At 45.6% G+C, this 72,089-nt stretch overlaps 1 protein-coding gene across 1 annotated transcript; it reads right to left on the reverse strand.

Moving 5' to 3' along the window:
- Nucleotides 1–16,375: 16,375 nt before the first annotated feature.
- On the reverse strand, nucleotides 16,376–60,306 carry LOC147724960 (uncharacterized). The gene is given in 16 exon segments (XM_086918139.1): nucleotides 16,376–16,400; nucleotides 53,778–53,830; nucleotides 53,833–54,079; nucleotides 54,127–54,459; nucleotides 54,507–54,541; nucleotides 54,544–54,588; nucleotides 54,591–54,689; nucleotides 54,692–54,795; nucleotides 54,863–54,892; nucleotides 54,993–55,105; nucleotides 55,195–55,233; nucleotides 55,235–55,419; nucleotides 55,422–55,465; nucleotides 55,560–55,792; nucleotides 55,855–55,970; nucleotides 60,220–60,306. Coding segments are annotated over 16 exon segments (1,788 nt in total).
- Between the last annotated feature and the right edge of the window lie 11,783 nt (nucleotides 60,307–72,089).

The following is a 72,089-nucleotide window of genomic DNA, read 5'->3' on the forward strand; positions in this document are numbered from 1 at the left end:
AGGAGCGGGCGCAACTCAGGTGGCCGAGTGAATCGCTGGGGTGTAGCTGAGAAACCTCCACCTGTGGAGGTGGGGGAGGCTTGTTCACGCCGCCTCTCCTTTCCAGTGCACCCCATGCCATCAAGCGTCCGAATTCCAGGGTTGCCCAGAGCCATCCTTGCAGGCCAGGCCCAAGTCTGTGGAGCCGACCGCCATTTCCTGAGCTCCGTGGCAGCCGCCTGTTGCTGTACTGCATGAGTGGGTGTAATTCATCCGGATGGCGGGTGAGACGCTGCAATAACAAGAGCAGGTGCAATTCAGCTGGCCGAGCGAGGCCCTGTGCCGCAGGAGCAGGCGCAACTCAGGTGGCTGAGTGAAGCGCTGGGGTGTAGCTGAGAAACCTCCACCTGGGGAGGTGGGGGAGGCTTGTTCGCGCCGCCTCTCCCTTTCAGTGCACCCCACGCCGTGTCCTGGCGCAGGTATATGTGATGGTTGGACCAGGGCACCGCAGGACGTGTCTTCAGGTCAAACGGATTGTGGGACAAGGTCGAGAATGGAAGAGTCACCAAAAGGCAACAAGTTCCGCCTGACCCCAGGAGCCGACCGCCTATGTCGCGGGCGATCTCCTGCCACACCAGGGCAACAAGACTTGGGGAGGGGGCAGGAGTCAAGCGCACCCTCTGAGTCCGCGCCACCACACCGCCCCTAGGGGGCCTCCGTCAAGCGGCTCAGGGAAGCATCGCAGGCAGCGGTTCTTCAGATCAGTGGCTGTTAGCAGCGATCGTTGGCGCTGTGGTTGTGGCCGGAGGCCCTGCCTAGTCAACACCCCGGCCTCTCCATCTCGTAGGCCGCAGAGTAGTCGGGGAGAATTCCCGGGAATGGCGGCATGCATTTGGATCGATGTTGCAGCAGGCTGCCATGTAAATAGTTATTTAATAAAAACGTTTTACCCTGTTACTTTACTGGTGTGTTGTATATATTTATAATATTTGCATAGGGTTTGTCGTTGTTTTGGGCGGGGTGGGCGGCGGAGCCGAGCTGTCTTGCAGCCATCATGGAGTCGAGCTCAGTTCCTCTCACTAGTTTCATATTTCTCATGAGGGGTTGTTCCTAATGTTTCTATTTTAGCGAAGTCAAAAAGAGATTCCATTAGTGGCCTACTGATTTTGCTTGATTCCTTTTGTTGTTTCTAACGATTTTTGACTATCTGCAAAGACTAAACAGAGTATTGCGACTCTGTGCTTGTTTGTAAATAGAGAATGAACCAAAGAGAACCAATTCTAAAACAGTAAATGCTTGGATAACAATCAATCAAATGGAGAGGGAAGCAGGCACGACGGATTACAACGGGGGCAAAGGCCTGCGTTACCTACCCTTCACTATCTGCAAAGAGAGAATACCCCTAAAAGAAAAGAGAGGGGGAGGGAGGTGGGGCAGCGTTCAAAGCACATCAGCGTGCATAGACACAAAAATGTTTTTACCTACCACGTACTTGACATTTTAAAGCTTTTGATATTTGCTATTAAAAAACCATTGAAATTCACTGAAAAAACCATAGGTTATAGACCATATATAGTTAGGAATTAGCATTTACAAAACCTTGAAAATTCACTGAAAAAACCATGGGTTATAGACCATATATAGTTAGGAATTAGCATTTACAAAACCTTATTTTACTCACACAAAACCATTGAAATTCCATATATAGTTAGTTGCACTAACTATATATCGCACACCCGCAATCCACTGCTGATGATGTCACATATTACATCATTCATGACATGGTCAGTGACATCACTGATGACATCACTGATGACAACTCAAATGACATCACTGATGACATTATCCAATGATTGTATGTTTCTGTAAAGTTAAAATATGTCTTACATATTGAAGAATGAGTGGATGTATAAGTGTCTGGATGAAGAATTTAGTAGGTGCATGACTGACTGTATGAGTGAGTGATTAAATGTGTCTCACTGAGTGCATGGGTTACTGACTAAACTGTCTAAATGTGTGCATCATTATGTCTGTTTTTCTGTAAACTTCTGAATGTGTTAATCAGTAGCTATATGAGTAACTATATGGGATATTCATTGGTTGCCCAAGTATTTGTATGGGAGACTGAGTATGTGTGTGAGTGGCTGGGAGGTGTATGACTGTGCATAGATGTGTGAGTTGATTCACTAGATGTATGGGTTCAAAAGTGCATGTGGAAACACCTGCATGGGCGGTTGACTGTGTGCATGAGTGTATTGGTGAGTGAATGGATATCTCAGTGCAACATGTCAAAGTAAGTACATATGTAAAACACAGTACATGTGAGAGTTGACATATATAACAATGCATAAGAGCCAGTGAATGTGTGAGTGGCTGTATGGATCATTGTGAACTTGTATCAGGGATCGTATAGGAGATTAAATATGTGTTAGAATATGTTTGAATTAGTAAGGTGTGTATAACTGTATAGTTGAGGAAATGGAGGTGTGATTGATTCTTTGCATGACTGACTAGATGTATGAGTAACTCCATGGATGAGTGACAATCTGTGAGTGTCTTTTTACACTGATTGTATCTAAGGTTATATTAGAGTCTGAAGAGGTTCATTGTATTATCACATGAATGATATTATCAGTGATGTTGTCAGTGATGTCATTTGAGTTGTCATCAGTGATGTCATCAGTGATGTCACTGACCATGTCATGAATGATGTAATATGTGACATCATCAGCAGTGGATTGCGGGTGTGCGATATATAGTTAGTGCAACTAACTATATATGGAATTTCAATGGTTTTGTGTGAGTAAAATAAGGTTTTGTAAATGCTAATTCCTAACTATATATGGTCTATAACCCATGGTTTTTTCAGTGAATATATATATATATATATATATATATATATATATATATATATATATATATATATATATATAAATATATCGCGCCACTCCACTCGCACGAGCAGTCGCCTGCGCCTTTCTCCTTTGAAAAGAACGTGGAGCACAGACCCAAGTAGGTGCTTAGAATCTTCTTTATTTAGCTGTGCAGATGTCGGCCATTACGCGTTTCGGTACAAAGTACCTTGATCACATGACATATATATATATTCAAAACCAATCCACACGTACAATCAAGTGAGGGGCTGACTCCATGAGTTGTAATCCAAACAAACTTTTATTCTCTCGGTTTGCAGCTTAGACGCGTTTCGGCAGCTTGCTCCCGCCTTGTTCACTACATCTGCACAAACATTTTTCATAGTATATATACACACAATCACTTGGAAGGTTGATTGTCTGACAAGTTTCAACTAGATTTACGGTTGCTATGGTAACATTGGTATGACACATACTGACAGGCATAGAAGAGTTCAGAGCTAGCAATTTTGATTAGTCATTGCTTCGTCTTTGGACTTACATGTGAACATTTATTTACAGTGCTTTTTTAATTCGACCACCATGCACTTATGTTTTTGTCACATAAGCGGTACTGGAAATATAAAAACAAAATATAATACGCTTGCCAAAATTGTGATTAAAAAAAAAGATAAATACACTTCGCTGGGGCATTGATTTGCTGACTGACACGGCTGGGCTACTTACTTACTTACTGGAGGAATATTTGGAGGAACCTGCTTTGCTGTCCCCCGGTCGCGGCACCCGCTCCACGGCTGCTGCTTGACCCCGGACACGCCTATACGGCCCACACCGCTGCGGGACTGAGAGGCGAACCAACACACCTGCAGCCTCTTCCCGCAGCGGCAACGCCTCCCCGCCTGGCTCCCAGATAAAATCTCGCAGCACTTGCTGCGCGGGTGCTACACTTCGCTGGGGCATTGATTTGCTGACTGACACAGCTGGGCTACTTACTTACTGGAAGAACATTTGGAGGAACCTGCTTTGCTGTCCCCCGGTCGCGGCACCCGCTCCACGGCTGCTGCTTGACCCCGGAAACGCCCATACCGCCCACACCGCTGCGGGACTGCGAGGCGAACCAACACACCTGCAGCCTCTTCCCGCAGCGGCAACACCCCCCCGCCTGGCTCCCAGATAAAATCTCGCAGCACTTGCTGCGCGGTTGCTACACTTCGCTGGGGCATTGATTTGCTGACTGACACGGCTGGGCTACTTACTTAATGGAGGAACATTTGGAGGAACCTGCTTTGCTGTCCCCCGGTCGCGGCACCCGCTCCACGGCTGCGGCTTGACCCCAAAAACGCCCATACCGCCCACACCGCTGCGGGACTGCGAGGCGAACCAACACGCCTGCAGCCTCTTCCCGCAGCGGCAACGCCCCCCCGCCTGGCTCCCAGATAAAATCTCGCAGCACTTGCTGCGCGGTTGCTACACTTCGCTGGGGCATTGATTTGCTGACTGACATGGCTGGGCTACTTACTTACTGGAGGAACATTTGGAGGAACCTGCTTTGCTGTCCCCCGGTCGCGGCACCCGCTCCACGGCTGCTGCTTGACCCCGGACACGCCCATACCGCCCACACCGCTGCAGGACTGCGAGGCAAACCAACACACCTGCAGCCTCTTCCCGCAGCGACAACGCCCACCCGCCTGGGAAGATAAAAACAGAGTATTCAGGGCGCGCAGCGGGACACGCGCGGGACGCAGCTCGGGCGAAGACCGGGCAAAGAGCGGGCCGTTTGAGGCCGTTCGAGTACGGCAGAGTCCGGCCCAGGCCCATCCCTCATGCCCGACCCCGCACTGCTCTTACAGGCAGAAAGCCCTGTCTGATTAAAACCTTACTGCCATCTGTGTTCTGCACAGGAAGCAATACACAGTCTGTGTAATTTCGAACATTTTCACTATTAGCGTGTGAGACACAATATAGCCATACTTAGTCCTACGTAGATTTCAATATGCCCCTAAGATCAGGTAAAGAGCGCACAGTTCAAATTCAAACCACCAATGGAGTTGTCTCGGGCCCCTTGGATGCCTTTATTACCCGAGCCACAGGGATTTTGGAAAAAGAAATCGCGATGGTCGAAAAAAGACTTTCCCTCGATCTTGTTAGCGGGAAGCGATCATCACTGGGTGGTTTGGCAACCACTGCCAGTCCCGCAAAATATGCAGCTTATAACTGCATACAAACTGTTACCACTGAGGCAATAGTTCACATAGACGATGCGGGGGAGGGCCTTCCTGCTTCTTCCTTGGTCAATGTAGATCACAACTTAGACGATACTCAATTAAGTGGGGGGGTTGGAACCCAGGACAGTGGGGAAACTGACCTTAGTTTAGAATCTAGCCACCTATCTTCATATGCCCCGAATGTCAGTAACACTGTATCGAATTTCCCATTAGAAGTAGATCCCTCGGGCCTAGATACAACATCTCGGAAGAGAAAGCAAGACTCGAGTCACAGGGGGGGGGAAGATCGTAAGATGCCCAAATTAAAAGACCCTTTTAACAATGATGCTCCTGTTCTCGAGCACCTCCCAGTTAAACCAACACCCTTAATTTTTTCTAATGTGTTATGTCCCCCCCTTACCACAATGGGATCCTCTAACCCCTGCCCAATGTGTCTTAATAGCGATGAAGCTCTTCTAGTAAAAATGGAAGCCATGATTAAAACACTCCTACTTCCTGTCTTGGAGCGGACAAGGTTGATGACTTCCAGAATAGATATCCTGGAGTCAGTAGTGAGTGCAAACCATGACTTGCTTCAAAAGTTACTTAGTCCAGGTTTAGTGGGAGGTATTCCTACTCAGTTAGCACCTAAGACAACATGTACCAATAATTCATCCATGAGTAAACCTACTAAACTAATACCCTCAGGGGCAGCCAACAACAAACTGACGGGGGGGAGGTCAACAGCTATTTCCACTAAGGAAACCGATGGCACTCCATCACAGGCTCTAAAGATGAAGGCCACAAATAAACCTAATTCCACCAGACCTCCTACAGCTCGGCGAACTGATCGGCCAAAACCCAATCCCGCCACTTCCCAACAGCGATCATCAGGGCATATATCTACACATCGAAGCCCCACAACCACAATGGCAGGAAATCACACCAGGTACACCACCCCCCGTGCAGACCTTCCCCCAGAGGCAACGCAATATACAATTGTATTAACAGGTGTCGCCCCTTTAAAAGCTGGTAGCAAGGAATCATACGGGGACCTTCGCAATATGGTGATTTTCTGGCTGAATAAAAATCGCCCTCTGCCACCATCTTCACCAACTGAAATCCTTTTTGTAAGGAGAGTAGATTGGGTTGGCTATGGCACAAAAGATCTGGAGGGAGACTGCATACTAATCTCTTTTAAGGATCCCTGGGGGGTGGATATCATTCGAAGAGAAGCTAGGTTTGCTAGACAGGGCGACGTTCAAACCTTGGGGTCAGCTTACTTCTACCCCCATAGGCAGTGCTCTTTTCCAACTCGCCCTAATCCTAGGAGACCCCCAGTTAGGAGCCACCCTCTAGCAATGACACCACATTTCCAGCAACCCCCATTTCTCTTCAATCACTTTGGCCCCCTCTCTGATCTTGAGGCTATAGATTGACATCATTCACCCCTTAGGATGACCAACTTTGTAGAGAATTGTGGGTATGCGATAGTGTCGCCATGTCAGGAGGTCCTATTTCATACAAACAACGTAGATGAGTGGTCGGGAGTACCAGCAACCGAAGAAGCCACTGTCAACACGTTTAAAGACCTAAAAGATGTATGGACGGGGGGGGGGATATCCCAGATATCCATAAGAACATAGAGAGTAGGCAAGATATTGGGGGAGAACTGGCATCTACTGTAGTTTTAGCACCTATGACTGCTACAGTTGCCTTCCATCTGGAAATACTCAATATAGCGTCCTGGAATATAGCTGGGGTCAAGGGCCGTATGCACTCCGAAGATTGGTTGGAGTTCATGGACACTTTTGACATCATCATTTTACAGGAAACCTGGGCACTAGATCCAACCTATAGGGTGGGCTATGTTAACTTTTTTAAACCAGCAATTAGAGGTGGGGGTTGCTGGTGTGGGTGAAGCAGTCATTGGGATATCACCCTTCAGAGATAGCCGTAGAGAACCCGGACCTCTTGATAATCAAACTAAGTAAGGCTGGCCAACAGGATTTGGTTGTCTTTAATATATATGCTCGAGGCTTACCGGGCAGTCGCTGCCCCGCAATTTTAGAAGTACTGGACTATAATCTTGCTGGCTTGGGCGGAGAAAACGTTATCATTTTAGCAGGCGATCTAAATTGTTCTTTTGAGCCGCTCTATGACATTGGAGACAGCTAGGGATCAGCTGAGGATGCAGCTCGGGACATCCCCGACTTGCTGACTAGTAAATCTGTTAATGCAAGTGAAGCAGCAATAAACTGGACGGCTCTTTGTCTAACACAGCGTTTCCGGGCTACCAATGGCCGCACCAAATCAGACCTGGATGCTAAATTCACTTTTGACAAAGGAAAAGCCGGATTGATTATTTTCTGCTAAAAATGGAATATTGGCCTTTGCTGGTGGATATGGAAGTGGTATCCCGCCCAGAAAGTGACCACAACCCCCTGGCACTCAAACTAAGGCTACCGGGTTTGGAGAGATTGGAGGATTTTGTTCCCTCACGGACAGGGGACGTGCTTATGACTAATGATCGAAAAAAGGTTGAAATGGTCCAGGTTTGTGGAGGACGAGTCCTTACAGGAGAATGTCAGTAACGTGGTTCTAAAAATGTTTAATGAAATGTTGTCAAATGATTTGTCGGGGGGTAGCGTCGAAAACATAAACATGATTACTGATCTGCACGAATGCTATTTTGACCAACTTAAGACTCTACTCTCCCTTCCGTGCCAGAAGGGACCCACTAAAACTAATGCCCCCCGCCAGAAATGGTATAATAAAAAGTGTAGGGAGGCCCATAGTCACCTTATTAAGGCAGTTCAATCCCGGAACATGGCTGTAGTCAAAGCAGCTAGGCTGCAATACAGGAAAGTACAGTGGCAATCCAAACGGGAGTGGGAGGATACGTACTGGTCGGACCTTTTGGATGCTTCCACCCTGAACAACCCGACCAAATTTTGGGATTTAGTGAAATGGGGGAAAGATCCAGACTCACGCACCCCTTCAAACCACGTCCCTCCAGAAGCCTGGGTGTCCTTTTATTCCGCACAATTTAGTGTCGCAAACAATAACCTCCCATGCATATCGGGTGAGGCGCCTCTGCAATCCATCTGCAGGGAGAAATTTATTTTTTCTGAAACAGAAGTAGAAATAGCACTTGGCCTGACTCAGCGGGGAAAAGCGCCAGGGATGGATCTTATCCCTGCCGATCTGTTTAAAGGTAACCCCACCCTTTGGGTGCCCTATATAACCAAGATTGCAAATGCAATCGCCAAAGGAGCGAAAATTCCCAAGTCGTGGAAGGGGGCGGAGATACTCCCAATACACAAAAAAGGTGACAGGTCAAATCCGGGCAATTATCGCCCGATTAGTCTCATTGACTCAATTCAAAAAATCATTGCACGCTTGGTTCTGGGAAGGGTCCAAGGTTGGATCGAACTAGAGGACATACTATCTCCCATGCAGGCGGGCTTCAGATCGGGTACAAGCACCATCGACCAGGTGTTCAGATTTTGCCTGATCTACTGGAAGGTGGTCCTGCTTGGCAGTGGTACCATCTTTGCAGCATTCATCGATCTGAAGTCCGCCTTCGATCTTGTGCCGAGGGACAAAATGTGGGGTGTCTTGAGGGAATTAGGAATGCCCTTAGAGTTACTTGATCTAATAGTCAAAATGCATGATGACAACTATGCTAGGGTGAGGTGGGGTGGTCAGGGACAAGTGACGGATCCCTTTCCTGTAACCCGAGGTGTCCGCCAAGGGTGCGTTCTGGCGCCTACACTCTTCTTTTATTCATAGATCAGGTGGTTAGATTCTTCTCGGACACTCCGACTGATGCCCCTATGCTGGCAGGGACAAGGTTCCCAATGCTCATCTTCGCCGATGACACTCTACTCCTCTCAAGAACACGCAGCGGACTACAGCGGGTGTTGGACCGTTTTGAGGAGTTCTGTGTCATTAACGACCTTAAGGTAAACGTGGGCAAAACCAAGTTTATGGTCCTGACAAGGAACCATCCTGTCCGGAGCTCAGTAAGCATGAGTGAAGTCAACTTAGAACAAGTTGAGACCATGACATATTTGGGGGTTACTCTCGACCGTCATTTGAGAGGGAAGGACCAAGTTGTTGCTCACCAGCTTAAGCTTGCCAGACTTACTGGCTGTCTATTAAACGAGCAAAAGAGATCCATTACAAAACGTGTCACCCCAGCACTTAAGATTTATGACACCAAGATTAATTCAGCTATCTTATATGGTGCTGACCTCTGGGGTTACATGGATCTTTCTAGTTTATTTAAAACCCAGTGCAAGTTCTTACGTAACTTGATAGGATAACCTCAATCGACCCCATCTATCCCCCTTTGTCCAGACCTGGGGTGCCAACCAATCAATGAGATGGCTAGATTCAGACTGGCTGCCTTCTGGAGGCGCATTTGGACTTCCCCCGACCTTACCCTTTTCGCAAAGGAACTGGCCGAAGTTAAGTCAATGGGAGGCTCAGGGAGAATCCCTTGGCTTCATACAGTAAAAAACATTCTAGTAGACATGGGACTGGAAGAGTTGTGGACATCTCCTAGTACCAGTGCCTTTGCCTCTAAATCGGAATTCAAGGCATTGTATTGGGCCTCGCTCCGCCAAATGCGTGTTTCTGTTTCCAGCTACTCTAGTCTCACGGGAAGGTTTCTGACCTTTAAGCTGGATCCCTCCCGTGAGTCATATTGGGATGTCATTACTAAACCGCTGGACAAGAAACTATACCACCAGTTTCGGGTAGGAGCACTGCCACTAAACACCTTCACAAACAAGTGGACCTATGGTGCCAGTGAATTCTGTAGATGGTGCCCATGTCATAAGGAAACCGAGGGCCATTTTTTGTTTGCCTATCCCACCTATTCAGTACCGTGAACTAAATGGCTAAAACCCCTGTTTCAACGCCTGCCTTTTAGAAAGTCTGCAGAGGCGATCTGGGTCCTAAGAACCAACACCTCTGAGGTGTTTGTGGTGAGCCTAGCCAAATTCTTAGGATGGGCCTGGATTATCAGGTTAAAACACGGTTAAACTCAAACCTTTACATTGAATCTTTGTTATCCGCATAAAAAATGGAACTGTTCCCACCTCCTAAGAACATAGGATAATACCAGTATATTTTCTATCCTGCATTGGGAACGGTTTTACTGTGCTTAAATTGTATCTTCCCAAAACCTTATGAATTTTATAAAAAAATATGTATGCTTTGGACAGGTCTGTCTTTGCATTTTAACGTAGTTTAATAATATTTTAATTTCTCTAAACGTGGTTCTGTTTGGTTTTGCTTTGTTTTGTTTTATTTGCCTAGCTTTACCTTATTCTGTTTAGTTATTGTATTAAGTCGTTGTTGTGTTGCTTTAAAAAAAAGATTTAAATTACTATAAAGTACACCGTCAAGACTGTTTGAATATTTTAAAAAAGTTGTTATATGTGTCTTTTATGATTTCTTTTTAATCGAAATAAAGACTATAAAACCTGAACCTGATTAAATAATAATCTACATAACACATAGAGCACGTGGATCGCTAAGTCTAAGTGATCTGCCAAGTTAGTCCGTTAACTCATAAGTTCGTATTTCTGTTTGTTATAAATAGCATGTCACTCTCTGGTGCCGTGGGAACTTATGACAAAGGGATGGGCACATAATTCATATCGCTATGTTGTACCCGCTGTTCGTACTTCCTAGTCTGGTGCCTAGATATGTGACAAAATTAACCTTGGATTCAGGTTAGATGTACGTGATGTGGTTTAGTCAATAGATAATCTCACACATCACTGTCAGTGAAATGCAAAATACAGGCATTTGTTAAAACACAGTATTGGATGTATTTTAAAACACTGTCTTCGTACATGTGATTGTGGATTGGACTCACTTACGCGGACAACATCGTCTCCAAGTGGAGTAATTAGCTAGCATCTCTGAGCAGATATGTGTTTAATGTGTGTAAAAATAAAATAAGGTCAAAGGTGGTGAATTGGTGTCTTAAATAAATCAAAATAACATGTGGTGCTCATATGTACAAGTGATACAATTCTGTTTTGGAGTAGGTGAACTGCAGATGTTACAGAATGGTACTAAGGTTCCAGAATAGGCAGACTGGGTTATAAATGTACATTTAAAGCTTCATCCGCATTCAGACCAAATGGGATCTTTGAGTTCAGAAGGATTATATATCTGGACTCCAACCGTCGTAGCGCTCCCTTACGGTTACCTCCCCTGGCGTTCTTTGGTACACTGTCTATAACAAAATATGACAGGTTTTGGGCATTTCCAGAATGTAGCTGATTGATGTGTCTCGCTACCTGATAATTCTGGTCATCATTGGCTATAGCCCGCAAGTGTTGAAGGACTCTGACATGTACTGGGTGGATAGTGCTCCCCACGTACCTTTTTCCACACAAGCATACTAGCACGTATACCGCAAACTCCGTTTTACACGAGTATTGTGCTCTGATGTAGTAAGGTTTTTGTCTGAAAGGTAGATTGACCTTGGTCGTGTTGGTCCCATGTTACACGCCTTACACTTGCTACATTTTTTGAAACCCTTTTGGCTCGCCAACCAGTTGTTAGGTTTTTTAATCACTGGGGCGTTGCACACTAATTGGCTGCGCCTAGATTTGGCTTTCCTAAAGGTTACCAAAGGTGTTTTCCCAACCGTTTTGCCTATGGTTGGATCGTTTAGCACCAAAGGCCAGTGTTTTGTGAGGATTTTCCTGAGGTTGGTATGGTATCTGTTAAAGCCAGTGATTAATCTCGGTGGTTGGCGTTCAGTTCCCTAAATGTTTTTCACTCTCTCAGGTGGAAACAGAAGATCCTTTCTAGTTTTTTGGCAACTTTTTACGTCTGCATTAGTGCAGGTTCTCTGAGTGTACCCTCTTTGCTTAAGTCTAGAGAATAAATTCTCTTTGGAAACTGCCAGACCTGTAGCGGTACGGCAGTTACGAGTCATACGCAGGCATTCAGCGTAAGGGATAGATTGTTTGAGGGATGTAGGGTGAAAGCTGTTAGCGTGTAACAAGGCGTTACCTGCCGTTGGTTTGCGGTATGTCCGTGATTGTATTTTCATGTTTTCTACAAACAGCTCTACGTCTAGGAATTGTATGGCAGTGGTACTTGTGTTGCATGTGAATTTTAAATTCAAAGCATTCTCATTTAATTCACAGGCAAATTTTTCTGCACTTTCAACACTATCTTGCCACAGGATAAAAATATCATCAATGAAGCGCTTAGACAAAATTACATTGTTAGTCATTATTTCACTTTGTGTTACATTCACAACTTGCTCCTCCCACTAGCCCATATGCAGATTTGCATAGCTGTCGGAGAAGCAAGTTCCCATCGCCGATCCTTGCATTTGCTTATAGTGAAGCCTGTCGAAGTTAAAAATGTTATTGTCAGGCACCACTCAGTCATTTCAAGTAACATTTCAGTGTGTTTGTACACGCTGATCGGTCTCTTTCCCAAGTAGTGTTTCAATGCGTGCAGGCCATCTTTGTGTCGGATACTAGTGTACAGTGACTGTACATCCAATGTCATGAGTACATAGTTCTCTTTCCATTCCACATCATATATCTTCCGCAAGAAGTCCCCAGTATCCTTAATGTAAGCAGGCAGTTCTTTTACTTCGGGCTGTAAAAAGTGGTCTATGAACACACTGGTATTCTCAAACAAGCTACCTATTGCCGATATTATCGGTCTCCCCGGGGGTTGGTTTGTCATTCTTGTGGATCTTGGGGATTAAGTAAAGTTGTGGAGTAACAGGGTAGTCATTTTTTAAAAACTCAAACTCTTGTTTACTCAATAAGCCCATTCCTTTCCATTTATACACTTCATTATGATACTTTTCTTGTATTCCTATGATGTGGGTAGGGCTTGTTCTGGTGTAAAATTCATGGTCTTGGAGCTGTGATAATGCTTCTCGATTGTACATTTCAAGTGGCCATAGGACAATGTTGCCTCCCTTGTCTGACCATCTTACCACGATATCGGATCTTGCTTTGATTTTTGTCATTAGATTGTTGTACTTCATCATGTGGTCACGGTTTTGTGTCATAAATTCTTTGGTGCTTTTGATTGACAGATCTTTGAGATCTTTAATTACACACTCCGAATAAAGGTCTATGCTGTCTTTGGGCATTACCGGTATGAAGACCGATTTAGGTTTAAATCCTGTTTTTACAGTTTGATAGATGTTTATGTCTGACTCTATTGCGGCTCCACTCGGTGTGACTGGGTTATCCGTGTTTTGCTGTTCAAGGTCGATCATATACTGTAATGCCTCCATGTTGGCAACGCTAGGCCCCTGGTCTTGATTGGTAGCATTGTGGTTGTTAGTACTTGGGTTCTCGAGTTAAAGAAGTCTTTTTGAAGTTTCAATTTCGGATATATTGAAAAAGGTCTATGCGGGTCTGTGCATAGTCAAAGTTCGTATTGCTGCAATATGTCAGGCCCAAGGATAAAATCTCAAGTTCATGTGGGGATAGATTCATGTCAGTTAGGTTAATCACTGTGTTACCATTTTCCATCATTGGCGTTTGTTGCGTCTGTATTGGGCTTTTGTTTGTTTTTGAACCTGTTTTTCCCCACCGTCTTTCTTTTCTTCGCCTACTCTTTGTTTTTGATTTTGTTTTTGCGGGCCCTTGTCTCATTCCTGTCTAGATGGTATTCGTGGCCGTAGTGTTCTGAGGCGTTGTAATCGTAAAAAAGCCAGTTCTTGTATGGGGGTTGGTGCCGGTCCTGTAGCCCCTGCACTGTGGTTACTTTCAGCGTCTGTGTCATATTCTGAGCTGACTTCTGTTTCATTTTGCTCAGTCACAGTGCCTTGTGCCCCGCTGATTGTCACAGGGGATTGGCGCCTAATTTGATCGAATTTGCGCGCGAATGTGTATATCCTGCCGTTGATGTAATCATTCCTATCCCTTTGGAATTTTATTGCTTTTCTTTCGTTTATTTCATTTTCGTGTTTTATGAGTCTTGTTTTAATTTCTTTCATGCCATTTGCGATCTCTTCTTTATTCTCTTTTTCATCAAGTTCCTTCAGTATTTCTTCAATTCTTGCTATGAGTTTTGTTCTATCACTTGCTGCATATTTTACCAAGATGTTTAGCATGTTCTGGGATGACTGGGCGCTGTTGCCTGCCCAATCTTGAAGCATTTCAGGGTCAGGGTCCTCATACGTCGGGGCTACCATAATTCTGAGCCCCCTGGGTACTCTCCCGACATCTAGGTATCTGCTGAGAGACTTGACTTTCCACCACTTGGCTACCTCCTTTTTGCGGAGTTTCTCTAGCTCTGTTAGAAGTTTTTTTTGTGTTGTCCTTATCATTTACTTGCACTTGGGCTGGTGGATTATTTTTGCCCCCTTTCCCAGTGTCTGTGTCTGTGAAGATGTCAAGCGCTGCCTCTTCTCTCTCCTTTTCCCATTCCGCAGCCATTCCGAGAATAATACTGTAGAGTTATTCACATCAGCTCACTGCTCGTGTGACTTGCTGCTCTCACACCGGGACTACCTCTCCCATAAACTACTCTGTTAGCCCGCTCCCTGTTACTCACAACACGCGCCGTCTTACCTGACAGTCTCCGATTACTCTCCAGCGATCGCAGATTCCCAGTCAGTTAGCCTTGTGATGTTTTTGCAGGTTATTCAGGTCCTAAGATTATTGGTTTCGGGGGCGCTGCAAGTCTTTTTCCAAAAGATATACCAAACAATTGTCCTTGAAAACACAGCGCATCCAGATCGAGGAGTGTCAGCGTCGGGTTTCAAGGACTGAAACCTTTCGTATTCAAAACCTATCCACACGTACAATCAAGTGAGGCGCTGACTCCGTGAGTTGTAATCCAAACAAACTTTTATTCTCTCGGTTTGCTGCTTAGACGCGTTTCGGCGGCTTGCTCCCGCCTTGTTCACTACATCTGCACAAACATTTTTCATAGTATATATACACACAATCACTTGGAAGGTTGATTGTCTGACAGGTTTCAACTAGATTTATGGTTGCTATGGTAACATTGGTATGACACATACTGACAGACATAGAGTTCAGAGCTAGCAATTTTGATTAGTCATTGCTTCATCTTTCGACTTACATGTGAACATTTATTTACAGTGCTTTTTTAATTCGACCACCATGCACTTATGTTTTTGTCACAAAAGCGGTACCGAAAATATGAAAACAAAATATAGAACGCTTGCCAAAATTTTGATTAAATAATAATCTACATAACACATAAAGCACGTGGTTCGCTAAGTCTAAGTGATCTGCCAAGTTAGTCCGATAACTCATAAGTTTGTATTTCTGTTTGTTATAAATAGCATGTCACTCTCTGGTGCCGTGGGAACTTATGACAAAGAGATGGGCACATCATTTATATTGCTATGTTGTACACGCTGTTCGTACTTCCTAGTCTGGTGCCTAGATATGTGACAAAATTAACCTTGGATTCAGGTTAGATGTTCGTGATGTGGTTTAGTCAATACATAATCTCACACATCACTGTCAGTGAAAGGCGAAAGACAGGCATTTGTTAAAACACAGTATTGGATGTAGTTTAAAACACTGTCTTCGTACATGTGATTGTGGATCGGACTCACTTACTTTGGTGATCAAAGCTGCAGTATGGCCAGTCACTTTTCCAAGGAACATGGGGTTGACTGAACTAAAGCCAGATTCTTTGGACATAAAAAGGTTATCGTTGTAATATTTCATCCCTGCTAGCAAATGTGTCAAGGTTGGGAAACCTAATTTTCCCAAAGTTTCCTAGGATTCCCAATCTGGACACATTTGCGAGCAGGGCTGAAATATTAAAACGATAACCTTTTTTATGCCCCTTTTTTATGCCTCATTACTTTATAATTACTAATGTATATAATACAAAATACTACATGCCAAGATAGCCACCATGCGTGGATGCCACTGTAAGAGACTATTACAGTCCTGTTTCTATGTCTGTGCATTGTACCATGCCGATTCAATTAGCCACTTGCTTTATCAGTATGTTTTTGAGCACTGATTTCATCTAACGTGAACAATGATGTACCCTATAGGTTATGTGATGACCGGAGTACCCACGGGCAGTGTATGTTTGGGATGGGCTGACCGGGAATGGGTGAGGGATGGGATTGGCTAGGTTGGGGCGGGTTCGGTTTCTAAAAGGTTTGTTTATTGTAAAAAAATGCACATTATCATACTGAAATTTGGATTGTACATAGAATGCTCCTGCAATGATCACCTGGGGGCATTTACGATGTACTGATTATATTGATAAGGGACACATTGTACTGTACATGTAACAATGTTATGGTTTTCTGCACTCATTAGACCTAAGATAGGGGAGAAAAATGAAAATGACTGTTTATGTTTCTAATTGCTTTGTGTCTTACAATGTCAAATTGCAGTCGCCAATAAGGTGTGTTAAAAAACATCTAACATGAACAAGGCTTCTGGCCAGGCCAAAACATGTTGTTTTTGGGAATAAACACCCTTGGAATATAGATCTGGCTTTGTGACGTTTTCACTGAGAGCGTACAAGATTGCGACAAAAATGAGGATTAAATATCGGCGTGCTGCGCCGAGTGTGTACGCCAATTCTCTAGAGGCCATAGGAAGTTGGAAGGAGCAACAGCATAAGTCCCGCCCAACAGGGCGTAACTCTATGGCATGCTGGTAGTGGTACTCTGCATGATAACAGCCATTTTTTTTTACAGCATAAGTCCCGCTCAACAAGGCGTAACCCTATGGCATGCTGGTAGTGGTAGTCCGCATGCTAAGGGTCCAGAATACCAATCCTTGTGTGGGTGGTGCTCTCCTCGATAAAAGTTCAACCAAGTGGAAAAATGTTCAAAATTGCTGATAGTCGGAAGTGATAGGTAAAAGCGCTGCTCTGCCACCAATACCAATCCAGGGGTCAGGCCCCCTCCATTCCAAAGTGTGCCCACGGTTGCGAGCACTGGATCCGCACTGCATGCGCAGGGACTGCTCCGCTGCCGGACGAGCCGCTAATATCCAAAAACGAAGGTTGCCCAATGGAGAAGTCACACAAGGAGGGGAAACAGCACACGGCCCCTGGTAGTCGCATCACAGCGTTCCCTTGTCACCTCACTGCAGTCTGCCAAAGGCGTTTCGAGCCTCAATAGCTCTTGATCACTGGCCTGCATAAAAACACACAAAGACAGCACTGTTTCTGCTCTGTAGCCATTTTGTTTTATTACAGCATAAGTCCCGCCCAACAGGGCGTAACCCTATGGCATGCTGGTAGTCGTTCGCATGATAACGGTCCTGAATACCAATCCTTGTGTGGGTGGTGCTGTCCTCGATAAAAGTTCAACCAAGTGGAAAACTGTTCAAAATTGCTGATAGTCAGATGTGACAGGTAAAAGCGCTGCTCTGCCACCAATACCAATCCAGGGGTCAGGCCCCCTCCATTCCAATGTGTGCCCTCGGTTGCAAGCACTGGATCCGCACTGCATGCAGCAGGACTGCTCCTCGGCCGGACGAGCCGCTAATATCCAAAAATGAAGGTCGCCCAATATAGAAGTCACACTCGGAGGGGAAACAGCACACGCCCCTGTTTATCGCATCACAGCGTTCCCTTGTCACCTCACTGCAGTCTGCCAAGAGCTACATGGTAGGAGCTCCCTTTGCCTAAAAGCAATGCTGGCTCCCGAAAGAGGCTGCGAGCCAGCAGGGACAGTGAGGGCTTTGTGGATCCCCTGTGGTCCCCCTACTTTTTGGTCATGCCCTGGAGTATGGGGTCACCGGACATGAAAATGGCCCGGGAGGGTGGCCACTCGGCTATCCAGCCTTTGTTCTTTTAAAATAAAATTGCCGGGCCTCTGGGGATTCGCTCCCCAGGGCCAAAACTTACCCAGGGATGAAGGGCCACGAGTTCCCTTTACTTACACAAAATATAAAATACATTAAAATAATGACCCAGACCCGGGGGATGGGGTCCCTGGGGCAGAAATCAGCCTTAGGAGGAGTGTGTGGGCCCCCTCCCATTTCATTTTTTTTAAAAAGGGATAGGGCCAGGGGGATGGGGCCCCCAGGGCTAAAATATGATCAAAGAAAGGAGAGGCACATAGCCCTCCTTTTTAAAGTAGGTGAAATTAGTCTGGCAACTCGCAGAAGGCTTGGTATCCTCTCTGCACGACTCTGCAAATGTGAATCCTGTCGTGCTCTTGGTTGGGGATGAACTCCTCTTTGATGCTTAGGGTCCTTAGGGATCAACTAGCTCACCTGTTACCTCCATTAATCCCCACACAGTGGGATTGTTCAGAGGTGGTCGCAGGTCAAACCCCTTTTTAAACCACTCTGCAAACACTTGTGGTGATGGGATTAGGTCCCCTGGTGCCCTGAGGACTTCAGGATTAAAGTGGACTTCATACAACTAGCAGCTGTGCCTCAGGGGGCACGATTGTAGAGTGGTGTAAAAAGAGGGTATGGCTTCTGACTATTTCTCAGCAATCCAGCTGTGTGGGGCCTAATAGAGATTACAGAAGGGCTAGTTGGCCCAGGGACCTTCAAGAGGCAAGGGGACTTCATCTCTCAACCAAGAGCATGCCAGGAGGCATGTTTGCAGAGTGGTGGTGAAAGGGGTGTGGACTGTAACCAACTCTTAGCAGTACCACTGTGTGGGGCTTACTGGAGGTAGCATGTAGGCTAGTTGGCCCCTTGGGATCCCCTGCAGTGAAAGGGACTTCCTACTGCAACCAAGAGCTCCCCAGGGAGTGTGTTTGCAGAGTGGTGGGCAGAGGGGGCGTGGCCTGCTACCAGAACTCAGCAATCCTGCTCCATGGGAGTTACTGCAGGTATTAGGAGGGGTAGTTGGTACCCAAGGATGTCCTTGGGGCCAACTACGCATCCTGCTACCACCAATAAGTCTCACACAGTGGGAGTGCTAAGGGCTCATTGGAGGGTATGCCCCCCCTTTCTCCACCACTTTGCAAATGTGCCTCCAGGCTCACTACTGGTAGGGGGATGACATCCACTTTACATTTGAGGGACTTTGGGGGCCAAGAAGCCCTCCTGGTACCTCCTGCAAATCCCTCGCAGTGAAATTCCTGAGCGGTTGTTGGAGGCCCATCCTCCTTTCTTCACCACTCTGCAAACGCGACTACTAGATAAAGAAGCATTTACAATGCAGTAGGTCTCGCATATGCGAGAGTTAGAGTAATGTCATTGTAAATGTAAAAGTTTTATACAAATGTTCTTTGAAATGGAGTGGATGTACATTGCTTGTAGTGGACTTATAAGGTATGTTGTCCAGTGAAATTATGTGAATAGAAATTATGTGGTATATCATTGTATTGGTGGAGTGGGATTTCATGTTATGGGGAGTAAATATGTGGTATGGTAGTCTGAGTTGTGGAGTGGTAATCTCAGGTTTAGTTTTCCTCATTTCCATAGAATAAAACTCCATGAGACATGAAAAAGAAGCAACCATAGAGGAACACTTCTAGACCTAGTCTGAGGTATGAGTAGATCCACTTTTCGCATGATTATACATTTTCCGCATTTGACACACAATATATCACCTGCCGCATAATCTGCAGGTTTGAACAAAAGAAACCTGGTTTCTAGCTCAAATGGCTCAAACATGACCAAAAATGCAGTGACACGTGCTACAGTGTGGCTGGAATGGTCACCTAATACTTATTGCTAAATGTGGGTATTAAAATGGTACTAATGGTATGAAAATCTCTTGTTTCTTTTTGCACCTCTCTTGCCTCTTTCTTCAGCATTTCTCTTGCTTCTTTCTGGACCTTTCTTCCTCTTGCTGCACTACTCTTGCCTCTTTCTGCACTTCTATTGCTTCTTTTTGCACCTTTCTGCCCCTTTCTTCAATTCTCTTGCTTCTTTCTGCAGCGCTCTTGCCTCTTTCATCGCTTTGCTTGCTTCTTTCTGTGCCTCTCTTGTTTTTTTCTGCACTTCTCTTGCCTCTTTCTACAGTTCTCTTAACTCTTTTTGTACTTTTGTTGCTTCTTTCTGCATCTCTCTTGCTTCTTTCTGCACCTATCATGCCTCTTTCAACACTTCTCTTGCATCTTTCTGCAGCTCTCTTGCCTTTTTCTGTACCTCTCTTGACTCTTTCTGCACCTCACTCTCTTATTTCAGTCCCTCTCTTGCTTTATTCAGTGATTATCATGTCTCTTTCTCCACCTCTTTTGCTTTATTCTACACATTTCTTCGTCTTTTATCACCTTTCTTCCTCTTTTATCACCTTTCTTACTCTTTCTACACCTTTCTTGTGTCCTTCTGCACTACTCTTGTATCTTTTTTACACCTCACTTGCCTCTTTCTGCACCTTGCTTGCCTCTTTCAGCAATTCAATCTCTTGTTTCTGTACCGCTCTTGCTCCTTTCTGCACCTCTCTTGCCCCTTTCATCATTTCTCTTGCTTATTTCGATACCTCACATGCTTCTTTCTGCACCTCCCTTGCTTCGTTTTTCGCAACCTCACTCTCTTCTCTCTGCACAATTCTTCCTCTTTCTTCACCTTTCTTCCTCTTTCTGCACCTTACCTGCCTATATCTGCAACTCAATCTTTTGTTTCTGCACCTATATTGCTTCTTTCAGTGCATCTCTAGCTTCTTTCTGCACTTCTCTTGCTTCTTTTTGTACCTTTTTTCCTCATGCTCTGCTTTTATTCCTCCTATTGCACCTCTCTCCCTCTTTCTGCACCTCTCTTGCCTATAACTGTAGCTCTCTTAACTCTTTCTGAAACTCCTTTGCTTCTTTCTGTTCCTCTCTTGCTTCTTTACACACCTTTCTTCCTCTTTCATGACTTCGCTTGCCTCTTTATTCAACTCTCTTGCTGCTTTCTGCACCTTTCTTTCTTTTTTTCCACCTTTCTATTTCTTTCTGTACCTCGCATGCCTCTTTCTGCACCTCACTCTCCTCTTTCTGCACCGCTCTTGCTTCTTTCCGCACATCTCTTTCTGTGACTTGTTTCCTCTTACTGCACCTTTCTCCCTCTTGTTGGCTCTTTTCTTCCTGTCTCTGCACTTCTCGGACCTTTTGCTACACCTCTCTTGCCTCTTTCTGCACATCTCTTGCTTATTTTCTGCACCTTGCTTTCCATCATTAGGCTCCTAACATTCCTCTTTCTGTACCTCACTCTCTTCTTTCTGCACCTCTCTTGCTTCTTTCTGCACCTCTCTTGCTTCTTTCTGCAATTCTCGCATTTTCTGCATCTTTCTTCCTCATTCCCTGCCTTTAATCCTCTTGCTGCATCTGTCCCTATTTTGGCACCTTTCTTCCTATTTCTGCCCTTCTCTTGCCTCTTTCAACACTAGTCTTGATTCTTTCTGCACCTCCCGTGCCTCTTTCTAAACCTCTCTTGTCTCTTTCTGTACCTCTCTTTCCTCTTTCTGCACCCCACTTGCTTCTTTCTGCATCTTTTCTTCGTCTTTATTCACCTTTCTTCCTCTTTCTGCACCTTTCTTGCATCTTTCTGCACCACTCTTCCATCTTTTCTGCACCTCACTTGCCTCTTTCTGCACTTCACTCTCCTATTTCAGTCCCTCTCTTGTTTTATTCACTGATTCTCCTGTCTCTTTCTGCACCTCTCTTGCTTTATTCTGTATGTTTCTTCCTCTTTTTCACCTTTCTTCCTCTTTATGCACCTTTATTGTGTCCTTCTGCACAACTCTTGCATCTTTTCTGTACCTCACTTGCCTCTTTCTGCATCTCACTTGCCTCTTTCAGTAACTCAATCTCTTGTTTAAGTACCTCTATTGTTGCTTTCTGCACCTCTCTTGCCCCTTTCATAATTTATCTTGCTTATTTCTGTACCTCACATGCTTCTTTTTGCACTTCTCTTGCTTCTTTCTGCACCTGTATTCTTCTTTCTGCAGTTCTTTTGCCTCTTTCTGCAAATCTCTTGGATTTTTCTGCACCTCTCTTGCCTCTTTCAGCACCTCTCTTACCTATTTCTGAACCTCACTCTCTTCTTTCGGAACATCTCTCTCTTCTTTCTGCACATCTCCTGCTTCGTTCTGCACCTTACATCCTAATTCTGTGCCTTTATTCCTTTTACTGCACCTTTCTCCCTCTTTTGCCACCTTTCTTCCTATTTCTGCACTTCTCATAACTCTTTCTTCACCTCTCTTGCTTCTTTCTGCACATTTCTTGCATATTTTCTGCACCTTGCTTTCCAACTTTATGCTCCTAACATGCCGCTTTCTGCACATTACTCTCCTCTTTCAGCAACTCTCTTACTTCTTTCTACACCTTTCTTGCTACTTTCTGCAATTCACTTGCTTTTTTCTGCACCTTTCTTCCTAATTCTGCTCCTTTATTCCTCTTGCCACATCTGTCTCCCTATCTCAGCACCTCTCTTGCCTCTTTCTGTTTCTCTCTTACCTATTTCTGAACTTCTGATGCTTCTTTCTGCACTTCTCTTGCTTCTTTATGCACCTTTCCATCTCTTTCTGCACCTTTCTTGCCTCTTTCTGTACCTCTCTTGCCCCTTTCTGTTCATCCCTCTCTTCTTTTCAGCACCTCACTTGCTTTTTTCTGTACTTCTCTGTGTGTTTCTATTCCTCTCTTGCTTTTTTTACACCTTTTTTCCCCTTCTTCACCTTTTGTCCTCTTTCTGCTCCTCACTTGCCTATTTCTGCAACGCAGTCTCTTTTTTATGCACCTCCATTGCTTCTTTCTGTGCATTTCTTCCTTCTCTCCGCACTCCTCTTATTTCTTTCTGCACCTTTATTCCTCCTACTACATATTTCTCCCTTTTTCGGACTCTTTCTTCCTGTTTCTGCACTTCTCTTGCCTAATTTTTGCACCTACCTTTACACTTTCTGTGCCTCTCTTGCTTCTTTCTGCACCTCTCTTACCTCTTTCTCAATATCAGTTGCTTTTTTCTGTACTTCTCTTGCTTCTTTGCGTACCTTTCTTCATCTTTATGCACTTCTCTTGCCTCTTTTTGCAACTCTCTTGCTTCTTTCTACACCTTTCTTCCTCTTTCTACACATTTCTATTTATTTATGCATCTCTCTTCTGTCTTTCTGAAACTCTTTAGCTTCTTTTCCTCACCTTGCTTGCCTCTTTCTGTACCTCAAATGCCTCTTTCTGTACCTCACTCTCCTCTTTTTACACCTCTTTTGTTTCTTTCTGTACTTCTCTTGCTTCTTGCTGCACCTTTCTTCCTCATTCTGCACCTTTCTTCCTCTTACTGTACCTTTCATCCTCTTTCGGCACCTTTCTCCCTATTTCTGCACTTCTCTTACCTCTGTCTACACCTCTCTTGCCTCTTTCTGCACCTCTTTTGCTTCTGTTTTGCACCTTGCTTTACTTTTCTGTATCTCACATGTCTCTTTCTACACCACACTCTCCTCTTTCTGTACTTTTCCCCCTTCTTTCTGCAGATCTCTTGTTTCTTTCTGTACCTTTCTTCCTCATGCTGCACCATTATTCCTCTTACTGCACCTTTCCCCCTTAGTTTGAGCCTTTCTTTCCATTCCTGCACTTCGCTTTTACTCTTTCTGTAACTCTTTTACCTCTTTCTGAACCTCTGTTGCTTCTTGCTGTACTTCTCTTGTTTCTATACATGCCTTTCTTCCTCTTCCTGCACTTCTGTTGCCTCTTGCTGTACCTCTCTTGCCTCTTTCTGTATATCGCTTACCTCTTTCTGTATCTCTGTTCTTTCTTTCTGCACTTCTTTACTCAACTTTCTTCCTCACTCATCATTACTCTTGCCTCATTTTGCAACTCTCTTGCTTCTTTCTGCACCGTTCTTTCTTTTTTCTGCACTTTTCTATCCCTTTCTGCACCGCCCTTGTGTCTTTCTAAACCTCACTTGTTTTTTTGCACCTTACTGCCTCTTTCTGTACCTCACTCTCCTCTTTCTGCACCTATCTTGCTCATTTCTGCACATCTCATGCTTCTTTCTGTGCCATTCTTCCTCATTTTGCGCCTTTATTCTTCTTACTGCACCTTTCTCCCTATCTTGGCAACTTTCTTCCTATTCCTTCACTTCTCATGCCCTTTCTGCACTTCTGTTGCCTTTTTCTGCACCTCTCTTTTTTCTTTTCTGCTCCTTGCTCTTCTCTTTATGCACCTCACATGCTTCTTTCTCCATCTCACTTTCCTCTTTCTGTACCTCTCTTGCTACTTTCTGCATTTCTCTTGCTTTATTTCTGCAACTTTCTTTCTCATTCTGCACCTTAAGTCCTCTTGGTATACCCTTCTCCCTCTTTTAGGCCCTTTCTTCCTATTTCTGCACTTCCCTTACATCTTTCTGAAACTCTGATGATTCTTGCTGCACTTCTCTAGTTTCTTTACACACCATTTGTCCTCTTTCAGCACTTCTCTTGACTCTTTTTGTACTTCTCTTGCCCCTTTCTTCACCTCCCTCTGTTTATTTCTGCATCTCTTTTGCTTCTTTCTGTACCCTTTTTCCTCTTTCTGCACCTTCCTATCTCTTTTTCAACAACTCTTGTGTCTTTCTGAACATCTCTTGCTGTACCTCATTCTCCACGTTCTGTACATCTCTTGCTTCTGTCTGCACTTCTTTTACTTCTTTCTGCACCTGTCTGCCTCATTCTGGTCCTTTAATTGTTATACTGCACCTTTCTCCTTTTTTGGCACCTTTCTTCCTATTTCTGTACTTCTCTTGCCTCTTTCTGCAGTCCTCTTCCCTCTTTCTGCGCGTCTCTCATGCTTCTTTTTCGCACCTTGCTTGCCTCTTTCGGTACCTCACATGCCTCTTTCTGTGCCTCACTCTCTTATTTCTGCATCCCTCTTGTTCATTCTGATCTTCCCTGGCTTATTTCTATACCTTTCTTCTGCATTCTGAACCTTTAGTCCACCTAATGCACCTTTGTCCCTCTTGTGGCACCTTTCTTCCTACTTCTGCACCTCTCTTGCCTCTTTATGCACCTCGCTTGCTTCTTTTCTTCACCTTGCTTGCCTCTTTCTAAACGCCACATACATGTTTATGCACACCACTCTCCTCTTTCTGCTCCTCTCTTGCTTCTTTCTGTACCTCTCTTGCTTCTTTCTGTAATTCTCTTGATTGTTTCTGCACCTTTCTTCCTCATTCTGCACCTTTGTTTCTTTTACTACACCTTTCTCCCTCTTTTGGCACCGTTCTTCCTTTTTTTTACTTTTCTTGCCTCTTTCTGCACCTCTCTTCCCTCTTTCTGTATCTCTCCTTTCTCTTACCGAACCTCTGTGGAATCTTATGCACTACTAAAGCTTCTTTTCACACCTTTCTTCTCCCTTCTGCACTTCTCTTGCCTCTTTCTGCACCTTTAATTCCTCTTTCTGCACCTCATTCTCTTCTTTCGGCACCTCTCTTGCTTTTTTCTGTACTTCTGTTTTTTCTGAACCTCTCTTGCTTCTTTCTGCACCTTTCTTGCTTCTTTCTGCACTTCTCTTGCTTTGGACTGTATTGTATAACTCTTACTCCACCTACATTCCTCCTACTGTACCCTTTTCCCTCTTTCAGCACCTTATTTCCTATTTCTTTACCTCTCTTGCCTCTCTCTGTACCTCTCTTACCTCATTATGAATCTCTCTTTCTTCTTTCTACATAATTTTTCTCCTTTTGTCGCTTTCCTATTTCTGCAACTCAATCTCTTGTTTCTGGGCACCTATCCTTTCCTGTTTCTGCCCCTCTCATGTTTCTTTCGGCACCTCTCCTGCTTCTTTTTGCACTTCTCTTGCTTCTACAAATGTATTGTAACCGATTATCCTTTATCTTTTGATAAATAAATTCCCTGCCCAGCTGGACAAGGAAGTTAAATATACAGCAGCCTATTGTGTTCTATATAATAATTGTTCTTTACTCTCACAAATGCTAAGGACCTCTGTCTCCTAAAACGTAACTGATACCCATGGTCCATAGCTACCCGCTGGGTCACCCTTGTTTCCTAAAATCTCTCTTGCTTCTGACAGCACTTCTTTTACTTCTTTTTGCACCTTTCGTCCTCATTCTGTTCCTTTATTCCTCATACTGCACATTTCTCCCTTTTTTGGCACTTTTTTACCTATTTCTGCACTGTTTCCTGCCTCTTTCTGCAACTCTTTTGGTTCTTTACTGCACCTTGCGTACCTCTTGCAATACCTCAAATGCCTCTTACTACATTTCACTCTCCTCTTTCTGCACCTTTATTCCTCTTACTGCACCTTTCTCCCTTATTTGGCACCTTTCTTCCTGTATCTGCACTTCTCTTGCCTCTTTCTGCAGCCCTCTTGCCTCTTTCTGCACCTCTCTTGCTTCTTTTCTGCATCTTGCTTGCCTCTTTCTGTACCTTGCTTGACTCTTTTTGCACCACACATGCCTCTTTCTGCACCTCACTTTCCTATTCCTGCATCCTTCTTTCTTCTTTCTGTACCTATATTCCTCTTACTACACCTTTCTCCCTCTTTTGGCACCTTTCTTCCTATTTTTATACTTCTCTTGCCTCATTCTGCAACTCTCTTGCCTCTTTCTGTATCTCTCTTATTTATTTCTGAACTTCTGTGGGATCTTATGCACTTCTCTAACTTCTTTTCACACCTTTCTTCTTCTTTATCCATTTCTCTTGCCTCTTTCTGCACCTCACTCTCTTCTTTCAGCAACTTTCTTGATTTTTTCTGTACTTCTCCTGTTTCTTTCTATATATCTCTGGCTTTCTGCATCTTCCTTCCCCTTTGGTACATGTATTCCTCTTCCTGCATCGTACTTGCCTATTTCTGCAACTCAATCTCTTGTTTCTGAACCTCTCTTGCTTCTTTCAGCATCTTTCTTCTCCTTTCATCGCATTTCTTCTTCTTTCTGAATCTCACTCTCCTATTTCTGCATCCCTCTTACTTCTTTCTGCATTTAATTTGCTTCTTTCTGCATCATTATTTCTCCTATTGTACCTTTCTCTCTCTCTTTCAGCAACTCCCTTCCTATATCTGCACCTCTCTTTCCTATTTCTGCACCTTTCTTACCTCTTTCTGAACCTCTGTTGCTTCTTTCTTCACCTTTCTTCCTTTTTCTGCACCTTTCTATCTCTTTCTGCACCTCTCTTGTGTCTTTTTGAATAGATCACGCCTGAGTACAACTATATCTTACATGTAATGTTATTAAGCCAAATCAATTGTATGTCTACTCCATAAGGCTAAGACAGGTCCCCCAAGCATCCTGGGAATCATGGAAAATGTCTAGAAAGGTCTGTGGGGCAGGCACATGGTGTGCCGTATACTCCAATACCCCAGCGGCAATTGTCCCAACAATGCAATATGCGTTGCAGAACACTCGCCCCTGCAGAGCACAAAGGTGAGAGATGTTAGAGGGGTATCCCGGCCTGGCCTCTGTCATTTCCTGATAGGCACAGACGGGCCCGCCCTTGGTCTGGGCTTCGTCCGGGCTGCATCCTGCGTTGTGGTGGGAAAGGCTGCGCTATGAGCACGTTGGCCACGCCTTCCCCTCACTCGCGGCAGGTGTTTAGAAACAACGGTGCACTCTTGGGATTGCAGTCCACCCCAGAGTGTAAGGTACAAACCAACACGGATGGCGCAGTAGTACCACCGTAGCCCCTGGTACCCTCATCCCACTAGGGGTAATCAGGAGGTTGGAGAAATGCGGCGACAGCAAGGAGGCACCACGGGGACTAGGAGCAGGCAAGAGAACAGCATCTTGCTTCTTCTGCACTTCTCTTGCTCCTTTCTATACCTTTCTTCCTCTTTCTGAGCCTTACTTCCTCCTTCTGCAACTTTCTTCCTCTTTTCGCACATTTCTTCCTCTTTTAACACTTCTCTTATCTCTCTGTGCATCTCTCGTGTCTTTCTCAAACCCCTCTTGATTTTTTACTGCACCTCGATCTCCTCTTTCTGTACCTCTCTTACTTCTTTCTGCCCGTTTGTTCCTCTTTCAGCACCTCTCTTTCTCTTCCTCCAGTTTCTGTGCCTCTTTCTCCACTTCATTTGCATCTTTCTGCAACTCTCTTGTCTCTTTCTGCACCCTTCTTGCCTCTTTCTGTACCTGTCTGACCTCATTCTGCACATCGCTTGCTTCTTTTTGCACCTTTCTTCCTGTTTCTGCCCCTCTCTTGTGTCTTTATGTATCTCTCTTGCTTTTTTTCAGCACCTCACTTACCTCTTTCTGCACCTCACTTGCCTCTTTCTACACCTCACTACCTTCCTTCTGCACCTCTCTTGCTCCTTTCTGCTCCTTTCTTGCTTCTTTATGCAACTTGCTTTTTCTGCACTTCTCTTGCTTCTTTTTACAACTGTCTTCCTTTTTCTGAGCCTTACTTCCTCTTTCTGCGACTTTTTGTCTCTTTCAGCACCTTTCTTCCTCTTTTGACATGTCTCTTGCCCCTCTGTGCACCTCTCTTGCCTCTCTCTAAACCTCTCTTGCATCTTTCTGTACCACTCTTGATTCTTTATGCACTTCTATTGCCTCTTTCTGTGCCTCTCTTGCCTCTTTCTATACCTTACTCTCTTCTTCTGCACCTCACTTACTTATTTCTCTACATCTCTTACCTCTTTCTACACTTCTATTGCTTCTTTCTACACTTTTCTTGCTTCTTTCTATACCTCTTTAACCATTTCTGCACCTCTCTTGCCACTTTCTGCATGTTTCTTGCTGATTTCCGCACCTCTCTTGCCTCTTTCTGAACCTCACTCTCTTCTTTTTGTACCTCTCTTTGCAAGTCCCTTGCCTCTTTCCGTACCTCTCTTGTATCTTTGTGTACCACATTCTCTTCTTTCTACACATCTCTTGTATCTTGCAGTACTTCTCTTGCCTTTTTATGCACCTCTCTTGCTTCTTTCTGCACCCTTCTTCCTCTTTCTGCCTCTCACTTGCCTCTTTCTGTACCTCACTTGCCTCTTTCGATACCTCAATATCTTCCTTCTGAATCTCTCTTGCTTCTTTCTGCTCCTTTCTTGCTTCTTTTTGCAACTCTCTTGCTTCGTCTGTACTTTTCTACCTTCTTTCTGTAGCTTTCTTTCTCTTTCCGAGCCTTTTTTCTCTTTCTGTGACTTTCTTCCTCTTTAAGCACATTGCCTCCTCTTTCTACACTTCTCTTGCCTCTCTCTGCACCTCTCTTCCATCTATTTGCACTTCTCTTGCTTCTTTCTGCCCTTGTCTTCCTCTTTCAGCACCTTTCTTTCTCTTTCTCCATTTGTCGTGCCTCTTTCTCCACTTCATTTGCCTCTTTCTGCAACTCTATTGTCTCTTTCTGCACCCTTCTCGTCTCTTTCTGCACCTCTCTTGCTTCTTTCTGCACCTCTCTTGCTTCTTTCTGGACCTCTCTTACCTCTTTCTGCACCCCTCTTAACTCTTTCTGTACCCCTCTTAACTCTTTCAGCACCTTTTTTCCTCTTACTGCCCCTCTCTTGAGTTTTTATATACCTCTCTTGCTTCTTTTCAGCACCTCACTTGCCTCTTTCTGCACCTCACTTGCCTCTTTCTACACCTCACTATCTTCCTTCTGCACCTCTCGTGCTCCTTTCCTGCTTCTTTTTGCAACTATCTGTCTTCTTCTGCACTTCTTTATACCTGTCTTGCTCTTTTTGCACCTCACTTCCTCTTTCTGCAACTTTCTTCTTCGTTTAGCACCTTTCTTCCTTTTTTGACACTTCTCTTGCCTCTCTCTGCACCTCTCTTGCTTCTTTATGCACTTCTATTGCCTCTTTCTTCACCTCTCTCACCTCTTTCTGCACCTTATTCTCTTCTTCTGCACCTCACTTCCTTCTTTCTCTACCTCTCTTGCTTCTTTATGTACTTCTCTTGCTTCTTTCTGTATCTTTGTGCACCTCTATTGCCTCTATCTGCATGTCTCTTGCCTCTTTCTGCACCTCACTTGCATCTTTCTACACCTCACTATCTTCCTTCTGCACCTCCCTTGTTCCTATCCCCTCCTTTCTTGCTTCTTCTTGCCACTCTCTTGCTTCTTCTGCACTTCTCTAGCTTCTTTCTACACATTTCTTTCTCTTTCGGAGCCTTTATGTTAAATTCTTTGTATTTATATACTCTTGTGTTGAGCTCTGTTTCTTTTCAATTATTTTGGGCTGTGGAATAAAACTTCACTAACCTTCAATAACTGTCCTTTGTTTATTAAGTATCATAAATTGGTTTCAAGGGGATTTTTCTTTTTGATTTCTTCCCTATACACTTTTATGATGCTTAAAAGTTTCATCAGAGATTGTCTCTAGAAAAGATCCGAAACAAACAGGTCCCCCTTTCACCTGCAATGGGAGGGGAGATGATAGGAGGAGCACAATGATGCTCATTTCTACCAATTCTCTACTGTTCGCACAAAACATACAACAATGTACCATCAAACAACCTTACCTCCACATGCATGGTGCTTTTGTCTACAAATAGGCCTAAATAGGATAGACGGTGTTTCACAGACCAGGACTCAGAGCTGTAGAATAAACACATTTCCCAGCTTCCATCATAGAAAGTTCAGGTTCTTTGGAAGAGAGAAGTGAAGATTAAGGTTTGCCTATTCCCACAATCTAGTGATAATGACCAGACGCAGAGAACGTTGCAAGTTTGGTTCATAACTTTATATGAATGTAATTTCGTCTTGGAAAAATTGCTACAAATTACTTAATTAGGAAACACGACTCTTCAGGGCTTTAACTCAACTCCTGGATGTGGGTTGAGTATGGTCTGGAGTTTAAGGTAATATTCCACGTAGGTGGATTAGAGAGAGACACTGGGATTAGTAACATTCAAAATTCCTGGTAGGTAGTGGTGGAGTATCCAGTGGATTTGGAAGTAAGATCGCGTTCTATCAGCTCTGTTTCACCCTATTTGGGTGTGTCAGAGACTTCAGGGTAACGACGCTGAGTATTAGTGTATTTCAGGTGTTGACCGGGAGGGGATCCATCAGGTAGAAAACCTCGGAAAACAGGTGCGTTTTCTCGTTAGCGGTGAGCCTTGGTTCGGTATCCCTCCTCCGTTGGTTCCCGGTGGCCGTCTGTCCGCTCACGACAGACGGCCACCGGGAACCAACGGAGGAGGGATACCGAACCAAGGCTCACCGCTAACGAGAAAACGCACCCGTTTTCCGAGGTTTTCTACCTGATGGATCCCCTCCCGGTCAACACCTGAAATACACTAATACTCAGTGTCGTTACCCTGAAGTCTCTGACACACCCAAATAGGGTGAAACAGAGCTGATAGAACGCGATCTTACTTCCAAATCCACTGGATACTCCACCACTACCTACCAGGAATTTTGAATGTTACTAATCCCAGTGTCTCTCTCTAATCCACCTACATGGAATATTACCTTAAACTCCAGACCATACTCAACCCACATCCAGGAGTTGAGTTAAAGCCCTGAAGAGTCGTGTTGACTCAACGGCACACGACGAAACACGTGTCGGCTTACTGATATTCCTCAAGTCTGGATTTATTAAATCTACACCCTGCTGGGACAAGAAACACACCAAAGGATCTGCTTCTATGTTATTTCATTCTTTGATACTTGTTTATTGTACTGAATTGTGTAACACTTGTTTGTAGTTGCGAGAGCACAGCTGTTCAATTTCGTATAGTCTCTGACTTGTTAGACGGTTAAGGGTGTTTTTCCGCCTGCTCTTTACGCACTACATAGCCACCATTCTTGAAATACACACATTAACGTAAAATTTGAGGCAGTGCGCCCATGACATCTGAACTCTAAAAAATACCCCCAAGTAGTTTACTTAATTAGGAAATACAGCAAATTTGAAAAAATATTAGTAAACGTTGATTCTTATGAGTCTGTAATGAAAAACACTCAAAGACAGATAGCCTAAGATAGTAAATCACCAAATCCATAACTCTTGACTCCACTGACATGTAAACCTCTTCATGTCCAGCAAGGCAAACGTCAGTTCTATGCGTTCCAATTTCTCCACAGCCACTCTTGCTTTCAATCATTTGCCCTTGGCTTCCACTCCTGGCTCTGTTAATTCCCTGAAATTGAATATGCATGCATTATTTACCAGTCCAGTTGCAGATTCCAATAAAAGTCCTCAAGATAAATGTTGAATGTGGCCCTTTCTGAAGGGCCACCCGAAAATGTTTTGCCATTTCCCCCCCACTTTTTTTAAATCCATTTTTGTTGGTCTTAGGACTCTGCGCTTTACCACTACTAACCAGTGCTAAGGAGCTTCTGTTCACACCCCTAAAACATTGTTAGATTGGCTTCGACCCACTTGGCATACTTAATTTCCCTGTAAGTGCCTTACAGACAGGTATACCATGTACCTGGGACTAAATAAATGCAACTTGTTGTCCTACAGCACCAATTGTGGCACTCACTTAAGTAGCACTTTAAAACATGTGCGATTGCAGCCTGAATGCAGTAATAAACTGCCATGTCAACTTGCCATTTAAATCCCCTTGGCAAGCTTTAGATTCCTCTTTTATTACATATAAGCCACCCCTAATGTAAGCCTTAGATAGCTGTGTGGCAGGTTGCTGTGTAATTAAAAGGCTTCGACATGTACTTTTAAGGTTTGCATGTTCTGGTAGCGAAAAACTCCTAAATTCACTTTTGACTACTGTGAGGCCTACCTGTCCCCTAGGATAACTTTGGAGTTTCCTTATTACCAATTGTGAGAAGATTTCTATATCATGTTTGGAGTTTATGAAATTGTAATGCTAAACCCTCTTTAATGGTAAAGTCAGATTTTTCATTACAGTTCTGAAAATGCCACTTTTTACATGCTCTTAGCCCTTCAGAGACTCTAGCCTGCCTTTGGTCACAAGACTGGGTGTAACTGACAGTCAGACGTTGTGAATTTCTCCCAGACAGTCACACAATAGAGTGAATCAGTGTGCTTGAATGGGCCATCTGCTGGCCCAACTTGCAACTGAATACCCTGTGCACTGGCTTCACTCAATGGGCATGATAGCCTCGCATTGCCACTGCAGCCAGCTTGAGCCAGGGTACAGGAGTCAGGAAATTACATGCACTTCAAAGCTAATGTCTAGCATTTTATTTCACCTTCCAGAACCAGGGTACCAGGATATAAATGTAGGACCTCAGACACCAACTCCTCAGTTTACTACTGGACCTGCGGAGGATTCACAGAGGACTAACTGCTGTCTGACCTGCTTTGCACTCTGCAAAACTGATGTTGGTGCTGTTGTTCCTGGAAGTGTGAATCCAAGGGCTAGTTTGCTGGAATTCTGTATGGATCCACTGGGAGAGAAAAGGCTCCCCCTTTCTGGAACTTGCACCTGGACCCAGCCTGAGTGAGTCCTGAACCCTTGAGATGTCTTCCTGTAGTCCTGGACCCTTGGTTGGGTTATAATGGTACCAAGAAGGCCAAATCCTAAAACGGAGGTCTTAAAACATTATTTGACAAAAACTGCTCTATTTATCTCTTGGGCACCAAGGGGCTGCTTACAATGCAGTAAGGTTTGGCTCTGACCCTCGGTCATAGCCATCCTTACCACATCATAATTACCGATTTGGTTTCCCTTCCAACCGACCCATTACGGTTGGAAGGGAAACCAAATCCATATTCCAGATGGATTTTGATGGGCTCAGAGAAGAAGGCCCACAGTAATCCCACGGGTTACTGGCCGAGGGAGGATGATGGCAGTTTCCCACTGCCTTCTTATGCCGTCAAATAAATGCATTGGGAAACTGCTTATGGGCTAGCAGCATGGTCCCCATGGGTGCCAGACTACCATATGGTGCCCCCTGTTGATCCCTGTACCTGGGTGCAGGCAGGCTAAGTGCAGAGCCTTGCAGAACCCCCTGACCGATAGAATGAGACTGAGAGATGTACGGTGGTGCTGACACCCGAAAAGATCTTTCCTCTAGAAATGATCAAATCCATTCTAAGGCGGATCCCGCGATCCCTACGGCCTCCAGCCGATACAGAAGAATATCATGCAACACCGTATCAAAGGCAGCACTGAGATCTAACAAAATCAGTGCTGCACTCTGACCAGCGTCGAGGATCGTCCTTAAATGTTCAGTTGTGGCAAGAAGGGTGGACTCAGTGCTATGGCCAGGCCTGAACCCGTTTTGAGACGGATCCAGAATGTCATTAAGGGTCAGATATTGAGATAATACATTGTTCACATGGGCCTCAGTTATCTTGGCCACCCACGAGAGGAGGGAGATGGGCCTGAAGTTTTCCGGTTTATACGGATCCAATAAGGGCTTCTTGATGATGGGGGATACCCACGCCTGTTTCCAGGCCCTAGGAACTTTGGCTGTGAAAAGAACAGGTTGAGTATAGTGCCAAGCGGCTGTTGAAGGGGCATCAGGACTCCACAAACTGTAGCGGCCTAATAGGGTACGATGGAGATCCCGATTTCACTTTCCTGCATAGTTTAGCTAGCTCTTCACTAGAGATCTCTGGTATAGTTGCTAAGGTGGGGCCACCAGCACTAATGTCGGCGGGGACATGAGGACCAGGGGAGTGCTGCGAAAAAGTCTTGTAGATCTTAATCACTTTTTCAACAAAGAATGTAGCCAATTCTTCGCACTGCTGTGTAGAAGTTAAATTAGATTCCCTGGTTCTGGAGCTCTTTAGCTCTTGCACAATTTTAAAGATACATTTAGTGGGGTTAGAGCTGGCTTTTATTTCTTCTGCATAGAATGTAGCGCGTGCAGGACAGATCGCTTTATGATAAAGCTTTATTTTAGTCAAATAAATTGCTTTATCCCCCTCTTTATAGTCCCTCCTCCATATCCGCTCAGCTCTCTTGCATTCCTTCCTCAGTGCTCTCAAAGCCTCACTGTACCATGGATTGTAAATGGATCTACGCCCCTTAGTCCATTTAACCGGAATAAAAGCATCCAGACCCCTCACAATCCAGTCAGAGAAGATAGTGTACGCCACATCCGGATCCACTGTGTCCCCCTGGGAAAATGTCTCTAGGAAGGCATGAAAGTCCTTCAATTTGAGGTTGTGCCAAGGCCTTTTCAAAACCCTATTTACCTCCTCCACCCTAAAAGGCTCAAGGATCTCCAGGCTAGCTCTAACCAGAAAGTGGTCAGTCTAGCCCATAGGCAACGGTATAGCCACATTCACTGCCGGAATATTTGAAAACACTGGGTCCACAATATGTCCAGCCAAGTGCGTAGCGCCATGAATTAGTGGATCTAGCTGTAAGGCGGCTAAGTCCGCCAACAGATTACGGATGATCGGATCCTGGGTCTGATCAAAATGGAGATGCAGATCCCACCACCAATGAGTTAGCTGCCTCTAACTAAGTATGGGCGGAAAATCCGTTACGCTCGCGGATTTTGGGTAAATTCGCAATCCGCGAGATTTGCGAATTTCCCGCAAAATCCGCAAATTCGCACGCAGCGGATTTTTTTTTCTTGGTGATACAATTTTGCGGCGCGCGGCGTTTATCATCGTTTGCCGAGTTGTTTTTCTCGATATTTTGCGAGTGCTGCGCCATTTTGCATCTTGCTGCGGGATCCCGCGGGAATTTGGCGAGCGCGATTACGTCATCGCGGCTTGCCAACTTGCACAGCGAGAGTTTGTCAACGCGAGTACGGCGAGATCACGTCTCGCGGTACCTCGCAATTGCGAGATTTGAGATGCGGCGAGCAGCAACAATCTCGCACAAGCGAAAATATAAAATTTGCAATTCTGCACAAGAAACCCACCAGCAAGCATCATAAACCTTCTTGAAATGATGATTTTTATCTGAATAACTCCTTAGGTTGACATTTGCCTGCACTTTTTTAGTGAGGAGTCCATTTTGGGGAGGGGGGAGGGGGTGGGAGGAAGGAAGTGCCCCACAGTCTTCAACTTCCTGTTCCTGTCCAGCAGGCTCCTCCCAGTGCTTTGTGCATCTCCTGGTCACTTTTCATTTGGATCTGGAGCTGGAAGGATTACTTTTTGTGGATGCTGCTGGATATTTGGATTTGAGGCCTTTTTGACTTTCTTTGGATCACTGTTGGATTAGAAATTTTACAAGTAAGTTTGTTTGGGGCATTACAGTTGCTGCAACTACAATTTTGGAATTTTCGATTTTTGGGCTGTTTTGGGGCCTTTTCCCCAGGGGTACTCAGTGGTGGGTGGACTGAGTCTTTCTGTGGGGTGTCTTGAACTTAAACATCATGGAGGGCATGGATGGATTGGGATTGTGCTGATTTTTCAGTGATTTTCGTTTTTTTGGGCTGTACTTGTGGCCTTTTCACCAGGGGTATTTGAGTCTAGCATGGGCCTAGTCTTTCTGTGAGGTGTCTTGAACTTAAACATCATGGAGGGCATGGATGGAATGGGATTGTGCTGATTTTTCAGTTATTTTCGTTTTTTGGGGCTGTACTTGTGGCCTTTTCACCAGGGGTATTGAGTCTAGCATGGGCCTAGTCTTTTTGTGGGGTGTCTTGAACTTAAACATCACAGAGGGCATGGATGGAATGGGATTGTGCTGATTTTTCAGTGTTTTTCGATTTTTGGGGGTGTTCATGGGGAGGGACAGGCCATGTGGCTGGGGGCCATTTTGAGTGCTGCTACAGGCCCTGGCCATGTGCTGGGAGGCAAGTGGCCATTTTGAATGCAGGCTTTGTTGTTAGGCCTGCAACCATTTTGCCTACTTTTCAACCTTTATGCCCAGGGGTAGTGAGTCTTGCATGGGCCTAGTCTTTCTGTGGGGTGTCTTGAATTTAAACATCATGGAGGGCATGGATGGAATGGGATTGTGCAGATGTTTCAGTTTTTTCGTTTTTGGGGGCTGTACTTGTGGCCTTTTCTCTAGGGGTATTTGAGTCTAGCATGGGCCTAGTCTTTCTGTGGGGTGTCTTGAACTTAAACATCATGGAGGGCATGGATGGAATGGGATTGTGCTGATTTTTCAGTGATTTTCGTTTTTTGTGACTGTACTTGTGGCCTTTTCACCAGGGGTATTGAGTCTTGCATGGGCCTAGTCTTTCTGTGGGGTGTCTTGAACTTAAACATCATGGAGGGCATGGATGGAATCGGATTGTGCTGATTTTTCAATGTTTTTCGATTTTTGGGGGTGTTCATGGGGAGGGACAGGCCATGTGGCTGGGGGCCATTTTGAGTGCTGCTACAGGCCCTGGCCATGTGCTGGGAGGCAAGTGGCCATTTTGAATGCAGGCATTGTTGTTAGGCCTGCAACCATTTTGCCTACTTTTCAACCTTTATGCCCAGGGGTAGTGAGTCTTGCATGGGCCTAGTCTTTCTGTGGGGTGTCTTGAATTTAAACATCATGGAGGGCATGGATGGAATGGGATTGTGCAGATTTTTCAGTGATTTTCATTTTTTGGGGCTGTACTTGTGGCCTTTTCACCAGGGGTATTGAGTCTTGCATGGGCCTAGTCTTTCTGTGGGGTGTCTTGAACTTAAACATCATGGAGGGCATGGATGGAATGGGATTGTGCTGATTTTGCAGTGTTTTTCGATTTTTGGGGGTGTTCATGGGGAGGGACAGGCCATGTGGCTGGGGGCCATTTTGAGTGCTGCTACAGGCCCTGGCCATGTGCTGGGAGGCAAGTGGCCATTTTGAATGTAGGCATTGTTGTTAGGCCTGCAACCATTTTGCCTACTTTTCAACCTTCATGCCCAGGGGTAGTGAGTCTTGCATGGGCCTAGTCTTTCTGTGGGTTGTCTTGAATTTAAACATCATGGAGGACATGGATGGAATGGGATTGTGCAGATTTTTCAGTAATTTTCGTTTTTGGGGCTGTACTTGTGGCCTTTTCACTAGGGGTATTTGAGTCTAGCATGGGCCTAGTCTTTCTGTGGGGTGTCTTGAACTTAAACATCATGGAGGGCATGGATGGAATGGGATTGTGCTGACTTTTCAGTGATTTTCGTTTTTTGGGGCTGTACTTGTGGCCTTTTCACCAGGGGTATTGAGTCTTGCATGGGCCTAGTCTTTCTGTGGGGTGTCTTGAACTTAAACATCATGGAGGGCATGGATGGAATGGGATTGTGCTGATTTTTCAGTGTTTTTCGATTTTTGGGGGTGTTCATGGCGAGGGACAGGCCATGTAGCTGGGGGCCATTTTGAGTGCTGCTACAGGCCCTGGCCATGTGCTGGGAGGCAAGTGGCCATTTTGAATGCAGGCATTGTTGTTAGGCCTGCAACCATTTTGCCTACTTTTCAACCTTTATGCCCAGGGGTAGTGAGTCTTGCATGGGCCTAGTCTTTCTGTGGGGTGTCTTGAATTTAAACATCATGGAGGGCATGGATGGAATGGGATTGTGCAGATTTTTCAGTGATTTTCATTTTTTGGGGCTGTACTTGTGGCCTTTTCACCAAGGGTATTGAGTCTTGCATGGGCCTAGTCTTTCTGTGGGGTGTCTTGAACTTAAACATCATGGAAGGCATGGATGGAATGGGATTATGCTGATTTTGCAGTGTTTTTCGATTTTTGGGGTTGTTCATGGGGAGGGACAGGCCATGTGGCTGGGGGCCATTTTGAGTGCTGCTACAGGCCCTGGCCATGTGCTGGGAGGCAAGTGGCCATTTTGAATGTAGGCATTGTTGTTAGGCCTGCAACCATTTTGCCTACTTTTCAACCTTTATGCCCAGGGGTAGTGAGTCTTGCATGGGCCTAGTCTTTCTGTTGGTTGTCTTGAATTTAAACATCATGGAGGGCATGGATGGAATGGGATTGTGCTGATTTTTCAGTGATTTTCGTTTTTTGGGACTGTACTTGTGGCCTTTTCACCAGTGGTATTGAGTCTTGCATGGGCCTAGTCTTTCTGTGGGGTGTCTTGAACTTAAACATCATGGAGGGCATGGATGGAATGGGATTGTTCTGATTTTTCAGTGATTTTCGATTTTTGGGGGTGTTCATGGGGAGGGACAGGCCATGTGGCTGGGGGCCATTTTGAGTGCTGCTACAGGCCCTGGCCATGTGTTGGGAGGCAAGTCGCCATTTTGAATGTACGCATTGTTGTTAAGCCTGCAACCATTTTGCCTACTTTTCAACCTTTATGCCCAGGGGTAGTGAGTCTTGCATGGGCCTACTCTTTCTGTGGGTTGTCTTGAATTTAAACATCATGGAGGGCATGGATGGAATGGGATTGTGCTGATTTTTCAGTGATTTTCGTTTTTTGGGGCTGTACTTGTGGCCTTTTCACCAGGGGTATTGAGTCTTGCATGGGCCTAGTCTTTCTGTGGGGTGTCTTGAACTTAAACATCATGGAGGGCATGGATGGAATGGGATTGTGCTGATTTTTCTGGGGGTTTTTTCGATTTTTTTGGGGTGTATAACTGAACTGATGTTCCTCTGTCTTCCATTGTTTTTAGGTGCACAAGATTCAAGAGAACCACCAGTGCCAGGAAGAAGTCCTGCAGCGGTGTGTGTGTGCAGCATAACGTCACGCGGCGTCACGTCTGGCCTCAGACAACTCTACAATTCGTGCAACTGCGGCCTGCTGTCTGACCTGGTCTGAAGAAGATGGCCCCAAAAAAAGGTCTCTGTAGCTCCTCTAGCAAGAAAGTTGCTAGTAAGGAGCAGAAGAAGCAAGTTACCAAGGAGGCTGGTGTGCCAACCGCCACGTTTTTTGGGAGCAAAAAAAAAAAGTACGCCTGCTGCAGCAGGATCTGCTGGGGACCAAACTGGGAGAAGCACCCCCGCTCCATTGGGTTCAGTGCCTCCACCACCACGCCAACTTAAGTCAAAGCCCTTGAGTGCTTCAGAGGCAGTCAGTGTACTTCTCCAATCACCATCGACCAGTGATGTTGGCTCATCGCAAGAAAGTAGCAGCAATGTCCCTGAATCAACACAGGTTGTTGTAACTCATCTGACAAGTGTTGAACAACCACAGCCGCAACAACAACATGTGCAAGTAGTACAAGCCCAAGTACATGTGGAAGGAGAGGCAGCGCAAGGAGATGCGCAAGCAGAGGTGCATGGAGGGTCACAAGTGCCCACAATAGTTGTTCCTCCTGAAGTAGGGGCACATCAGGAAATTGACAATCAGACCGAGGTATCATTTGAGGAAGCCACTCCTCCTGATGATCATTCATTGTCTTCAGCATCCCTAGCAAGGAAAAGATCAAGGGGGGTGTCTACGTCTTCTTCAAGCTCACCTCCTACTGATGATCTGGATGACGAATGGGTACCACCACGGCAGCCTGAGAGTGAGGCACACCATGATCTGACAAAGATACCTAAGCGTAAAAGGAAGGTCGTCAAAAAACTCATAGCTATGGAGTGTGATGAGGCTCAACAAGAAGTGACGCATACTGCTGCTGATGAAGCCCTTCACGACGACGATCCAGTCATCATAATGGTCACTGCAGCCCCAGCGGGCATGCAGCAAAGAGACATTTTGACCCTATCCCGAGAAGCTGCTGAGCGTGATGATGATGTCGACGAGGAGTCAATGGAAACACAACAATCATTGGATTTGGAGTTAACTAGTACACCAACACCTACCGCTTCCATATTTCTTCCTCGCAAGAAGGGACTTCCATCCACCTCGACCTCAATTAGTGATGGTGAAAGTGCAAAACGTACTGAAGTTCGGCAATCCACATCCTCCACTTCATCTGGCATTAGCAGCAGGACCACCACCACCAGTATCGCCGCCTCCTCCGGCCCCCAAAGACATTTCAAGTCTCCAGTTTGGGACTTCTTTAGTGTTTGCCCAAGAATGGAAAACGTAGCCATTTGTAGCATGTGTAAGTTTCGAGTTAGTCGTGGTAAGTTTGGTACCAGAGAGGTCATCTTAGGAGAGCGCACCCTGTCCAATGATTTGCGCACTTAGAGGCGGTCAAGGAAGCCCGAATTGCACGTAATGAAAACGTTGATTTTTCATCTGATGATGACGAGGAGGAAGAAGACGATTCAAGCACTTCACTTACACCCAGTACCCCTGTCAGTAGCACACCCCATGTGAGCCACACTAAGAGAGTGGGAGAGAGTGAGACATCAAGGCGGAAACGTTCATCAGCGAGCGTAACTGGGTCGAAGATATCATCATCATCCCGTAAATCCTTGGTCCAGGGCAACATTAAAAAGATGTTGTTTACAGAAGCGCAATATGAACGCAACCACCCACTGACGCGTCTGTATAACACTAAACTGGCTAAAATGCTAGCTCTGGACCTTCTCCCTTTTTCTTTTGTAGAAGGGGTTGGTTTTCTAGAATTAGTGGCAGCGCTCTGCCCTAAATGGAAGGTTCCTAGCCGGTTCTATTTTGCCCGAGTTGCGGTTCCAGCACTACATGAAGATGTTCTGGAGGTGATTGGGGCAGCTTTGCAGAAGAGTGCTGTTCAAACTATACATCTGACAACAGACATGTGGACCAGTGGCTCAGGTGCTGATTACATGTGCATCACTGCACACTGGGTCTCTTTTTCAGGGGCTAAAGCAAAGCTAAACGCAGGTGTTGACGCGGACATTGTTTTTAAAGCTGCTCGGAAACATGCAACACTAGCCATGTTTGGTTTGGAGAAACGTCACTCAGCAGAAAACATTTTGGATGTCTTTAACACAAAGGTCCTTAACTGGCTGTCCCCAAAAAAACGCCAGGTTGGTTATGTTTCCACGGACAATGGCGCTAATATAGTTAAGGCCATGAGGCTGGGTTACTATTTCAGAGTGCCGTGTTTGGCGCACTGTATAAACCTGGTTGTCCAAAAATTCTTGGGTAATAAAGGCAGTGCAGCGTACAGAGTATTGGACACCTGCCAAAAAATGTGCAACCATTTCAACCATTCTTTTAAGGCCTATATCAACGTCAAATGCCAGTGAAAGCACTCATCCAGGAGGTGGTAACACGTTGGAACTCAACCTTCTACATGCTTGAGCGTCTGTATGAGCAGTATACGGTACTCGATCAATATTTCTTTACAGAGGGTACAGCTCAGGAGGACCTGAGGATGGGTGCGGCGCAATGGAACATAGTTCAAAGCCTGACACGCATGCTTCGTCCTTTTGAGTTCTTCACGCGTGCAGTCAGCAAGGAGGACTGTAATTTGGGAAAAGCTATCCCATTGTTGTACATGCTGGAGCACCAACTGAAGGAGGTGTGTTCTGTGTTTGAAAAAGATGTAAAAAACCAAGACTCTTTTGTTCTGGCTGAGAAATTATTAGAGCTCCTACAAGGTGATGAACGTCTTAAAATGATCCACTCAGAAGAGCATTACATTTGTGCTACTATTCTGGATCCACGCTACAAAAAGGCGCTGGCAGGCCAAGCATTCTTTCCTTTTGATGATGAACATGTTCCAAAGTACAAACGTTGGCTAGCCTTGTCAGCCAAGAGGTTTGAAAGAGAACGGCAGAAAATTGAAGGAAATGGCAGTACATCAGCAGGCCATCCCCAGTCAAAACAATCCACTTCTGCACCTGTGGCTGTGGCACAAGTGACCTCTCAGCCGTTAAAGACACCGGCAACCGGATCATCTGCACCAGACACAACAGAAACATTGGAGGCTGAAGAGGATTGGCTAGCTCGGCTTGGGTATGGTTCTCTAAAGGGCAGAGGCACAGCAACAGCTAAGCAAAGTGGAGGAACCTTGGATGAGGACCTTGAGTCGATTGTGAAGGACTATCTGAATGACTCAACAGAGGTCTATGTTAATGCTGACCCATTGGCGTATTGGCATGGGAAAAAAGAATTGTGGTCAGAGCTCACCAACCTGGCTTTAAACTACTTGTCTTGCCCACTCGCAAGTGTGTCTTCAGAACGTGTTTTCAGTGCTGCTGGTGGCATTGTAACTTCCAAACGGAGCCGCCTCTCGCCCAAAAATGTGGAGAGGTTAACAATGATCAAGATGAATCAGCACCTCATACCACCAGATTTCAGAGTACGAGAAAGCGCGCCGGATGAAGACGAGGTGGCCAGCAACATAGATGAGGGAATTTCTACTCTGTCAGGTGACACTGAGCTCACCCTGCCTGAATTCGCAGAGTATGATGACGAAGCCTTATTCTTATTCCTGGACCATGATACCGAGCCCTGAAAATGAGACAACGAATCAATAACTTTCTTTTTCATCCTTATTCACTTTAATTCCTGTGTGTCTGTCTTTCTTTGTTGTGCACAGTTAATATATTTCAAACTTTAATCAGATAATCACAAAAACAAGCCCATCAGCAGAACTGTCTTCACTGGTTTGCTAATTGATTTGAAGGTGCCGCAGTCTGCATTCCTCAGGTTCACAAGTTTAGAAGAACATGCTCCTCTATCCTCCTCCTCTAGACTCCTATTTCCATCAAAGCAGAGGGCTGGTTTACGCCCAATGAAGAAAGACTCAGCACTTGTGGGGGTGTTGTTCTACCTCTTTGCAGGTGAGTTGACGGCTCTGGGACCATTGTTGGGAAGCTCTAATACCAGGTATAAAAGTGGTTTGGACCAAATCTGAGGCGCAAATTTTTTAGTGTTTTTGCTGACTTGCTTGCCTTTGAGGTGCTCTTAGGGGGGGTTCCGCCTGTTTGTGGGTGAGTTTTGGGGTCTGTCAGCACTGCTGGGACACTCTAATCTTGATTGCATTTGCTTTTCAGGAACTCCGTGGTGGCAACCCCGACTTATGGCCTAGCTACGCAGAGCGTTTGGACCGAAGGCCGAGAAATATTGTAAGTAGGAGATGTTGGTTTTGGCCTGTTTGGGGGTGTTATGCTTTTTGGCGGGTGGGTTGGCGGGTCTTGGGGCATTCCTGGGAAGGTCTAATACCGGGTAGAAGTGGTTGGGACAAAATCCACGGCGATTTTGTTTTTGCTATTTCTGACATTTTGCTCAATGTAGCGTTTTCGGGGGCCTGTTTGTGAGGCTTCCTGGTGTTTGTGGGTGAGTTTCGGGGTCTGGGAGCACTGCTGGGACACTCTAATCTTGATTGCATTTGCTTTTCAGGAAATCCGTGGTGGCAAACCGGACCTATGGCCTAGCTACGCAGCGCATTTGGACCGAAGGCCGAGAAATATTGTAAGTAGGAGATGTTGCTTTTGGGCTGTTTGGGGGTGTTATGCTCCTTGGCGGGTGGGTTGGCGGGTCTTGGGGTATTCCTGGGAAGGTCTAATACCGGGTAGAAGTGGTTGGGACAAAATCCAGGCCGATTTTTTTTTGTTGCTATTTCTGACATTTTGCTCAATGTAGCGTTTTCGGGGGCTTGTTTGGGGGGCTTCCTGGTGTTTGTGGGTGGGTTTCGGGGTCTGGGCGCACTGCTGGCTATATATACTTTACTTTGCAAGAGGTTTGAAGCAAATCAATGGTAGCAGAGGGGGCTGTTTGGGGGTGTTATGCTTCTTGGCGGCTCTTGGGGCATTCCTGGGAAGGTCTAATACCGGGTAGAAGTGGTTGGGACAAAATCCTCGCGGAAAAGCCTTTTGGCACTTTTTGTAACTTAGGGTTCGTTAGGGTTAGCCCTAGCAGCAGGATTGCATGTGTTTCGGGGTGTTCTAGATTTTTGCAACTGAGTTCTGGGGTCTTAGAGCACTCGTGAGAATGTGTAATTTTGGTTGCAAGTCATTTGAAGAAAATCCATGGTGGGAAAGGGGGGATTTGGCATAGTTAAAGAAAGCCTTTGCCACTATTCTTAACTTAGGGTTCGTTAGGGTTAGCAGTATTTCTATTGCATGTGTTTGGGTGGGGGGGTTTTCGAGTCTTGGAGCGATGCTGGCTATGGATACTTTTGCTTGGTTGCTTGCAAGTGGTTTGAATGCAATCCACGGTGGGTAAGGGGGTACTTGGGCCTACTTTTACTTTCAAAGTACGTTTTGTCACCAGTTTTCTGCTAGGCCTCGTTTTTTGAGATTTGATTGGGGGTCTTCTACATTTTTGCGACTGGCTTTAGTAAGGGTCTGGGTGGGCGCACTGCTGGGAAGATCTAATTTTGTTCTAAAACACAGTTTACAGGACACCTAGCTTGAGGGGAAAGATCCGCTACATTAATTTGCCCATACTTATTTATCCTTCAAAAGGTGACTCAGACAGAGTACGCACTTTCAAAAATATTGTACTGTCTACTAGGAAAATCAAAGTGTGACTTTTTGCACTCCACAGCCTACATACCTTATATTTATTTATCAGTGGTGTTGTAATATTATATCACTTCCTGTTTTTCGTTGAATAATTACAGGCCGGGTTTCAGTCTCTGCAATGGGGAAAAAAGGATGGAGTCAGGCTTTACATTAGCGAGCCACAATTCAGCATCAGGCAGGCAGTGGACAGGGTGTCTTCTGGTCACCAACATTGATGGACGAAACGTCAGCTGCAATGGAGGAGTGCCGCTAATAAGAGGATTTTTTTTCTGCAGGCAACTTACTTACCAAATTCAACAGGACAACTACAACAACATACAGATACAGTATCCTTTGTCTTTTTCTCTGACTGTGACTGCATTTCTTGGATCTCTCTCTGCTTCTAAATTGATCCCTTAACACATCACTTAGTCCACTCCACTATCACATCTGCACCACACATAGTCATTTGTAAGTGCTCCTACATAATTCACAAGTCGCAGCACGCCCCAACCCATAGAGGACTGGGATGGCCCCAATGATGAAGCATGTCACCAAGGGGCAACCCTGGTGAGTGAGGGGACACCTAGAAAAAGAGCAATTTCTCCTTTTCTATCTACTATACCTTCCAGACCAACCCCATTGAGTGTTGTGAATGGATTTATAGTGACCAGCAAGGCTCTCAGGTATCTGGCAACAGAGACCTTATGTTGAATATAGTTATCAATAATTCCACACACGCCCTGTACTGTCGCATTCTTTCTTCCACAGTTGTCGAACGTACCACTTACTTTTCACTGACATGCATGCAGTAGTGCATGCAATTTCAAAGATTGATGGATAGGTTTGTACCCAAAGATTTGTTTATGTTCAATTGTTTGTCCATGCTGTGCTTTTTTTACAGGGTGTCTTCTGGTGACCAACATCGATGGACGAAGCGTCGGCTGCAATGGAGGAGTGCCGCTAATAAGAGGATTTTTTTTCTGCCGGCAACTTACTTACCAAATTCAACAGGACAACTACAACAACATACAGATACAGTATCCTTTGTCTTTTTCTCTGACTTTGACTGCATTTCTTGGATCTCTCTCTGCTTCTAAATTGATCCCTTAACACATCACTTAGTCCACTCCACTATCACATCTGCACCACACATAGTCATTTGTAAGTGCTCCTACGTAATTCGCAAGTCGCAGCACGCCCCAGCCCGTAGAGGACTGGGATGGCGCCAATGATGAAGCATGTCACCAAGGGGCAACCCTGGTGAGTGAGGGGACACCTAGAAAAAGAGCAATTTCTCCTTTTCTATCTACTATACCTTCCAGACCAACCCCATTGAGTGTTGTGAATGGATTTATAGTGACCAGCAAGGCTCTCAGGTATCTGGCAACAGAGACCTTATGTTGAATATAGTTATCAATAATTCCACACACGCCCTGTACTGTCGCATTCTTTCTTCCACAGTTGTCGAAAGTACTACTTACTTTTCACTGACATGCATGCAGTAGTGCATGCACTTTCAAAGATTGATGGATAGGTTTGTACCCAAAGATTTGTTTATGTTCACAATTGTTTGTCCATGCTGTGCTATTTTTTCTTGTCTCCCAAAACCTTTCCCCAAAACCCCCGTACCCATCCATTTTTCAAACCCTAACCCTCTTCCCCCGGGCTGTGTGGTTTTGATTGATGTGTGACTAAATTACAGCAATAAATCCACACACTTGCTGGGGAGGATAAGGTGATAGCAACAGGCTGGTGAAGAAATCCGAGGATATATTCTTACTCTGCTTGACAAAGACCCATGGCTAATGTCAAAGAACTTCAACCGAATTAGTTATGCTTTACCATTTGTTAGGCTACAATGTGGCACTGTTCTAGTGTACTTCTGTCACCTGCTATATTCTCTATTGTACCGTTGTATTGCTCAGGAGGACAAACCAGATTTCATTTTCTTTTTTTTCATAGGCATGCAACTGCCACTGTGTCACACCACTAGTACCACCGCTATGAGGAAATTTTATCCGCCCAGGATTGCCAACCTTATTCGCTGTTTCCCGTGGAGTCAGCCCTGGGCCTAGCCCTACTTGCAAACAGAAATTACAGGTAAGATAGGCGTTTGGTTGGAGGTAGTATAATGGAGTATTAGGAGAGACGAGAGATTGGATTGACAGTAGTACTACTAAAGTCCTAGGACTATTCGGGAAAACAAACTTACTGTTAAACCCCCACCCACCAGACTCAAAAGCAGTAAAAACAGGTATGGTCAGATAAAGTTTCAAAAAGTATATTTTTATAGCCCTAACAAAAGAATCTCCCGCAAGACCCTCCCTAACCCCAACGATTGCCCTTCAAAAGTCCCCAAAAAACCCAACTCCCAATTCCCACCCCCCAAAAGTCTCTAAAAAAAGGGGCAAGGGACACTATGGCAGGGTGCTGTTGGATTTAGCAGCCAGGGCATCATGCTCCTTGCGGAGGGTGGCAAGTTCGAAGCGGAGGCCCTCCACCAAGTTCTTATAGTTCAGGACCTCCTGTTCCAGGTAGGACAGTCTGAGGGATAAGCGGCGCCGGTGTGCCTTGCAAATCCTGTGAGGGGCAGCTGCTTTCTTTGCTGCTCGGCGGTGGCGTTTGGCTTTGGTAGCCCGGCTCCGTACCGCTGGAGCACTGCTCTGGCTGGCAGCCTGCACGGAGGAGGATGCAGCTGTCCGAGTGGACGTTGTTGTTGTACCAGACTGCGTTTCCTCCTCCTCCAGGGCCACCAGCCACCGATATTCAGCGACAGTGGCATCCAGCCTCCGTTGCCGGGCCATTCAAGCCAGCTCCTTCCTCTTTGATGGTGTCTTGTATTTGGAAGGAGCAACTACATGAAAAAAGAAAGACATAGTCTGTAACCAATGCTCCTTAAGATTAACACAAAATGATTGAGCAGAAAGTTGTCACAGTACAAGTAGCAAATTGAAAGCACAGTACATAACTATTGAGGACAGTATCTATGTAACCTCCGACTTCTTCATCCTTGCTCTAACATTAGTGGGAGTTTAAAGAACAAATTCTACAAGCACTATGGACTTCCATTACAGTCGACTATGACAGTACACCACTCTTCTTCTTCTTCTTCTCTCTTGTTTAGGAAAATTGGTACGTTATCTTATGCAAGCCGGCATAATGCCAGCACAGTGAACTTGCACCCGAGAAAAACAGACGCACACCATGGTGAGTGAGACAGACTTGCGTTACTGTACCGGTCCAGTACATGCAGGTGGTGAAGCTCTTACTTTTCTATTACGGGTGCCACTGAGAATACTCTGTTAAAAGGGCTACTGCTTAATTAATTTAGCTTTCACCCTACAGTGCAAATGAGTATTAGAAAAGGAAAATGAAGAAGCTAAATTATCTGATTATCTATCACTTCACATGGGATGTATTTGATGACATATGGGATGGCTTTAGGTGCTTTGCTTATTATTGAGTGAACAGTGATACCCCCACACATGAATGACGTACTACTACTAAACTAAAGTTATTAAGAGAGGTAGGGAGTGTCCACCGTAATAACCGGATATATGCTGTGCTTGCAGTTGCAATAAAAACTACTGCTACTATTCATGGTAGTATTTGGACAACGTTACAACTTCTTTTCCTTGCCTTTCCTACACTGGAACGGACGTGCGGGTGCGGTGTTACATGCTCTTCAAAGTAACACTTAGTTCATCCAGTGACCGTCTACTCTCTCTAGATACACATATGCTATCTAAGAGTCAGATAGTACCATGAATGATCCAGGCATCCATCCATTCAAAGTATATGCACACATGCAGTTTCTGTCTCACCCACCCAGGCTGTTCTCCTTCCACCCATCCTTGCTTCATCATTCACCCAGCCATGCACCATACCATATTCTTTCCTTCCCAGCCACCTCGGGGCCCAAGCAAACACATATCATTCTTCTTTGCCAGTCATCATTACATTTCTCATCCTTCCACACTTACTTACACCCTTCTTTCGCTTTTCGTTCATCCCATCCATCAAGTTCACCTCAGATCTGATTGGGATTCTTCTCGCCAAAAACTTCACAGCTAAGTCGAAGTACATTTAGAGGAGGCTACTACCTGGTTTATTTATAATACACCCGTGCAGAAAGCACACTCTGCAGTCTTCAATCTCAATGACTAAGGAATGTATAGCTTACCTCTGCCCGCCACCACCGTGTGAACCCTCACAGACATGTCCTTGTCCGGCACTTGCACCGCCTCCTCCCCAGAGTTGTCCTCCTCGTCCAATGCCACCACCACCTCCGCGCTGGCCCCGTCTCCAGATGTTCCACCTACAAAGTACATTTAATAATGTTAGAATACACCACTCACTACTATATAATATTTGGTCTAGGAAGGAGGAAGAAAGAAATGTGAAAAAAACAGTATACAATTTAATAATTTATGACTGTGTACTCTAAAGTAAAAATGTCCCTTTTTCCAGGGAAGGCTGTTGTCTTGCTGCACTTTTTGGCACAACTGATGAATGTTTGCTTTTTACTTTTTAACACGCAACACTTTTTCTCCTAACAGACAGAAGCTTGAATTCTAAGAACACGAGCAGGATCAAGTTCAAACCAGGTGAGAGCTCAGCTCGACCACAAGAAATGTGTCCAATTAATCGTCAGCACTAAGCACTTTTCCATTTTCAGTTACACGTTCACTTTTATGACAAACTTGATTTTAATAAATGGGTTTACTTTTAATAAAGCTTTTAAACTTAAATGGACTCTGTGGTTTTTGGTCCTCCAGACTAGAGTGGATGAGCTAAAGGTTTTGGAATTTTTGCAAGCATGAGTCCGTGCCTCTGCCATCGGTGACTTTGGGAGCTAAATGACTCTGCCACACTATCTAGTCAGTAAGGAGATTGGGGGTTCAACTACAAAGTCTGTTATCACTGAGATATGTGGAAAGTCTAACAGCACCTATTATAATTGATAAGCTAAGCAATGCATTATTTAGTGTCCATAGTTCTGTTTGTGCAGATTTGTCCCTGCAACAGTAGTAGAAAGGATTGTCCTCCTATCCAAACCAAAAGTAAAGTAGTATCTTATTCTTTCTTGGTGGTCATTCACCTTTTTATTGTTGGCAATGGTCAAAGCATAAACATTTAGAATACTTGAAAAGACATTATGGACAATCCCAGAGGACTGCACTCAGTGCATATAGAGCTATTGCTGACTAGAATGGGAGTCCAATGGAAATGCCAAATGTGCAATCTTAGTTAGCTACACAGACAGACTAATAAGAATAATCTAGTAATACCACACGGAGTCATAGTCGAGGCAGGATAAGAATTTAGATCCTGTCTACAAGAAGATCAAAGACGATTTAGAAAAAATCGAATGAGGAACGCTAGGAAAAAATAAGTACTCTATATTAAAATTAAAACTTACTGGGGCCAGCAAAGGAGCCCTCGCCTGCCCGGTCCTGGCCTGCATCGTCAACAGCACCCTCCTCCTCCTCCTCCTGTGTCCTCCTCTTGCCCCTGGGGGAAGCTGATGTACAACATGAAAGAAAGAAAAACAGAAAACATGGATGATATTTCTCAACCAAATCAAACATTTCAAAAGAACTAACAAAATATTTTTGCGAAATAGCAAATAGGGAAAGACTCCACGGGATACATTATTGACCAATCTCATGTGGTCGACGACGTTATTACTTTAGTATTGCTTGATTTGCGGACCGTCGAATTGGAAACTACCCTATGTAACTCACTAAACAAAGTACTAAAAAGGTTTGCAGAGGATTGGCAGGCAGCAGTCCGCAGCACGCAAAGTGACAGCCAAAGTCCATTGTGATTGAAGATCAGCGACAACACTAAAGTTTCCTACTACATTAACCAGTCATTAAAATACTCAAACTATTAATCCACCACCACTATTTCTTCTTATCGCCATGTGTACAAAAGAAGGACTGGACTTGAGTCTGTAGGGGCTGATTTAGAAGCCCCTTGCGGCTCTTTTACTCCATTGTTGCGTGACTTTTGTGACGCAGCGACAGCACAAAAGAGGCGCAATGGTGGGGCGTATATTAGCAACGTGACGCATATGGGAGATGCATCACGTTGTAAAGCCCTGCGCCAATAGGGGGCGTTCCGGCGCAAGGGAGGGCGTTCCTGCGCAGGAACGCATCCTAAAAGTGGCTGAGGGAAATCTACAAGATTTCAATCAGTCACTTTGAGGACAATGATGCGTGACTCAAACCCTGCGCCTGCTTGAAGCAGATGTACGGCTTGACGCAGCATTGGGGAGATAGGGCACCTCAGAGCATTGATGGAGCTGCACCATCGTTGCGACGCAACTCCAGCAATGCGCCGCCTTTACGGCATAGATGCGTAACTCTTTGGTGACGTTTTGGGCCCATGGTGCGCCGCATTGTAAATACGGCGCACCATGGGTGATGGTGGCATGGCGCACAATTACTGGCGCATCCCTGCTACTTTGCAGGGATGCGCCGGTAATTAAAAATCAGAACCTTAGTGTGTAGCATTACGCAGTTCTTTAAACTACACTTATACATAATTTCACAGGCCAATGAAATGAACACAAAATCTAAAACAAATAAGCATAGTAGCAACACTACTGAGAAGAAGGAGAGCAGTGTACCTGAAATGCACAGAAGATTTTGAAATATAATTTACCTACAATGTAATGAGCAGCATTATTGCTCTTGGTAAAAAACAAAAATTTGCAATAGTATAACACAGCAGGAGAAAACATAGTAGTAAAGAAATAGCTACTACTACTCACCAAGCCCGGGGATCTCAAGGCCAAGGAGGGCGAGCAGATCTCGCTCACGGGTCAGGACATCCGTCCAGCGGTGGGTGGCCTGGTTGTAGGTGCGCCAGACCCGAGAGTGGTGGTAAATGGCCTGGCACACCTTCTCCCACCGCTTCTGGCGCTCCCGGACCCCGTACCCGGCACTGATCTTGCCGCCTCCCATGATGGTCCTGGGGAGGCGGCGCTGAACATAAAAAATGAGTTGGCCCACCTCCTCCGGGGTAAAGATCTCCCTGGGTACGACCTCCTCCCCCCTCAAACGCCCGCACGGGAGCCGAACACGGGGTGCGGGACCCTTCCCCTTCTCGGGATGCTTCCCGGCTCCCTTCACCATGGTCTGGGCGGAAAGGAATAAAGAAAATAGAATAGGGAAGAGAAGAAAAGAAAAGAGTTTAAAAAAGTAGTTTAAAATTAACCAAAAGTAGCAGTAAGCACAAAAATATAGGGCTAGAAAAATAGAGGGATAGATAATAAGTAAAATAGATCAAAAAAAACTTCAAACAAGCAAAGGATGGCAGAGATTGACAGAGGATACAAAGACCATGCCCAGAACCATAGCAATGAATGAGAAACAAGATGGCCGCGCCCGTTCACGACCGCGCGGGTAAGTTCGCGCGAGATTTTCCTTGCGAACACACGCGAAACTGTACTGGCAAGCCGCAGACTTTGCGAGATTACACTTCGCGCCCCCGGAAACGGAAATACGTCAGGCAAACAAGATGGCCGCGCCCTTGAACGACCGCGAGGGTAACTTCGTGCCTTGCGCTACGAGCGGCTCGCAAAAACGCACAAAACCTTGCCAACTAACACGCCGCAAAAAAAACAAATTGCATATTCGCACGAATTTGCGGCTTCCGAACCCGATCTCGCGCATGTTCGCGCCCCGCGAACCCCGCGAAATTGCAGAAAAATGAGTTTTTCAAAACTGAAAGCACTCGGCAGGGGCAAGAGTTCAAACTCATCATTAGTAACAATTCGCTGTAGTGCTTCCTGACTGGGGCCCCTCCAGAATTCAGTTGCTAGTTGCAACAATTGTATGACCCTGCTCTGACCCTCACAGCAGGCTCATAGAATAGCTACAAGTAGGCCACAAAGGTCCTGGGGAAAAAAAATGCACTGCAACAGAAAGCAAAATTACAGATAAGGAAGCAGGTGCCAGACTGGAATTATAAAACAGCGACACATTAATAAACTAACCCCAAATTAATTCATGTCAGTTGAAGCAGGGCTGGTGTGCTTGCTTTTCCCCCCCATAATCTACAGTAATGATGAACCAGAGGGTGGCATTGATGTAACAGAGGGTTGCAGTGGTAAAACAGAGGGTGCTGGGAACCTGTGATGATGAACCAGACGTAGAAACAACATAATCGCGACCGTTGCGTGCCGAAATGTAAGTTCACAATTGCGAACTGGTACGAAACCCTCGCGAACTGGCAGAAATCCTTGCAAACACAAAAAAAAAACCGCAAATTCGCAAGAATTCGCGGATTTTGAGGATTGCGAGTTCGCAAATCCGCAAAATTCGCGAACGCGAGATTCGCAAAATTCGCCCATGCTTATTCATGATTAATGGTGAGTATAGTGGAGATTAGTAGCATTGGTGAGACGGTTTTTTATTAGGAGCGCTGGATCAAGTGCATGTGTTGAAGAGTTAGCAGTACCAATGTTTGAAGTAAGCACTGCCAGTGCTTGGAGTCAAGGTTATCAGTAACTGAGAAAATAGTTCCTGTTTCTGGAACCAGAAATGTCTTTGTTGAATCAGACATGCTTATATTTTATGTAGGAGAGTCCATGAATAGAGGCATCAGTGCCTGTGCTTTGATTCAGCAGTGCCTGATCTGTATCAGAAGTGCCTGTACCTGGAGTAAGCAGGGCCTGTGTTTTAATTCAGCAGTGCCTGTGCATGAGGATTAACTGTAATGAAGTCAGGCACACTGGTGCTTTGCTTGGAAGTAGGAATGTTTATGCTCTAGTGAGGAGTGCTAGTGCTGTGGTAAAGAGTGTGTGTTCTCTGGTAAGGAGTACCTGTGATCTCATGAGGAGTGCCTTTGCTCCAGTGAAGAGTGCCTGTGCTGTGGTAAGCAGTGCCTGTGCTCTTGTGGGGAGTGCCTTGAGCTCAGGTGAGGAGTGCCTGTACTGTGGTGAGGAGTGCTTGTGCTGTCGTGAGGAGTGCCTGTGCTCTGGTGAGGAGTACTTGTTCTCTGGCGAGCAGTGCCTGTGCTCTGGTGAGGAGTGCCTGTGCTGTGGTGAGTGGTGTCTGTGCTCCAGTGAGGTGTGCTTCTACTCTGGTGAGGAGTGCCTCTGTTCTGATGAGGAGTGCCAGTGCTGTGGTGAGGAGTGTGTGTTCTCTGGTAAGGAGTACCTGTGATCTCATGAGGAGTGCCTGTGCTGTGGCAAAGAGTGCCAGTGCTCTTGTGAGGAGTGCCTTGAGCTCTAGTGAGGAGTGCCTGTGCTGTGGTGAGGAGTGCCTGTGCTCTGGTGAGGAGTACTTGTTCTCTGGTGAGGAGTGCCTGTGCTGTGGTGAGGAGTGCCTGTGCTCTGTTGAGGCGTGCCTGTGCTCCAGTGAGGAGTGCTTCTGCTCTGGTGAGGAGTGCCTGTGCTATGATGAGGAGTGTATGTGCTCTGGTGAAGAGTGCATGTGCTGTGTTGAGGAGTGCCTGTGCTCTGATGAAGAGTGCCTCTGCTCTGGTGAGGGGTGCCTGTGCTGTGGTAAGAAGTGCTTGTGCACCGATAAGGAGTGCCAGTGCTCTGGCGAGGAGTGTCTGTGCTCTGGTGACAAATGCCTGTGCTCTGGTGAAGAGTGCCTGTGCTCCAGTGAAGAGTTCCTGTGCTGTGGTGAAGAGTGCCTGTGCTGTGGTGAGGAGTGCCTGTGCTCTTGTGAGAAGTGCCTTGAGCTCTGTTGAAGAGTGCCTGTGCGGTGGTGAGGAGTGCCTGTGTGGTGGTGAGGAGTGCCCTTGCTGTGGTGAGGAGTGCCTGTGCTCTGCCGAGGAGTGCTTGTGCTCCGGTGAAAAAAGCCTGTGCTCCGGTGAAGAGTGCCTGTGCTCCAGTGAAGAGTGCCTGTGCTCCAGTGAAGAGTTCCTGTGCTGTGGTGAAGAGTGCTGTGCTGTGGTGAGGAGTGCCTGTGCTCTTGTGAGGAGTGCCTTGAGCTCTGGTGAAGAGTGCCTGTGTGGTGCTGAGGAGTGCCTGTGCTGTCGTGAGGAGTGCTATGGTTAGGAGATCTTGTTCTTTGGTGAGGAATGCCTGTGCTGTGGTGAGGGGTGCCTGTGCTCTTGTGAGGAGTTCCTGTGCTATTGTGAGGAGTGCCTTGAGCTCTGGTGAGGAGTGCCTGTGCTGTGGTGAGGAGTGCCTGTGCTGTGGTGAGGAGTGTCTGTGCTCAGTTGAGGGGTGCCTGTGCTCCAGTGAGGAGCGCTTCTGCTCTGGTGAGGAGTGCCTCTGCTCTGATGAGGAGTGCCTGTGCTCCGGTGAGGAGTGCATGTGCTCCGGTGAGGAGTACCTGTGCTCTGGTGAGGAGTGCATGTGCTCTGATGAGGAGTGCCTGTGCTGTGGTGAGGAGTGCCTGTGCTGTGGTGAGGAGTGCCTGTGCTCCAATGAGGAGTGCCTGTGCTCCGGTGAGGAGTGCAGGTGCTCCAGTGAGGATTACCTGTGCTCTGGTGAGGAGTGAATGTGCTCTAGTGAAGAGTGCCTGTGCTGTGGTGAGGAGTGCCTGTGCTGTGGTGAGGAGTGCCTGTGCTCCAGTGAGGAGTGCCTGTGCTCCAGTGAGGAGTGCATGTGCTCCGGTGAGGAGTGCCTCTTCTCTGATGAGGAGTGTCTGTGCTATGAAGAGGAGTGCCTGTGCTCTGGTGAGGAGTGCCTGTGCTCTGGTGAGGAGTGCCTGTGCTCTAATGAGGAATGAATGTGCTCTGGTGAGGAGTGCCTCTGCTCTGGTGAGGAGTGCCCTTGCTGTGGTGAGGAGTGCCTCTGCTCCAGTGAGGATTGCCTGTGCTCTGGTGGGGAGTACCTGTGATCAGATGAGGAGTGATCGTGCTGTGGTGAGGAGTGCCCTTGCTGTGGTGAGGAGTGCCTCTGCTCCAATGAGGATTGCCTGTGCTCTGGTGGGGAGTACCTGTGATCAGGTGAGGAGTGATTGTGCTGTGGTGAGGAGTGCCTGTGCTCTAGTGAGGAGTGCCTTTGCTCCAGTGAGGAGGGCCTGTGCTGTGGTGAGGAGTGCCTGTTCTTGCTCTGTTACATGACGGTAATTGGACTCAGGATTAGCCATGATAATAGACTTCAAGTCAGAGTTAGCTGTACTGAGCTCAGGAGTGTTTGTGCTTGGGTCAACAGTGCCATTAGTTTGAGGCAGCTGTGCCTGTGCTTGGCACCAGGAAATGCCAGCACTTGGTGGTGGGATTAGCTGTACCGGAGTCAGGCATACATGGAGTCAATTAATTCAAATGAGAAATGCATGCGATGTGAGTCATGTGTTTTTGAGCTTGGAGCCGGAAATATCTGCAATTTAGTTAGGAATGATTTAACTTTGCAGCCACAATCTATATGTTTGAATCAACACCTCCTGTCTGTCGAAACAGGAGTGCCTGTTCTTGAGAGTCAGTCGTTCCTTTATTTAAAGTCAACAGTGCCTGTAGTATTAATCAACAGTGTTTATCTACAATTGAGCTCGAAGTGCATTTGTTTTGAATCAGCAATGCCTACATTTTGAATCAAAAGTGCACGTGGTAGCAGTAGCTGTGCTTCAATCAGCAGTGCCTGCTTTTAATAATTAGACATGCATATGTAGGAGTGAGGAGTGTTTGTGCTTGTGACTGCAGTACCTTTGCATGGAATCAGAAGTGCTTATGATTTGAATCAAAAGTCCCTGCACCTAAAGTCAGCAGTGCCATCGTTTTAAAGTGCCTGTGCCTTGAGTCGGGATTACATGTGCCGGGCAACCAGCAGTCCTTCTGTTTCAGAATCAGAAGTGCCTGCACTTGGATTCAGCATTAGCAGTACAAGAGTAAGGAGTGCCTGTGCTCGGAAGTGCCTGATCAATAAATGAGTCAGAAGTGTCTGTGTTTAGAGTCAGAATTAGAAGTACTGGAGTCAGGAGTGCCTGTGATCGGAGTTAGGATTATCTGTAATTGAAGGGAAAGGGACTGAAGAGTGTATTATCTGTAACTGAAACAAAAGTGATTGTGCTTGAAGTCAGCTGGGCTTGAGTTTCAAATCAGCAGTCATTGTGTTTGTAATCAGGAGTGCCTGTGCTTGGAGTCATGAGAGCTAGTGTTTTTCATCAGAGGTGTCTGTGCCTGAAATCATCAGAGTCTGTGCTTGACATCACAAGTGCCTATGTTTCAAATCACCAATTCCTCGTAACTCAGAAGTCATCAATGTCTTTGCTTAGAGTAAGAAGATTGTAAGAAAGGAGTGCCTGTTTGAAAAAATAATGTCTGTGTTTTGAGTGAGAGCACAGGTTCTGAGCATACAGTCAGAAGTGTCTGTGTTATGAATCGTGGTGGTAAATAGAGTGAGCAACCCAGTAAACCTTCGGGGGCTTGGGTAAAAATAAAGTAGGATGGGTAGTATCTGCATGTGCTTGAAGTCAATAGTGACTCTGCGTGGAGTCAGAGTTATCTGTAATTGATTCAAGAGTAGTCAGCAGTGCCTGATTCTTAATTGGATGTGTCTGTGTTTTGAATCAGAAATGCAGGTGCTTGGAAACAGCAGTGCCCTTGTGTTGAATGAGGGATGCTAAGTTTGCAGTGAAGGGTATCTGTTAATGAGTCAGCAGTGCGTCTTCTTAAAGTGAGCAGTTTTTGTGCTTGGAGTCAGGAGGGCTTGCGCCTTGAGCCAGAATTAGTGATGATTGAGTCAGGACTGTTTGTGTTTGGAGTGATCAATCCCTGTTTTTTTTTAACTAGAAGTCCCTGTCCTTAGACGCATGATCGTCTGAGCTTGGAGCCAGTAGCACCTGCAGTTTGAATCAGGAGTGTCTGTATTTCAAGTCAGCAGTGCTTATGTTTTCCATTATTGGTGCCTTTGCTTGGCATCAGGAATGTCTCAACCCGGCAGTGCCTAGCATTCTGTCCATCACCTGTTCTTTTTGCTTTTGTCACCCCGAGATGGACGGTGCCCAGATGAGGGTCCCATCCTCTCCATTACACTGAAGTGAAGCCATCCTGGCTGATGAGGGCTGAACGCCTGAAACCGGTCCTAGAATGCTTGTATCCAGTCCAGGGAGGACCTGGCCTGGCAGTTCCGGCTGGACTATTCCCATTGGGGACAGGGTCAAGACTAATTTGCATATGGCTGGGTACAAACTGGAATGGCTTGGTGAGCCAAAAAACTATGGATTTAGACCTAGATCTCTGTACTAGGGTGAATGTATGGCATTGTTCTGCATTATGTCCATCAATTGTTCTTTTTGCATTTGCCAACCCGAGTGGACGGGTATGCCCTGACGTGGGTCCTGTGCTCTCCATGCCACTGGAATCAAGCTATCCTGGCTGATGAGGGCTGACAGTCCGAAACCGGTTCTAGGATTCTTGTTTCCAGTCCAGGGAGGACCTGGCCTGGCAGTTCGGGCTGGACTGATCCCATGAGGCTCAGGGTCAATAATGATTTGCATATGGCTGGCTCCAAACTAGAATGGCATGGTGAGCAAATAAATGATGGATTTATGCCCCGATCTCTGTACTGGGGTGAATGTATGACATTGATTTGCCTTCTGTCCATCAATTGTTCTTTTTGGTTTGAATTAGTAGCACTTGTAGCCAGGAGTTCCTGTGTTTGGGATCATCAGTGACTATTTTGTATTAGCAGCGCCTGCCTTTTGAATAAAAAATACTTGTGTTTTAAATCAGCAGTGCTTGCGCTTCAAAGCATCAGAATGTGTACTCAGAGCCAGGGTTAGCTGTAATTGAGTGAGAAGTGCATGTGCCTGGGGTCACCAGTGCCTGATATTGGGATCAGATTTATTCTGGTTGTCTCAGTAATGACTACATTTGGAGACAGCAATGCCTTTGGTAGGAGTCAGCTGTGCTAATGCTCGGACTTTGCAGTGTCTGCTGCTGTGATTATACCAGTAATTCCTGTTTTTTTTATCAGCAATGCCTATGCATGTAGTCAGATCTGTTTGTGCCTGGAGTCTAATTTTTCTGTGATTTAAAGCTGCAGTGCCAATAGTAGGAGTCAGGAGTGTCTGTGCCTGCATTCAGCAACACCTGTGATTGGAATCAGAAGTTCAATTTTTGGAATTTGGAATGCTTGTGTCTGGCGTCTGCTGCGGCAGTTATCTCTGACACCAAACAAAGGCACTGTTGACTCCACACACTAGGTTATCAATAATTAAGTCAGAAAAGCCTATGTTGGGAGTTAGAATTAGCTAAGTATCCAGAGCCTATGTTTTGAATCAGCAGTGCTTGGAAGTAAGTATTAGCAGTATGCAATGCCTGTGCTTGGATGTAGCATTAGCAGTATGGAGTCAGCAGTCAGCAGTGCCTCTATCTATAGACATGAGCCCCTGAGCTTGGAGCCAGCATCATATGTAGGCTTTCCTGTTTTCAATTTCTATTTTTGGTAACTTCTGGTGGAGTTTTTTCAGTGTTTTCAAGTAATTTCAATACCTTAAAAAATGTGGTTATCAGCGGTTAAACATGTTTGCGCCTTTAAAAACAACAGAAGCAGTGTTTTTCCAGTGTTTAGGGAATGGTTTGCTTTTATTTTTGCTTTGTACATTGATAGTGCATAACATATAGACAGTTTACATACAGTATACATGAGGTCCAAATAAATGTTTACAATCAAACTTACGGTAGTAAACCATACAATACTTCTTCAGTGAGTCCTTGGTCATGCTTTCTTGCTCTTTCCTTCCCATATAAACTTTTACCTGTGAAAAGGCCCCCTCAACACTGGCACTTGAGACAGACAACGCCAAAACAGTCAGTACACAATTTGTTAACTCTGGCCACTGACATTGCTTTCCATTCCAATATTGGTGCACCTGAAGATTGTGATTCCTTGGGACAGGTTCTGCAAGAAATGTGTTGAAGTGGGCGCATATGCCCTCAGTGTTATTAAAGCAGTCAAAAATGAAGCAGCACGTTAGAAAGTCCATAGAAAATTCCCCTTCAGGGAAGGGATCTAGAACTTGTACCGAGTACCACAGTGAGGCTTCATTGAGTTCATATGCCTTGGTTGGTGAAAGGACATGTCTATGCATCATTGCAAGCCATTTCTCATGTATTGTAAAATAACATTTCCTGAATTGCTCCTCAACATTTCTTTGCTTACCAAGTGGCAAGCACTCTAACATGGAAGACGTTAGAATGCTAAAGTCACCCAGCCTACTCTCAAGGACATGTTTCACATCTACACCAATTATGCTGAACACTTAGTAGACACGAGTGTTTTCAGACTCTAGTTTTTTATATCCACTCTAGCAGTTATGAGTTTCTGTAAAAATCTAAGAATGCAGTATACTTTTTTTCACATCACTATCAATTGCTGTCCGAAGATCCTCACATTTCTTGCCTTTGGCATCATCACTCAGCAAAAAGTCAGTAAACAGTTGCCACATGGATAATATAGCATTCAAGGACTCTAGGAGTGAGAACTACTAGATAAATGACTTTTGATGCCACAAAAAGCACAAAATGAAAAATATTTGCGTTTTAGTTCTTGGGCATAACAGTGCACCAGAATGGACTAAAAAGTCAATAACATTCTTCATTACCTCTGACGATTATAAATATGCTTTGAGCATAACATTTGGCAAGTAGCAATGATCTCTTAGAAGGAAGGACTTCAGGTCAGTTATCGATTTTTATATCTCATCACACAACTTCATATACGTAGCTGAATCACTGTAAATACAATCAATATCACTCCAATCATTTTTGAGCTTACTAAGAACATTTTGCAGTGATAATCCAAGTGACACTGTGTTCCATGTTTTCCAAAAGTCTGGTGCTATGTTTAACCTCTATCCCGGATGCTTGGTGACAGCACTCTTTTCACATATACCTGTCACTATACCTTGCACTGATTGTTTAAAGCCTGTGGTGTTCAGAAATTCACCTACTATTAATACTCACTCACTAGAAAAGGAGGCTGATATATCAAGAGGCTTTACCCATTCTCTGTGGGTAAATATGATGGTATATATTGGGATTGATTCTTATGAACCCAGCATTTTAACTTATCAGTGAAAGAATCAAACATAGCCGAAATATCATATATGATTTAGATTTATGATTCCTGATTCTCCACAGTTTATAAAATAATTAAACAAGACATAAAACATGCTTCTAAACCCTGCATCTTTAGATCAAAGACAACAAAACTGAAAAAAGGAAGTAGAAACAATATGTAGTGACATCCCTAAACAACAAAACACTCACAGAATAATGTTAGCCCAATCTTTCCTGCTGCTACCTTGTATAACAACGTTGCATTGTATTGGCCCCTTCAGGAAGAAACAAAAATGACTTGTTCATTCTCTTTTTCCTTTCTGTGAATGCCATTTAGTTTGTGGTCATGCAGGTGTTTTTTCAGTGTTTGTATGTTTACACTGGTGAGGGCTATTTCCCTTTTGGTTGGGTTTTATCAGTTATTATAGGTTTAAACCTAAAAAGGATAGACTAATCATATGTAATGAGTCAGACCCCCCAGGATATAGCGGCATGGATTCGCAAATTTAGCGGCACAAATATGGAAATTTAGCGGCACAAATATGGAAATTTAGCGGCATTTTAGCAGCACTTTATTTTACTCATAAGCATTCATTTTCAGAATTAAATCAATGGAAACTGTTTTAGCAGAGTATTCCACTTTGATTAGGCAATCTGGAATATAGAATAGAGGAAGCAGCCCACAGGTTAAGGCTGTTATCCCTTGGAATTGCAATTCTTCATCTGCCAGTTGGGCTAAACAGAAGTGTGAGGTCTAACATTTTGTGTCACATTTTGTGATGTCAATTCCTGTGAGGTCATGGGTCTTGATGCCCCTTCCTGTGATGCGACGTCCCATGTCGCGCTCAATGATGTCACGCGCTATGCTGCGTAACTTGGTTAGACCCCCCATTTCTGTTTTTTAGGACCTGTGCCCTCCTAAGAAGTGAAATAAAGACAAACCAAGACAACAGGCCTCCTCCATCCGTGTACCCAGAATCGGGGAGAACATCCCTGACTTCATCAGGGCCGCCCCAGCGCGGATGCAATGCAGGGATTGAGTGACAGGCACTCACCCACACCTGACCCCCCCCCGCATGTCTGGTTTCTGCCCCCAAAGCTCTCCTGCCTCTGAAGTTATGGCTCCTGCCTGGGATCCGAGGGGCAGGCGCAGAGTACAAATGATGCCGAAATGAGTCCTGTTCCTAGGGAGGGCCGTGCCAGGGCTTATAAGCCCCGCTGAGAGTTTAGACTGCGGATGGGGCCCCCCTGTGCAACTCACAACACCCACAACGAGGCGCTTCACAGGTCGTAACCAGGGGGCCCAGCCTGGAAAGGATAAAAAGAATGCACCCCCCCCTTCCAGCCATAAAAGAAAAATATGCCCCTAATGGGAGGACCCAGGGGGTTGGCTTCTCGTGCAATGACACACACCGACCCCAAAACCACCGCAAGCCCCTGACACCTGCTAGAGCCGAAGATAACAGACGGGGCGTGAAAAACAAAGCCTCATTAACAAGTGAAAGGTCTTTTAATGACCTGTCAAGTACTCGGGTGCGGCTGGCAACTCAAAAACTGACTGTCTGTGTGTGTCCCGGGAAGCTGCTTACACACACGAGTGGGGGGGAGCGCACAGCCATTAAAAGACTTTGTTTGTTTTGCTGTCTCCCGGTAGAGACACTTTTTTGTAAATATCGCTGCAAATATGGTTATAATCGCGGCCATCGCGTTAATCTGCCGATTTCGCAATTTTTTCGTGAATCGCGAAAATGCGATAAACTGGAGGGTCTGATGAGTATGGGGTGATTGTGATTGGAGTCAATATTTTCTTTAATTAAAGGCAGCAGCGCCTGTACTGGCCCGAGCAATGCCTTTATTTGCAATCAGAATTACCTGTAATTTAGTTATCTGTGCCTGTGACTGGAGTGAGTGTTAGGTGTACCTGAGTCAGCAGTGCCTGTGCTTTCAGAAATACATATTTATAATTGAGAGAGCAATGAATGTGGTACTCTAGTCTACTCCACTCTACTCTATGATACTCCACTCTACGACACTCTCGTCCTCTCTTATCAATGGCACTCCACTCCATGACACTCTGCTCTATGCCACTCTACTCTAATATAACACGCTACTTCACTCTATAACACTCCACTCTATAACAACCCTACTACACAACACTCTTCTTCACACCACTCTACTCTGCACAACTCCACAACACTTTACTTCATGCCACTCCACCCACGCTATGCCACTCCACTCCACTTACATGTGTGCCAATCTGTTCCACACCACTTGCTCTACTCTAAGCTACTCTACTCCATTCTCCTATATTGAAAGAAGATTTAACCATTCTAACATTTATCCATGCTCAACAGCAGCCACGTTGGTGTACAACATGGTTAAAATACATTGATTACTTTTGTTCACATGCTAGTCGGAAGACATTCTGGATGAGTATGAGAGAATAATCAAAGGCATGCTTTGTTTCAAAGGCAAATAGTTCACCTGCGCATCAATCCAATGATTTAGACAGTAGACCTGCATTGCAGCCACACCTTGTTTCATGTACAGAAATAGCTAGTGAAAATAAATGTGGCAGGCATCATCAAAAAGGCAAATCTTTCTCTGTGGGCATCTTCAATTCTGGTCCCAAGAATCCCAACCAAATGTAGCTGGAAAAGATTTGTGTGGCATTCTGACTCATTCATTCACGCTCCACAGTGTGGAGAAGTGTGGCTCAATGGGAGAAGTGTGGCTCAATGATTAGAGCCGCAGACCCTGATGCGGAGGTCCAGCCCGGGACCAGGGTTCAATTCCCCGCCTCGGCGGGTCTTGGGCTCAAAAATTCCACGGACCTGATAATTCTCGCCTAGGTGCCTATTCCAATCATGGAGTCCCACTCTGCAACTCTGGGCAATAGCTTGCTTAATCTCCACAACGGCCCCCACAACGCTAAGGATGCCTGGCCTCCACCTTGGGGGTGCCCAGGAGTGGACGCCTCACAGGAAAAGCCAGGATGGGTTCCACAGCGGTATTCGTACAAGCGCCTTGAGACCCTTGCGGGTGAGTAGTGCGCTATACAAGTATCAATTTACATTACATTACAATTTACATTACAGTTCTCCAGCCTCTAGAATTGTGGACCTCACCACTTCTAAAAGCTTGATCCTCTCTTCACCATAGAAACATGAATCTCACCAATATCCTCACACATTATAGTTGTCTGTGTTTCACAAATCACACTGGGCATATAAAAGGGAAGAAGGCAATGCTGTGATCCATACATTCTCCAAGTGACACTTTACTCCAGGGAGTTCCTAGCATGCTACTTCCCAGTCTCTGCAATTCAGACTGCCACCTTCCAGCTCACCTACACGCCATCCAGACAAAAAAAGAACTTGATTGATGAATTCTCAGATCTTCTCACAACTTTATCCATCTAACACACCAACACCATCTTGCTGTGAGACTTTTAACCTCGCAGGCAAGACATGTGCAAAATAACAAAACATTCTTCTTTAAGCATGGGCGAATTTTGTGAATCTGGCGTTTGCGAATTTTGCGAATTTGCGAACTCGCAATCCGCAAAATCTGCGAATTCTCGCTAATTTGCAGATTTTTTTTGTGTTCGCAAGGATTTCTGCCAGTTCGCAAGGATTTCTGACAGTTCGCGAGGGTTTTGTAACAGTTCGCAATTGCGAACTTACATGTCGGCTCGCAACGGTCATGATTATGTTGTTTCTACGTCTGGTTCATCATCACAGGTTCCCATCATCCTCTGTTTCACCCCTGCCATCCTCTGTTTCACCCATGCCACCCTCTGGTACATCAATGCCTTATGCCACCCTCTGGTTCATCATCACTCTAGATTATGGGGGGAAAAAGCAAGCACACCTGCCTGCTTCAACTGACATGAATTAATTTGGGGTTGATTTAGTAATGTGTCACTGTTTTAAACCTCTAGTCTGGCACCTGCTTCCTTATCTGTAATTTGCTTTCTGTTGCAGTGCAGTTTTTTTTTCCAGGACCTTTGTGGCCTACTTGTAGCTATTCTATGAGCCTTCTGTGAGGGTCAGAGCAGGGTCATACAATAGTTGCAACTAGCAACTGAACTGGGAATTTGCGGATTTTTTTTTTTTTGGTGTTCGCAAGGATTTCTGCCAGTTCGCAAGGATTTCTGACAGTTCGCGAGGGTTTTGTAACAGTTCGCAATTGCGAACTTACATGTCGGCTCGCAACGGTCACGATTATGTTGTTTCTACGTCTGGTTCATCAACACAGGTTCCCAGCACCCTCTGTTTCACCCCTGCCTCCTCTGTTTCACCCATGCCACCCTCTGGTACATCAATGCCTTATGCCACTCTCTGGTTCATCATCTCTGTATATTATGGGGGGAAAAAAGCTGCACACCTGCCTGCTTCAACTGACATGAATTAATTTGGGGTTGATTTATTAATGTGTCACTGTTTTAAAATTCCAGTCTGGCACCTGCTTCCTTATCTGTAATTTGCTTTCTGTTGCAGTGCAAATTTTTTTTCCAGGACCTTTGTGGCCTACTTGTAGCTATTCTATGAGCCTCCTGTGAGGGTCAGAGCGGGGTCATACAATTGTTGCAACTAGCAACTGAACTCTGGAGGGGCCCTTGTCAGGAAGCACTACAGGGAACAGTTACTAATGATGAGTTTGAACTTTGAACCTGCTTTCACTTTTGCAAAACTCGTTTTTCTGCAGAACAGCATTACAGCAATTGTAATGCCCCACCAAGCTTATATGAGAAAGTTGATTTCTAATCCAAAAGTTATCCAAAGAAAATCAAAAGGCCTCAAATCCAAAAAGTGCAGGCAAATGTCAACCTGAGGAGTTATTCTGATAAAAATCATCATTTTCAGAAGGTCTATGCTGCTTGCTAGTAGATTTCTTGTGCAGAATTGCAATTTTTGTAATTTTGCGAGTGCGAGATTGTTGCTGCTCGCCGCACCTACATGTTCGCAATTGCGAACTTACACCGCAAAGAAAAAAAATCCGCTGCGTGCGAATTTGCGGATTTTGCGGGAAATTCGCAAATCTCGCGGATTGCGAATTTACCGAAAATCCGCAAAATCCGCGAGCGTAACGGATTTTCCGCCCATGCTTATTCTTAACACACTTATCATGGTGCAGAATGTCACCCACCTAACACACTGAAATGCCATATCCTTCTCAAAATCACCACCCATTCAATACCCCCCCATCTCCCCAATGCTGGACTGAACCAACCAAGTCATCCCTATCTCCCTTTCCAGCATTTACCCTGTGTTGAAAAGTGGATTTTTGGGAGGGGCAGGTAGGCACCTAAAACCAGCAATAAAGCCACCTACATGGCACTCGGTCTTAAATAGGCTCTCTATAAATGTGTACCTTGCTCAACCCTGGTAGCTGTCACTGGGTAATATGGCTTTACTTAGGAGACAGGATTGTGAAGCACCTAAAACAACATTACATTAAATAAGTAGAGCACAACACACACTAAAAATATCAAACCAATATAATTAAATAGGAAGTGTTTTTATCTTCATGACACTAAAACCATCAAAATCCAATGTAGATTGGAGGCAACTTAAGGCCGTCAGAGCCCAGCTGGCCAGCTTAGACACAGATTGTGCCGAATTCGCCGCATTGCGTCTACTTCACTCATACTACACGGGTGGCAATAAAACAGGCCGCTTACTTGCTAGCGCCATGAAGGCGAAGACTCAGCGCTCCAAAATCACTAGCCTTACGGACGACACTGGCCTGGAAGTCAAGGGCGACCCCCCAATCGCAGAAGCATTTAGCATATTTTATGCCACCCTATACAAGGCCGACTCGGTCTCGCCGGAGGATGCTCGTACTTACTTAGACTCAGCAAACATCACAGAGTTGTCTCAGGACAACGCGGACACCCTAGACGCCCCTATTCACGTGGAAGAGGTACTCGCCGCTATTTCTCGCCTTCGCCCTCTTAAATCCCCTGATGGCTTTTCTGCCGGTTTCTATAAGATCTTCAGCCGGATGCTTGCCCCAATCCTCACTCGCCTTTTCAACTCCTTCGAGGGAGCGAGCTCCATCCCCTCAGACATGCTGGCAGCTGAGATAGTTGTGCTTCCCAAACCGGGTAAAAAACCCACGTGTTGCTCAGAGTTTCGGCCTATATTCCTACTTAACCTGGATTTGAAGATCTTCACAGGGGTCCTGGTGGCACGTCTAGGCCCGTGCCTGCCCGGGATTCTGGAACCTGACCTATCGGGCTTCATTCCAAATTGCCAATGTAGCGACAATACTAAGCGGATACTTCATCTGATCGACAAAGCTCACTTCCAAAGCTCAGACTCTGCATTCCTAGCAATCGACGCGGAGAAAGAGTTTGATCGGGTAGACTGGACCTACCTCCAACAGGTCCTGCAGCGTTTTTGGATTGGGGATCGATTTCGGGCCTGGATTGCGAACTGCTATCACCATCCTCAAGCTGGTGTCTTTATAGGCGGTATACGCTCAAGCCCTTGTGAGATTCAAAGGGGCACAAGGCAAGGGTGCCCTTTATCGCCCCTCCGGTTTGCCCTATATGTAGAACCTCTGGTGCAAAGAGTCTGTGATAACCCTGCCATTCATGGCATGTCCTTCGGCCAGGAACCTCATGTGATAGGCTTATATGCTGACGATATCATAGCTGCTCTGGATCGTCTGGACTGATCAATTCCCGCCTTTTTGACAGAGCTGGAATCCTTTGGGGTTGTCTCCGGGTTTAAGATTAATAAAGGGAAATCCCTCATCCTGCCTCTGGGCAGCAATGCCCAACAACAAGCACCTCCACCTGCCTTGAGGGGGGGACTGTCATCGACAGCGCGCCTCCCATACCTAGGTGTTACTCTACAGAGTCTACGCTGACTCTCAACTATGCGACCCTCTCCTCCCAGATCCAGTCAGACCTCATGCGCTGGTCCAAGCAACCTCTCTCTCTGCTGGGACGCATCGCGGCAGTGAAGATGTCAGCCCTGCCTAAAATACTGTCCATTTTTCAGACTCTCCCAGTGCTCCCGCCGGCTGGTACCATCGCGACTCTACAGGTTGCCTTCCACCATTTCATTTTGGAGGGCAAACGAGCGCGCTTACAAAAACGATTGTCATATAGAAGTACAGACGAAGGAGGCCTTGGGGTCCCCAACCTTTTCCAATACTTTCAAGCTGCACAGCTTCGATACCTGGTGGAGTAGTTCAGACCAGAGTCCGAGAAACGCTGGCTATTTCAGGATAGGGCAATGGCTCGTACGTCCCTCTGGAAAATTCCATCCATGCCCCGACAACAAAGACCACGCTACCTCCTGCGATGCCCCATCACTCGCACTGTCATGCTGATCTGGGACACGGTGGCGGTCAAAAAAGGGTTTACTACCTTCCCTTCTCCACTCACCCCCGTTTTGGACAATCCTGAATTCCCGCCTGGTAATGATCCCCGGGCGTTCCCGCAATGGCGTGGCATCAGCTGGCTCTCTGCCGGACATTTCTTTGACTTGCAGGGTTTCCTTACCCTACCGGACATAATTCAGGGCTACGACGTTGTCTCCACACACTTATTTCAATATTTCCAACTTAGGCACTGGCTCACACACCCAGATGTTGCCCCCCTAGTCGGCAGGCCAATCACGGTCTTTGAAAAGTGGCTTTGACGAAGGAATCAGAAAAACATCTTATCACAGAACTTTACAAAATGCTCACACCTCTCGCCCCTTCAGGCAAGACGGCAGGTCAAAAAAGGTGGGAGGCAGAACTGGGGGGGCCCTATCACCCAAAGAATGGAGCCCTGTGTACTACAGAGCCTCTCACACCACTCGAAATACCGCAAGCAGGGAAGCGGCGACGAAGCTAGCTATATACTGGCACCTCACTCCAGCCCGGCTCCATGAAAGTAACCCCACATGTAGTGCGCTATGCTGGAGAGGCTGCGGGAAAAAGGGCACCTTAACTCACCTCCTCTGGGAATGCCGGGAAGTCCAGGAATATTGGAAGACAGTCCTGGATGACATTGACTCTACATTTGACACTGAAGTCCCTAAATTCCCGGCTTACACCATCTTAGGTCTACCCAACGCACTCACCTTCCCCTTAAAATCCCCCAGAGGCCGCCAGACGGGGATTGCTATGCAGGCTGCTACACAGCACGTTCTGTCCCTCTGGGGCTCCAACACCAGGCCCACTCATACGGGGTGGCTGCATAAAATATGGTTTACTTTGGGAATGGAACGTATTCATGCCACGCTCACACACTCCACGGCTGCTTATGGGACGGTATGGCTTCCATTACTGTCTCTACTATCCAAAGAATTTAATGAGGTCACGTGCCCTAAATACCTCCGCATACTGCGACTCACAGAGCACACACATGATCCCCCAAGCTCATCTGGGTGATTGCACCCTCTACTATATGATCACAGCTATGTTAGTTTCACGGGTCTGGCACACTGGGTGGGGTGGGAAAAGGGAGGGGGGTTGGGGGTTAGGGTAGGAATTTTGGTTGGGTTTTTTACTTATGCAATTTCATTACCTCATTACAAGAGACATTTGCAAGCCTGGCACTACACCATTGTTATGTCGAGTACCACCTGCCATCTGTTTGATTTACAGAATTTATGTACCTACTTGCTTCAATGGCTTCTCTTGTCTGATCTGCCTCTTCCATACTGTAATGTCTACTGTTACTTTTGAAACCAATAAAACAAATGTAAACCAATAAAACAAATTTAAAATTAAAATCCAACGTAGAGAACGAGAGATATACATTTTTTTAATAGTGAAAACCTTCCATTCTTAGAAACCAATAGCTCCACTTCTGGACATTTGGTATGCTTAACTTGGGCAAAGATGGTGTCCTACTTGGATACTTGTCACGGAGGCCTCGGTCAAGACTGTTTTTAGAAACTTTTCTGGAGCTTTTTCTGCCTAGTACCCTCTTTGCTACCAACAGTCCAGATTTGATGAGGGTTCGCCGACTTGAGTTTCCTCAAGTTTCCCTGTCAAACCCTAGAAGTCTGACCTCTGGATCTCTTCAGCAGAATGAACCTGGAATTCTTGCCGGGTCATGGCTAAAGGTGGCTTGCTAGGCCATTGTGGTTGAGTCGGTTTCCTTATGGAGCGTTTTTCCAAAACGTTTCCGAGAGTTTCACAAATGTCTGTAGGTCCCTTCAGAAGGTCTTCTGGTGGATTGCTAGGGTCCAAAACACACATTCAAGGGCCTGGAATCTCCTAGTAGGTCCTTGGCAGGCCTGGACTTCAATTCCCACAATGCACTCGGTCAACCCTTTAAAACTCCACTGGATGCACTCCAGGAAGAAGACTCTGGCTGGAGAAGGGTCAGTTAAGCTCTGTTAGCCTGTAGCTGCAGGTAGTCCACTCCTTACTTCATCTTGAGCTCACAATTTTGGTCTCCTCTGGATGCAAAGAGAGTTTCTTACTTCAGCGGAAAACCCCTGTTGCTCCCAGTTCCAGTACCTGCTTTTTGGATTGCCGGATCACTGCCCACTGGCTGACAGAGAGTGAGAGAGACGACTTGGGACGCAGGGAGAGCCGCGGAGCTGAAAACGCCTGAAACACCTGGAATCGGTGTGAGGCTGTACGCCCCGGTGCCCCGAGTAGCTCGTGCGGCCCGCGTGTATTTTGCTCCCAGCCACGTCATGTTGAACTGCTCACGCCAGCCTGGTCCCCTAGCCCTTTCAGCGTGCGGGGAACGCGTGGCAGACAGGACCAGCAGACCAACCGGGCTGACCGGGTAATAGCGGTCGGACTCCCACCGAGGGAGGCGCGGGAGGGGCGCAGGACTACAGTCGGCCAGCGTTGTGGGCTGCTAACACCGGCACAGGTTCTGAACTGGGGGGCCGAGCCGGCCGCTGAAGCAAGGAACAAACAACGAGGCAGACCCCCAGCCAGACCTCCAGGGGCAGCACTTCACTAAATTAAAGACAGCAGCTGCTATCAGGCCCCACACGCCCCCTGCTCCCAGCCCCCCTCCCCTGCAGGAGGTGGTTGAACAGCAGAGTGAGCAGAGAGAGTCACTTTGGGCGGAGAGTGGCAGAGAGAGGCAGAGAGTGGAGAAGATGGGAGCCCAGAGCCTGGACCAGGTGGAGGGACAAGAGGCCCAACAGGCCCGAGATCTGAGGCCAGGACTCAACCATAGTGAGTACAGTAACTGACAACACCTGGGAGCAGTAAAGTGTGTGGGGAAGTAAGGAGAGGATAGGTGAGACCCCGGAGAGGATAAGAGAGATTCCGGATTGTGAGGGGCGGAGTGCGAGGAGTGCGAGGAGATAGAGGGGAGCTACTACCCCCACCTCGGAATAGGCTAAAATTCAAAAAACATCTTGACGCTTATAACTCAGACTTACACAGAGTTACAGCCAGTAGGCAACTATGAGGTCCGGGAAAGAAAGAAAACTGCAAATAAATCCAAGATCACAGAAAAAACAACAAAAAGGAAACAAGAGGGAGAAAATGGGGACAGTGGCAAGGGCGGTAGTCCTCCTGGGCAGAATACAAAATGTGGGAAACTAGAAAAGAAAGACACCAACGAAGTCAAGGAGTTCTTGATCTTCCCTCAAAACATAATTTTTTAATCTCTAACACAAAAAACTCAACTACACAGGAAAACAAATCATCAATAGAAACACTATTAGAAGAAGCATTAAAAACAGAGGTAAAAACAGACACAATAGCCACCTTGAGCCCAGACCCCGACATGCTTGATCTAATACGCACAAAGGGCTCATCGCAGTCAAGTAACCTCAGCTTACTTCAGCCTAAAACGCACACCAAGTTATCATTTCAGCCCAAAATATATACCAAGTTCTCATTTCTAAAAGACCCAGGGACTGTAATATTCTCAAAAACAGGAGATATACAAGGGCTGCAAACTCCCTTGCTACCGGGAATCCAGGATCAACTCCTGCAACTGCCAACAAATAGCCAAACAAGGGGGTCAAAGAAACCGTTGTGTTAATTCACTCAGAATATTCTCCCCAAACCAACGGGAAAAGAAATAACAGTAGGAATATAAAACTACTTCAACAAAATCCAAAAGAAAAAGGAGAAATCGGCAAACAGGAATTAACTACGGGGCTTACAAATAAAAAGGGCAAAGAAAATACCAATTATGAAGAACAAATAATGGCAATTGAAACTGACCAAA

Source organism: Lissotriton vulgaris, chromosome 4_1, assembly GCF_964263255.1.
Source record: "Lissotriton vulgaris chromosome 4_1, aLisVul1.2, whole genome shotgun sequence".
Lineage (NCBI taxonomy): Eukaryota > Metazoa > Chordata > Amphibia > Caudata > Salamandridae > Lissotriton > Lissotriton vulgaris.